At 43.7% G+C, this 72,089-nt stretch overlaps 2 protein-coding genes and 1 non-coding gene across 3 annotated transcripts; 1 reads left to right on the forward strand and 2 right to left on the reverse strand.

The window, feature by feature from the left end:
• Positions 1-9,807: 9,807 nt before the first annotated feature.
• On the forward strand, positions 9,808-15,461 carry LOC120685480 (acetolactate synthase small subunit 2, chloroplastic-like). Its single transcript, XM_039967430.1, has 12 exons — positions 9,808-10,142; positions 11,871-12,087; positions 12,238-12,321; positions 12,523-12,591; positions 12,671-12,754; positions 12,838-12,990; positions 13,559-13,645; positions 13,892-13,996; positions 14,087-14,209; positions 14,307-14,459; positions 14,844-14,909; positions 15,099-15,461. Exons 1-12 carry the CDS (start codon positions 9,943-9,945, stop codon positions 15,180-15,182), a joined length of 1,425 nt encoding a protein of 474 aa, XP_039823364.1. The 5' UTR covers positions 9,808-9,942; the 3' UTR covers positions 15,183-15,461.
• A 10,618-nt stretch (positions 15,462-26,079) lies between these two features.
• On the reverse strand, positions 26,080-26,186 carry LOC120687051. The gene has a single exon (XR_005680553.1). It is a non-coding gene; the product is annotated as a small nucleolar RNA R71 (small nucleolar RNA).
• Positions 26,187-54,628: 28,442 nt separating this feature from the next.
• Positions 54,629-58,986, reverse strand: LOC120684765. Its single transcript, XM_039966645.1, has 3 exons — positions 56,407-58,986; positions 55,974-56,139; positions 54,629-54,798 (listed from the first exon to the last, which is right to left on the reverse strand). The coding sequence occupies exons 1-3, from the start codon at positions 58,984-58,986 to the stop codon at positions 54,629-54,631; spliced, it is 2,916 nt and encodes a 971-aa protein (XP_039822579.1).
• Positions 58,987-72,089: the final 13,103 nt, after the last annotated feature.

Raw genomic sequence — 72,089 nt, forward strand, 5'->3', positions numbered from 1 at the left:
AACCGGTGCCTAAGGGCCAACGGGCGGGAAATGAAAAGACCCTATGGTACCAGGTGGATATCCAAAACCGGTACCTTAGGCCATTTAAAGTTCACTTTTCAAAAATCTTTGACCCAGTTGTAATGGAATTCTTCAGTATCTCAATGGTAACGCTCGGTAATTTGGGCTCCGTTGCCACGGTTCGACTCCCGCGCGACGCCCCACTTTTTTTACCCAAATAGGACCCTAAGGTACCGGTTGGATTTTCCAACCGGTATCAAAGGTTCTTTTTCTTTTCCTTTTTCTTTTTCTCTTGTAAATCTAATAATTGCCTCATAATTCATAATAAATCTGATATTTGCATAATAAATCTGATAATTGCCTAGAAAATCTGATAATTATCTAATAATTTAAATAATTGTCTAATAGTTAAAATAATTGTCTAATAAATTTGTTATTAGTTCAATAAATTTATTAACTGCCTAGTAAATCATTCAATTAAGAAAATATTAACTATGGTTTTAGGTGCACAATAATAAATCATTTAAATGTACAATAATTTTAATTACTACATAATAAATCATTTAGGTGCATAACTAATTATTTTAATTACATAATAAATCAAATAGTTGCATAATAAATTATTTAAATGCAAAATAATTCTAAATACTACATGATAAATCATTTAGGTGCATAACTAATCATTTTAATTGCATAATAAATCAAATAATTGCATAATAAATCATTTAATTATCCAATAAATCAATTCATTGCATAAGAAATCTAATAATGTTCACATAAAATATTACAAGACATAATCATTCAACTAAGGGAATATTAACGATGGTTCGCTTTACAATCGTCCCTTCATTATGATCATGACGTGCGTACGGAGCCTCCTCTTCGGCTAAAAGAATACTTGTGTCAACCTCCACTGCGAACGGAGTCATATCTTCAACTTTATTGTATTCTTCTTCATCTGTGACATCGTCGACTCCCACAATTTTTCTTTTTCCTGCCAGAACAATATGGCGCTTTGCCTCATCTCCGGCACCTACAAAACTTGATTTATTCCTGGACTTGTCCTTTCTCGTTTTGCTAGACATGTCCTGCACATAGAAAACTTGAGTGACATCTTTAGCTAGGACGAATGGTTCGTCTCGATAGCCAAGCTCTTTGAGGTCTACCGTTGTCATTCCGTACTCGTCGATATCGACACCTTTTCCTGTGAGTTTAACACATTGACAACGAAATAGAGGTATCTTCAACGGCCCATAGTCGAGTTCCCAGATCTCTTCAATGTAACCAAAATATGAGTTCGTTTGGCCACTAGAGTCGGTGGCATCTATACGGACACCACTATTTTGATTGGTGCTCTTGTTATCTTGGGCTCTTGTATAAAATGTGTAACCATTAATTTCATATCCTTGGTACATCAGGATTGAATTTGCTGGACCCCTGGCCAGCCAAGCTAGCTGCTCATGATTTTGATCGTTGGCCATGACTTCCTTCTGCAACCAGGTGGCGAATGTATCGTTATAATGTTTTGTAATCCATGTCTCAGACTTCAAAGGGTATATACTTCGCACAATTTGCATGTGCTCCTCCATGTATGGAGCCACCAAGGCTGATTGTTGCAGAACTGTGATATGTGCTTTGCTCAACGTGGCATGATCTGTGGCATTTACTGATTTTCTTCAAAGTGTGCCCTTTCCAATCTGCCGCCCCTCATGACGTGATACTGGAATCCTAATTGGGCAGAGTTCTTCCACATAGTCAACACAAAATTCAATGACCTCCTCTGTGACGTAACCCTTCGCAATGCTTCCTTCTAGACGAGCCCGATTACGAACGTATTTCTTTAGTACTGCAAAGTATCGTTCAAAAGGGAACATATTATGAAGGAAAACAGGACCGAGAATACCAATCTCTTTGACCAGGTGAACTAGAAGATGCGTCATAATATTGAAGAATGATGGAGGAAATATCATTTCAAGACTGACTAAACTTTGGACAACATCCTCTTGTAGCCTGCTTAAACTCGATGGATAGATTGCCTTCTGAGAAATTATGTTGAGAAATGCGCATAGTTTTATGATTGTTGCTCGAACATTAGCTGATAGAATACCTCTAAGTGCAATTGGAATCAATTGCGTCATCAACACATGACAGTCATGGGACTTTACGTGTGCGAATTTCTTCTCTTTCAAGTTCAGTAGCCTCTTTATATTCGAAGAGTAGCCTGATGGGACCTTGATACTGTTCAAATAGTCAAACATACTTTGCTTCTCTTCCTTACTAAGAGTGTAGCACGCAGGACCTGGATAATGACGTCCTTTATCCCTTTTTTCTGGATGTAGGGCGGCCCGTTGTTTCATATGTTGAAGATCTTGCCGCGCTTCCAATGTATCCTTTGGCTTACCGTAGACACCAAGGAAGCCTAGAAGGTTCACACAAAGATTTTTTGTTGGGTGCATCACATCAATTGTGTGGCGGACATCTAAGACTTCCCAATAAGGTAACTCCCAAAAAATACTCTTCTTCTTCCACATAGGTGCACATCTGTCATCACTCTGCACTGATCTGCTGTTGGGTCCTTTTCCGAATACTACTTTTATATCTTTGACCATTTCAAACACCATTTTCCCACAACGGTGCCTAGGCTTGGTACGATGATCTGCCTTTCCATCGTAGTGAGCATGCCTCCTCCTTAATGGGTGCTTGATCGGAAGAAATCGACGATGACCCATATACACGATCTTCCTACAGTGCTTGAGGTACATGCTGTCGGTTTCTTCTAAACAATGGGTGCATGCCCTATAACCCTTATTGGATTGTCCGGAGAGGTTACTTAGTGTTGGCCAATCGTTGGTGGTTACGAAAAGCAATGCACGCAGGTTAAAATGATCCTCTGCGTGCGCATCCCACATACAAACACCCTCATCTTTCCACAACAATAGAAGATCCTCAATCAGTGGTTTCAGATACACATCTATATCGTTACCGGGTTGCTTCGGGCCGGGGATAAGCACCGGCATCATAATGAATTTCCGCTTCATACACAACCAGGGAGGAAGGTTGTATATACAGAGTGTCACAGGCCAGGTACTATGACCACTGCTCTGCTCACCGAAAGGATTCATGCCATCCGTACTTAAGCCGAACCTTATATTCCTCGCTTCATTTGCAAATGTTGGGAATGTTCTGTCCACTTTTCTCCACTGCGACCCATCAGCGGGGTGTCTCAACATATTGTCTTGCTTACGTTCTTCTTTGTGCCATCGCATCAATTTAGCATTCGTTTTGTTCATGAACAAATGTTTCAGACGTGGTATTAGAGGAAAATACCACATCACCTTGGCAGGCACCCTCTTCTTGACACGCATCCCCTCAACGTCGCCTGGATCATCTCGAGGGATCTTATACCGGCATGCGTTGCATACAGGGCATGAATCCAAATTTTCATACTCACCTCGATATAGGATGCAGTCATTAGGACAAGCATGTATCTTCTGTGCCTCTAATCCTAAAGGACAAACAACTTTTTTTGCCTCGTATGTAGTCTCCGGTAAGGTGTTACCCTCAGGGAGTAAGTTTTTTATAAGTTTCAGCAACTCCTCGAATCCCTTATCAGACAAACCATTTGATGCCTTCCATTGCAATAATTCCAATGTGGTACCCAACTTCTTTTGGTCTTGTTTACAATCAGGGTACAACAATGTTCTGTAGTCCTCCAACATATGCTTCAGATCTCTCGATTCCTTTTCTGTTTCGCAACCTTCCTCAGCTTCGCGTAGCATTTGACCAAGATCATCTTCTACAACGTATCCTTCAGTATCTTCTTCAGGCTCACCCATTGCAATGTCGTTGAAAAAGGAATTATAATTGGCTGCAAAGTCAGGAATCCTGTCCTCTTCTTCTATATTATTATCCAGCACAATTCCTCTTTCGCCATGCTTGGTCCAAACATAGTAGTTCGGTATGAAACCACTATTGAACAAGTGACTATGGATGGTTCTTGATGATGAGTAATCCTTCTCATTCTTACAGAATTTGCATGGACAACGAACGAAACCGCCATACTTGTGTTTCTCGGCCGCTTCTATGAATTCATGCACGCCATCAATGAACTCCTTTGAACGCCGATCGGCCATGTACATCCATTGCCAACTCATCTAGGTCCACAATACATTTATATACATCATTGTAGTGTACAAATAGTTCATTCATACTATAATAAATTTGAATTCAAATATATAATTGATAATGCATATAACTATAATAAATAGATACTATTCACTTATCAAATAAATTGATAAAACATATAAATACAATAATTTGATAGTATACACATATCAAATAAATGGATAACGCATATAACTACAATAAAATGCTACGACTAAAAATAATTATCACATATATAAACTAAATTAAATGATAACTGCTTCTAAAAACCAATTGCTAAGTTATGGAAAAAAATAACTAACCTTTTTTGAAAAAAAAACAAAAATTCGCCTCCCCTCCCCTCACTCAGCTGCCATGAACAGTGAGTTCACGACAGCTTGGAGGGTGAGGGGTTGGGGTATTTATAGGCATGGTTCAAAGGCACCGGTTGGTGCTCAACAACTGGTGCCAAACAAAAGGCATAGGCACCGGTTGATGTTACCAACCGGTGCCTTTGTTGTGGGCACGTGGCGGCACCGGGCCATGGCAAAACCCGGTGCCATTGTCCACCCTTTAGGCACCGGTTGGTTCCAGCAACTGGTACCTATTCCTCCTTGTTCTTTTGGTACCGGTTGGTGGCACTAACCGGTGCCTATATTGGGGTTTTGGTACCGGGTGATGCTTTAACCCGGTACCAAACCCCTTACCTTTGATCGCCGCTAGCCAAAGGTACCAGCTGCTTTTGCAGCCGGTACTGATGCGTGGCATCAGTACCGGCTGCAAAAGCAGCTGGTACCTTTGGCCAGGACCTTTGTCCTGTTTTCTAGTAGTGAGTAGATACAATATGGTGCAACCTAGATGCAATATCATTTATGAAGATATCCTTAGAGGTATTCAATGCGTATTTCTCATCGAGGGTATCCATTTCTTAGCTAGTTTAGTGGAATCCTCATTTCACATTCACTCTATATTCAAGAGAAATAAATAAAGGTTATCCCTCTAGCTAGCAATTTGCTGACTGCTTGTACATGAGGCAGAAATTCTATCAAACTATAAACCAAAAGTGCCACAAATTGGCAACCAGCTCACGAAAAATCAACCATGAGTCCGTCAACATCACATAATGGGTCTGAATAAAATCCATAACTCGGGAATATAATGATCAAAGCAGTATAAATCCTGAGCTCAAAACACAATAGAAAAGCTATATATACCAGTATAAGAAAGACAACATTACCATACTAAATCAGTACTATTTTTTGCGAATATATACAAATCAATACTAAAATACTGTAGTAATCAACTTTCTTGATAATGACGTACTAAACTCACAAAAACATTACCATACCATCACACAAACAAGTATATTGATTGAACTCTATATATGGTTGAAAAGTACATTTAAGGATAAGAATAATATTTTTGCAAACTGGATACGGTCACATGCTATTCATAGATTTTATAAACTGGATATGCTATATAGCCACATTTATTTGTTATGATTAAGATTACAAACCATGTAGACTGGATATGGTCACATCTATGTGAGATTACAAACCATGCCATTGCGATATGGTCCCATTCAGTTAGTTATATCCATCATATATAGCCACGCCTCTATATAAACAACATCTAAGCAGAAGTAACATATGCAAGCTGATTCTTTTCTTCACATCAGGAAGCGGCACGATGGTGACTCTGCACCAGGTAGCTGCTGCTGCTGTGGTTGTTGTGATCATGTCTTCTACGCTCCTGTCCACCACCAATGCATCAGGTACACGCCTCTTTTATTTTAACTTTGGTCATCGGCAATATTTGAGAGTTGCCAAAAGCTAAGCCATTAACCAGAGCAAACGACCACGTTGCAGGAGATGAGCACTGTGACATCTTACGAGAAAAATGCAATGCAAGAAACTGTAACAATCTCCAGTGCAAGCACTGGTACGGCGAGCACCACTTCGAATCTGTGTTTTGCAAGAAGACTCCTCCTTTTCCAGACCAGTGTTGCTGCGTATTCAAAGAGAATACACCACCACCACCAGGGCACCACCCAAGTCCCTCAAGCCATCATCCAAGCCCGGTGACGCCGATTTAAATAGTTGTGCTGGCCCATGACGGCTTTCTTGCATGTAATGCAACTGATTTGTCTCGAGCAAACGTAATAAAAGATGTTTTTTTTTAAATCTTGGCCCCTCCAATAAACTCTGAATTGGCCCCAGCAGTAATGTGTATAGCAGTATGTAATTTTGGTTTATACGTCTTCAAATGATGATATGCTGACGAGATTGTGTCCCTCTCCTAGTTATTGAATCCCATCGAAGCAGATTGGCCCGTACATATGGTAGGGCCTACATGGCGGCGACCAAAACTCGAAAGCCCTAAAATAGCAGACAACAATAAAAAGCTCTATAAGCCTAGAAATATAAATCAAAACTGAAACTCTACACTAATAAATTTTCATGAGAATAATGTACTAAATACACAAGAAAAAAACATTAGCATATATACCACACAAACAAGGCTAATTTGTGAACTTTATACATGAAAAAACTAGATAGATATGCAATATATTTTGTAGTAGATTAAAGTGCTAACATTAAAAGTATAATATTTTTTCACAGTTCATGATATCAAAACAAATATAAAAATAAGACAGATGCTAATTACAGTTAATTTTAATTGGTATGTTAACTATGAAATCGTGTGCTCATGACCCAAATATTTCAGGACAAAGGGGCACTGATTTGGGAATGCACAGAATGAATTATATATAGATGGTCGTATGCAAAAAATAAAACATCACTTAAGGGCGTCTCAAAATTCATGCGATTTGTATGGTGGTTTTTGCAATTTTTCCTATTTTGGAGATTCGTAACTCAAGAAAAATGGATCAACAATTTAGTGGATGCTGTAGTCAGAAAAACAATAATTAATGCTAATGCCACCGTTTAGGGATGCGATTCCGAGATAGTAATGTTCTGTAAAATGGATATGCATGGTCACCTTTATTTGATTTATATGGTCAAGATTGCAACAAACTGGATATGGTCACATACTCACATTTATGTGAATATATCAAGAGCACAAACCTTATCATATCGATATATCATTAACTTATCTAAGGACAACCAGCCATGGCTCAATATAAACACCATGGAAGCAGAAGTATATATCAAGAAGTACTTCTCTTAATGAAATACGTGCCCAGCCACGGTCGCTAAATAAAAAGAATTATATATCAACAAGTGGCACGATGGGGATGGTGTGCCTGCAGGTAGCTGCCGCTATGCTTGTTCTGATCATGTATTCTACACTCCTGTCCACCACCAAAGCAGGTACGTGCCTACTTTAATTTAGTGGCAATTACTTATGCTTTCGAAATCCATTGACTGAGAAAATTAAATTTGCAGATGAAGTGCGCTGTGGCACCCTACAAAAGAAATGCGATTCAACAAATTGTAACAAGCTCCAGTGCCGACATTCGTACGGCAACCACCACTTCGAGAGAGTGTATTGCAAGGTGATTGTTCCTTTCGACCACCAGTGTTGCTGCGAGTTCAAGATGCATAGTCGTCCACCACAAGCAGGGCACCACCCGAGCCCCGCAAGCCGTCAGCTAAACCCGGTGCCGCCGTCGTTTATATAGCTGTGCTGGCCTTGCCCATGACGGCTTTATTTCATGCTTCATCAACATCTATTGGCCAACTTTGTTCTTGCATCCATGTAATGCAGCTGATTTGTGTCAAGCAAATGCAATAAAAGATGTTTTTTTATGAAACTGGCTCGAGTAATAATTGTTGAGCTCTTTTATAATGCTTGGAAATACTTCCCAATATTTTCTAATGTCTTCCAATGCCTATGCAAAATAGTTTTTTTAGTTGATTCTATTGGGCCAAGGGTGATGTGGTCATTGTGCATCGCCAAATAAAAGGCCACTACAGCCCGGTCACAGACGCTCGAACGCCGCTGACGCCGTGCCATCGTGCTCGCCTGGTTCCGGCCAGCCGCCTCCCTCCGGCTCCCGGCGGCCTCCTCCAACACGTCACCTCCCACCGCACTCCCGGTGGCCTCCTCCACGGGCAGAGGACGGCAGACAGGGGTGAGCCGGTGGAGCCAAGCGCCGGGCAGAGGAGGTCGCGTGGCCGGCGCCCGCGACTGGAGGCGGAAGCGGCGAGCGCCGGCTGGATGCCGGTGGATTCAATGGCATGGCGATGATCTAGCTCTTGCTCTCCTCCTGCGACCTGCTCTGCTCCGCCTCTACAGCGATAGGAGCCACCCGCTCCGCTTCCCGCTCGGCGGCCGCAAGGTCGCCACCGTGCTGTACTAGCTCGCACTGCCAGAAAACTTCACATATGTACTAAGCGGGAACTACCGGTTCCCCGCCCGATACAGTACGGGCGGTACTAATCCGCCAATAATTTAGTACAAGTCGCTACAACTGGTACTAAATTGGTTTTTAGTACCGGCTGGTAACAACGACCAGTACTAAATAAATTTTCGTCCAATTAAAATTAGGTTGCTTCTCCGGCTCCTCCCCTCTTTCTCTCTTCTCTCATTTTTCTTTCCACGCCTTTTGCTTCATCTTCCTCCTCCGGTCTTTCATATCAGAGAAGAGAAGATCAAGAAGCGATGGGAACAAAACTGAGAGAAGAAAGAAAGAGGTGAGGAGCCAGAAAAGCTTTACTTAGATTACAAGTTTACAACATTTAAACCAAAACCACAAAGACCCAAAATTACAAGAGAGATTCAACAGAAATACAACACGCTAGATTCAGCAAAGACAGATTCAACATCCAACTATCTAAAAACAAAAAAAATTAAAGAGGTCGCCAGGGCCTCCACCGCCGGCCGCCCACTTCCGCTCCCCGTCGTGCATCACCTTCAGAGTCCTGCGTGACAAGGGACACACACAGATCAAGGGACACACACAGATCCATCAATCAGCAAAAGTTCATCTCATACAACGACAAGCCGGATTGAACAGCGGTAGCTAAATCCTACTGAGCAAAACAAAGCAGAAATCAAATCGAGCTCGGGAGGAGTGTTTTACTCGTCTTCTTCCTCGGTTCAGGGGCAGCAAATTTGCCCACATTTAGCACCTACGAACCTTGAGCAGGAACTGAACCACGGCCTAGCCGCGCCCGTGCTCACACCTGCGGGCACGTCTCTGACGCCGCAGCCATCCAAGGGGCGTCGCGCGCCTTGGGGGTCGCCACCCTGCAGACCACCGGCGCCTGCTCGCCCAGGAGAGAAGGGAGAAAGAAAGAGACAGAAGAGAAAAGAGATAAGGTAGAAGATGGTGGAGGATGAAGAGAAATAAAGGTTGTCAGTTATTTTGAAATGAAGGTTTGTATTTTATTGGGACTACCCCTAAGGCCAGTCACAGTGGGAGTGTCATCGACACAGTTACGAAGACTGAAAATTTAAAAACTGTGACAGTTGAGTGTCATGGTGATGACACTCCTTATCACATTTTATGACACTCCTCTCTTCTCTCTCTTCGTATTATTGATACATATTAGCAATTTTAATGTCCATGATACTTATATAATATTTTCACTGAAATTGGTCTAATTTCCCACACTGCTACTCGAGTGGGGCCCACATGGTGGCGAGCAATCGTGGTTAGCCGCCTCCCCCTCGCGGCAAAGCGACAGCCGACAACTCATCCGCGCGTTGACCCAAGTTTTTTTCTCCGCCTCTCGCGTCTCGTCTCGCGATCCCCAAAGCCGTCGCCCAAAAACCCCGCCCCCCCCCCCCCCCCCCGCTCCTTTTCGGCCTCTCCAGTCTCCACCCGCCATGGCCGCCGCTGCCCCCGCGGTGGGCCCCCAACTCCGCCCCGCCGCCACTGGGGCTGGGTCCCGCGGCCACCGCCGGCCGCCGGCGCCGAAGCTAGGGCTCGCGGCGGGGCCGAAGGCGCGCTCCCTGGCCGTCGTCGCCGCCGCCCCGTCTCCGGCGACCGGCGGGGTGACGCCGGTGCCACCACGCTCCAGCCGCTGGTAAGACTACCTTCACTTCGAATTTCCTGTGGCTTCTGGTTCGCTAGGGCGAGTGGGGGACGCTCGCAAGAGCCTCCCATTTGTAATGCGTTGTAGTACTACACGGATGGGAATATTTCGCGTGCGAGAAATTTGTGAGAGTTGCAGCAGTCAGACTGGATTTAGCCGAGATTTGTCAGATGGATTATAGGTGGCCAACTGGGCCGAGCCCGTTGGGCCAGCACAGGCACGGCCCGAGAAAGCACGGCCCGAGAACGGCCAGGCCTGTGGCCGTTCGGGCTCGTGCCGTGCCCGTGCCAAGCACCGGGCCGTGCCTAGGCCGGCGAAGCGGCCCGCGGCACTAGCATGGGCCCGGCCCGGTTAGTGGGCCGGCATGTTTGTGGCCCGTTTAAGCGCCGCTCCGCTCCCTCTTCTCCCTCGCGTCGCCGCTCTCTCTCTCGCTCCGCTCCCTCTTCTCCCTCGCGCCGCCGCTCTCTTTCTCGCGCCGCTCCTCTCCCGCGCCGCCGCCGCCGCCGCCGCAGCGCTGCTCCGCCCCCTCCCGGCCGCTGCCGCAGCGCTGCTCCCCCGGCCGCCGCCGATCGAGCCTCCTCTCTCCTCCGGTCCTCCCTCCATCCCTTCCTCAGCGACATCGACGGCCGGAGCCGAGACGGCGCGGCACGCGGGTCTGCATCCCCTCGACGGCTCGACCTCAGCTCGCTCGCCTCCGTCCGCGCCTTCGCCGACCACTTCCACCGTCACCCCCGGCTGCCGCCGTCGCCGGTCGTCCGCCGCCGCCCCGCGCAGACCGCTACGCCGCTCGGGCCCGGCGTGCCCAACGACACGGCACGGCACGCCGGCGCCCTCGCCGGGCCGTGCCCGGGCCGGGATGTCGGCACGGCAGCACTGCGCGGCATGGCACGGCGGCGCCGCCGTGCCTCGGCGTGCCCGTGCCGGCCGTGCTCGGGCCGTGCCCGTGCCGTGCGGCCCGGTTGGCCACCTATGAGATGGATCGCGCTGATCTGACCTGGTGGTCATGTTGAAATCCCACATCGCTGTACCTTAAAAGAAGGGAGAATTTTCCCTTCGCACGAATCGTTAAGGAAACTAGTTTCGGCGCAGCACTTTAACTAGATACGGCGAATGGTATATCATTGACCATTGTGGTACTTCTTTAAGGGCCTGAAATTATTTCAATTTTGATGATTTGTGCAGATGAGTTTCTGTAGGAAAGTAGGATGCGTATAATGCGGTCGATGTATTGCATTGAGCCCCTTGGGCGGTATATATAGGAGTACATGGCTTGGAGGGCAAGTAGCCTCTCCTAGAGATAAGGAAGGTTATCCTGGGATTACAATCAATCCTAAACTAACCATATCCGGAGTTGCCTAATATACTCTAACAGTTTCAAAGGTGTTATTTTACATTTTAGCAATCAAACTAATTTTAAACGTAAAATATTCTTCTACTTTTGTCATGGAGAAGTTGAAAATTAACAAATCAAATGCAAAATGTTATGCGTGTATGTCATGTAATAGCATATCCTTTGTTAAATAGACCTTGGGAATCATTAATTGCTATGCATAGCCATGAAACACAGCAAATTAGCATTCTTATATTGTAAGCATTGTAAATGGTTCCATTCTGTGGCAAAGGGTTATTAAGCAGGTGCCCTTAACAAGTTATTATTAACAGTTTTTACTGCACTTTCTCATTAACGCGCCTGGATGAATTTCCCTTTCTAATTTGTAGGGTTATAAAGCGTCACACACTATCAGTTTTTGTTGGTGATGAAAGTGGGATGATCAACCGAATTGCTGGGGTTTTTGCTAGAAGAGGATATAACATCGAGTCATTGGCTGTTGGGCTGAACAAGGATAAAGCATTGTTTACAATAGTAGTGTCAGGAACAGACAAAATATTGAACCAAGTTGTAGAGCAACTATACAAACTTGTTAATGTTATAAAGGTCAGTATCTTTTCTTATATCATGTGACTTACAAAAATGATTGAGGTAACTGATATGTCACAAAAGTTATTGCTCTTTGTTTTGTCCTGAATGGAGCCTTTCCAACAGTGTATCTCGTATTCAAATCTTAACATTTGGATTGATAAACAGGTTGTTGACTTATCAAAAGAACCACAAGTTGAAAGAGAACTGATGCTTATAAAAATAAATGCGGAGCGAGATAAGCTGCCTGAGGTATAAGCATTCACATCTTACAAAATGTGTCTGCACTTTCTGTCCTGGTAACCTTAAAAGTGAACATTGAACATGGGCCACTATGGTAGAAAGAAATATATAAATTGGGAACAAAGTCATCACAAATCAAGTCTGCAGACCTGGTGCGAACTGGCACATTGAACTTCATTGTTTGTCTGCTATCTCTATTTGTGAATGCAGATAATGGGTTTGGTTCGCATTTTCAAAGCAGAAGTGGTTGATCTTTCAGACGATACACTAACTATTGAGGTAATGTTGTTGTTGTGTCTTTACTTGAAGATAACTTGTGTTGTCATTCTTATGGTTCTTTCTTGTGATTACCATCAAGGTAACTGGAGATCCAGGAAAGATGGTTGCAATACAGAAGACTCTGAGCAAACATGGGATCAGAGAGATTGCTAGAACTGGCAAGGTCATTCTTGTTCAGAATATAGTGAAAATTTATCATGATCTTGTTCTATACTAGACCTAATGAACAAATTAGTGATGTTATAGATTGCTTTGCGCCGTGAAAAAATGGGAGAAACTGCTCCATTTTGGAGGTTCTCTGCAGCTTCTTATCCTGATCTTGAAGTGGCAGTACCTTCAATTTCTCGGCGGAGCTCTGGAGTGGATGCAGTCAATCAGATTTCCAACGAATCTTCAGGGGTAAGAAACCACAAGTGTCCTTTGACCTGGTCATTGATGATTGATGTGTTTAGTTTCTCATCATTGTGATGATACTTTTGAGTTTTAGTCCCCTAGTTGTTTGCTTGCATTGAGCAAACTTTCAGTCACGCGTCCTGTTGACTAGCTCAACAAGAACAATTTGTTCTTTTGAATTGGTTTTAATTGCCGTCCGTTCCATTGATTTGGATATTAAATACCCATTCGTGTTTACGAAGAAATGGCCTTATTGCTATTGATAGTTTTGTAACATTGGTCCTTCCAAGGTGAGCCTTATATTTGTGTACATGTACATGACATCACTTACATATTTTTATATTTGCAGATATCTGACATTGCAGTCAAATAGCACTCAATCATTACTTAAATTTGTCTTTTGGACTCTTAGTGTTTGGGTACTATCATTAAATTACTTAAATATAACCTGTTAGAAAATGCTTGTTCATTCCTTTTTTTTAGTGTAATGTTTTCTGGAAAGACCTTTTATAATCCTCATGGTGGAAGTTTGAATTTATAATGAGGGTTTTATATTTGCTTTCCTTATACGCAGGGCGATGTTTATCCAGTGGAATCTTATGAAAACTTCTCAGCAAATCAAATTCTTGATGCTCATTGGGGTGTTATGACCGATGGTGATGTAAGCTCTTGTATTCTTAATTTGAACTGTTTGGTGCTAGCTTGAGATGATCTGCATCTAGTTCCACTCGTCCTTTCACATTAAGTTATTGTGTTTCTGTAGTTGAAAAGCAAAACTACAAGAGTACCGGGAATCCAAATTCAACCCTACTTTATATATCTAAATCTAAATTATGGTTCACAGCAAAGAATTATAATTATAATAATATCCCTATTTACGAACTAAACTACTAACTTCTTGCTTCAGCCAACAGGGTTTTGTTCACATACTTTATCGATTCTTGTGAATGATTTCCCCGGAGTTCTCAATGTTGTAACAGGTGTTTTCTCCCGAAGGGGCTACAATATTCAGGTTCATCAAACCCAATTTAGTATTTCGTGCGTCCTTTAATTAGATCATTGCAGGATACAGCTGATGCTAAAGAGTAACTATGACTTTCAGAGTCTTGCTGTTGGTCCAGCTGAAAAACAAGGGACTTCTCGCATCACTACTGTTGTTCCTGGAACTGATGAATCCATTGCCAAACTAGTACATCAACTGTACAAGCTCATTGATGTTTATGAGGTCAACATTAATGTTGCAGTTGGCATGATTGTTAGTAATGCAGTTGGCATGATTGTTATAAACGAAGTCTTGCTCAAATTCGTTTTTGGTTTCTCAGGTCCAGGATTTTACTCATTTACCATTTGCTGCTAGAGAGTTGATGATCATTAAGGTCGCTGCAAATGCTGCAGCTCGAAGGGATGTCCTAGATATTGCACAGATTTTTGAGGCCCAGAAAGTTGACATATCAGACCACACAATTACATTGCAGGTAACTGTTATTGAAGAGCTTTTATCTGCACACACTCCTCATAAAAGGACTGTAAGATTTTTCTGAAAGTATGATATTTAATCGACTTGATGCACAAAATATTGTGTACACAATAGAAACATCAATTTCTTTATGCATCATTAGTAATGGTCCTACCATGAAGGGACTAGTATATTGATCTTAATAGGTAAACTAATTTCAAGTATTAACATACATAATTGGCAATTATTTAAGAGTAATTTGAATTTTGAAGTTTATAAATGTTGGACTCGATCAACAAATTTTTTTTATTAATAAGCATTCATACCTGCACCAATTTCTTTAATCAGACATGTTTCATTACTACCATGCTTATTGAGCAATATACCTTGTTGGCTTGTGCAGCTTACCGGAGACATTGACAAAATGGTTAGATTGCATAACATGCTAGAGCAATATGGCATCTGTGAGGTTAGTACTGAGTATCGACCTGCTGATTCATGGATATCTGCCATTACCTTACCATCTCATGCATAAATCTATGAAAAAAATTGCTCAAGTTATTTGTGGAGTAGTGAATCGACTGTTAATTGTACTTCAGCAATTGTTATGCGATGCATGCCAGTAATTCTCTCATCACTGCTGCCATGCCTCCTGCAGGTTGCAAGAACTGGCCGGATTGCTCTGCTCCGTGAGTCTGGAGTCGACTCCAAGTACCTCCGTGGGTTTTCCCTCCCACTGTAGTTCACCACTTGCTGACATACCACTCCACGGCTTCAGGTCGCGTATTCCGTTGTCTTTGGAGCATGTCTTTTTCCTTTTGGAGCAACAGTAGTAGAAGAACCATTCAAAAACCATAGGATGAGAACCGTAAGAAGAATATAGTGTACAATCTTGTAAATTGGCTCAAAAAACTTGCGTCTCTGGAATGCTATGTGCTTATGCTGTAAGTTCCTTGCTTATGAAAGTGTCACGCATTTCTCTAAAAATGGAAATGTCACTCAGCGAAGGGGATTTGCAAAATCAGAAGTGTGCCTACCAAGCATAGCAGGGCTCCAATATTTTCGTTATGCGTGGAATTAAAAAATTAAATAGAATCTGCGATTTTGTTTTCGACAGGTATTTTGCTAATCTGAGATTTTGTTTTTTCCGATGAAAAAAAGCAAATGAATCGTGACCCTTAATATCGGCAAAATATATGGCGTGGAAGCCATGTTGAACAATTACTTAGAATCTGAGCTTTTTTCAATACGGAATTTCTAACTGATACTCGAGTAAAATATTTTGTTTTGTGTCTCAGTCGATTTTTCCGTTCCGATCTCTTTTGCGCCTGTGCATCCCTGCGCCCCAGTATTTCGACTGAGACCGGCCTGCCTCCGGCCACGTGCGGAGGATACGATACTATGGAGAGAGCTGGCCCTTTCAGCCTGGTACTCAGCCTTTTCTTCACCTGGATCTTATAAATACCAAGTCATGCTAAAAAATTTTTGATACAGAAATATGCAGTTTTACATTCAACCGATAAAAAAAACGTTAAGTGCCACTTCAACCAGCCGTTTCTTTTTGTAGTTAAATACTTGTCTCTAGAGTGTAATTTTTTGAAATTTGACGTATTTATATATGGTATATATGTTTTTGCTCGGATCAAATTGTAATATTTTGTATGTTTCCTCTTCTGGCATTAACGTGTTTTTATTCGAGTGATTCTATTCCTTGTTTTAAGTCAACTGTAATATTAAAGTTTTTTTGTGTTGTAGTGTGACATTTCTTTGGGTCATACCAAATTAATGGAAAAAACTTACTACTACAGAAATGATTTCCAGGGACGCCCCATTTTTTTTCTAGGAGCGGGTGCAAATGTACCCCGCTCCTACAATAGGAGCTGGGTACTGTAGCTTTTCGCTCGCCCCTGGAAATGCATTTTCAGGGGCGGGTGACGGCACCACCCGCCCCTGAAAACATGGCTCATTTTCAGGGGCAGCCCGTGCTGTCAGCCGCCCCTGGAAATGCGCCCTGTTTTCAGTGGCACCAGCCGCCCCTGGAAAACCATTTCTAGGGGCGGCTGGTAATGCCACCTGCCCCTAGAAAGCATAATAAATATCTAGCCGCCCACCATCTTCCTCCCCTCGATAGAACAATGCTCTCTCGGGGGAGGTGCTGTCCGAATTTTCCATGCATCATAAATACGTGGGAGGTTTTAAACTCGATTTCCTTGAAGTTGGAGGCTCTACGAGGTAAGTAGCACCTAAATCTATATTTTTTCTAAGCTTTTGGGTTAATTTTAATGGTCAAATTGTGCTCTCATTTCTCTATCTAGATGTAGATCTAAATTAGGTGGATTTAACATTTAAGCCACGAATTGCTTTAACATTTTGGATAAATCTAGGCTATTTTAGTTGGAGCACATGATTAGGTAATTATTTGGGCCCAATCTTTAAGTTTTAGCCTCATTTAGATGTGGACATATTTCTAAAAATTATAGAGAGAGAAAATGATATGATTTCCCTCATATATTTATAGATATGCAAGATAATTTTTTCCATCCTATGTTTTCACATGAATTATTATTTCTCTTATTTGAAATTATGTCAAATCCGAAAGAATAACTAAATACTTTCAGAAAACGCAAGACTTTAACCCTAGAATTAACCCTTGTTCAATTATTTTTTATTATATCGGATGACATAGTAAATTGTCTTTATCCAATATTTACGCTTATGTGTAGCTTTACTTGGTATATATTTTGCAAATTATTTAAGAGCTTGTTTTAATTCGTTTGAATCATGTATTATTTTCTTTTGTTGGTGTTTAGAGATGGATAGAACTTGGATGTATAAAGCACGAAAGGACGGATGCATATTTCTGTGGAGAAGTAGATAAATTCATTCAAGCTGCGGAAAACCATGCAAGAATTGAGAAGACACAGATGATACATTGCCCATGCAAAACCTGCAAAAATCTGAGAGTATTCAGCAACACAACTATAATTAGATCGCATGTGTTGATTAGTGGTTTTGTAGACAACTGCATGATCTGGAATAAGCATGGTGAAGTAGAACAACCTCAGAGAGAGAATTCAATCGATGAAATAATGCAAGAGCCCGAGTTTAATATATTGTTTGATGCCTTTGATGATGCTGGCTGTGAGGATGAAGGTCTTGGTGGTGGTCATTTTGATGGTGTCGACGGGAGTCCAATAGATCTTGGTAGTGATAATGATAGCGATGAACTTGATGATGGTTATTTTCTGAGCCAGTTGTTGCGTCACATTAAAGTGGAGCTGTTAGTTGGTAGTGCTAAGGGGTTAGAAAACTTCGAGACGGTGAAGAAATCAGCAGAGGAAAACATATATAAGCGGTCTAAAGGATGTCCAAAACACTGGACCATTCTTCGTGTTGTACTTGAGCTGTTGACCCTAAAGGCTAAGCACAGTTGGTCAGACAGTAATTTTAATGATCTTCTGGGTATGTTGGCCTGGTTGCTTTCGAAGCCAAATAAAATGCCTGCGAACACATATCGAGCAAAGAAGCTTGTCAGCCCGGTCACAATGAGTGTGGAAAGAATTCATGCATGCCAGAATCATTGTATTTTGTATCGTGGGGATGCTTTCAAAGACTTGGACAAATGCCCTGTATGTTCTGCAAATAGGTACAAAAACAATGTTGGTTATTGTGGCGGAGATAATCAAGGTCCAGGAGAAAGGAACAAAAGGAAGAGGAAGGGTGCAGCGAATAGTGTTGCAGAGGCACCAGATACTACTTTAGGTATCTCTAAGAAGCAGAGGCGAATTCTGGCGATGGTTATGTGGTACCTCCTGGTTGTCGACCTCCTAAGACGTTTCTTCTCCAACCCAAAGGATGCTGAGCTGATGCGTTGGTGGGATTTAGATAAGCGCAATAAGGGTGATGGAAAGTTTCGACATCCAGCTGATGCTCGGCAGTGGAAGAAATTCGATGAGTTGTATTATCTGGAATTTGGAAAGGACCCAAGGAACGTTAGGTTTGCATTGAGTACGGACGGAATGAATCCATTTGGTGACAGGACTAGCGCTCACAGCACTTGGCCGGTGATCTTGACCGGTGATCTTGACGATGTACAACCTTCCTACATGGTTGTGCCAGAATTGGAAGTATGTTCTATTGTCCATCCTTATACAAGGACCCAAGCATCTTGGCATCGATATTGATGTTTTCCTTGAGCCTCTGATGCAAGAGATGGAAACTCTTTGGAAGGAGGGTATCGATATGTTTGACGGCTTCACACCACAGACCTTTAATCTCAGAGCTATTATCTTCACCACCATCCATGATTACTATGCTCTATTTGTCCTTTCGGGATAGGTCAAAGGTGGGACATGATGTATGGTCTACGTGGACGAGACCGTATCATCTTTCCTGGAAGGTTCTAGAAAGTTAGTTTACCTTGGCCACAGACGCTTCTTGGTGGAAGGACATCGATACCGAAGTAAGAAGTTCTACACCTTTTTTTATGGCAAGACTGAATTACATTCTGCTCCAGCAAAAAGAGACGGGCACTATATTTTCAGAATGGTGAGGACCATCTAGGTTAGCTATGGGAATGTGACAAAAGATGGAAAGAAGAAAAATAGAGATAAGGCGCCAATCGAAGACGTACCATTCAAGAAGCAGTCCATCTTCTATAAGTACTTGCCTTATTGGGGTGATTTTGAAGTCCGCCAAGCAATCAATGGTATGCACCTGAAGAAGAATGTGTTTGGTAACACGATTGGGCTCCTTCTGGAGACATCAGTAAAGACAAAGGATACCTTAAAATCACGTCAAGACCTAGTAGCCATGAAGATAAGGGAGGTTCTTCACCCTATAGATAAAGGAAATGGAAGATATGAACTTCCCCCGGCTTTCTATAACTTGACGCATGATGAGAAGAAGGCAATGTGCGAGAGTTTACGGGGGGTCAGAGTTCCAAGTCGTTTTTCATCCAACATAAAGAAACTAGTCTCCATGAAAGATCTATCGCTATGCGGCTATAACTGTCACGATTGTCATATTTTGCTGACGGTGTTCCTCCCTATTGCAAGAAGAGCGATCAAGCCAGTATTCGTGAAGATGGTAATCACTCGGATGTGTTATTTCTTCGACAAAATATCTCAAAAGGTGATCAACAAAGATGAATTGAATGACCTCCAAGAATTTATTGGGGAGACTATGGCACAACTCGAGATGTGTTTCCCTCCCGGTTTTTTTGATATAACGGAGCACTTAATGATTCACATGGTCGACCAGATACGTGCACTTGGTCCACTTTACCTCAACTAAATGTGGACGTACGAACATTTCATGTCCATTCTAAACCGGTACATACTAAATCGTGCTTACCCTGAGGGTTCCATGATCGAGGGATACAGTACTGAGAAAGTAATCGAGTGTTTCCTTGGTTACCTAAATGATAAAATATCCATTGGTTTGCCCGTTCCACGCTTTTTTGGGAGGTTGGAAGGGGTTGGGACAGTTGGGAGGAAAACATTTATTGACAAGAATTTTAAAAGAGTGCAACAAGCATATTATAGCATCTTGCAGCATCTCGCGATAATGACACCTTTACTTAATGAACACTTGAGCATAATTCGTGCCGAATCTAATGGCCGCTCGGATGATTGGATCATGAGAGAGCACAAGCGTCGATTGACTACATGGTTGAAGGACCTGGATCTACCAGATGGGGAGACCATGGAAGAACAAATGATTAAAAGATTAGCAGCAGGCCCATCAAGCCAGATCACATCGTGGCAGGGGTACAATATTAATGGATATTTATTTTATACTACCGCAAAGGACAAAAAGACTGTATCCCAGAACAATGGTGTTCGCATTGAAGCCTTGGACGAGAGAACAGACCAAAGTATAACTTACTATGGCATCATAGATGATATATGGGAAGTGCACTATGGTTTCAATATACAAATTCTGGTTTTTCGGTGTCGTTGGGTCAAACACCCTAGAGGTGTTGAGGTGGATGGCTATGGACTCACTATTGTTGACCTCAATAATGTTGGTTACAAAGATGACCCATGGGTACTTGCTTCACAGATCGCACAAGTTCTGTATGTTGCTGACCCCGCAAAAAATATAAAGTATGTTGTTGTCCCAGGAAAACAAGATATCATCGGGGTTGATGGTATCAATGATGTGGAAGATTATAATCAGTTCAATGAAATGAACCTCTTCACAGACCTACCCCAAAAGATGAAGATTATAGAAGCAAGTTTAAGAAAAGATGACAAGCCATGGGCACGCAAGGATGGCGAATCGAGAATTGTAACCGGTTAAATCAGTAGTTATTTAAAATCAGATTGTATGTAATCGTATTTTTCTCTTGTATTCTGAATACCAGACCTGTTAACGAACTATTTGTTGATGTATTTTTCTCCCTGATTTTTGAAAGAGTTTCATTATTTTTTTTTCAAATTTAATACAACTTAGAACAAGGAAAAATATGAATCTCAGAAACTCACACTTAGAGATAGTAGACTTAACAAATTCATAGCCTACATTACCTAGCGACAGAATACATGCATGATAACTCATAGCGAATACATGTTGCAAAAGTTCAATTGGATGCCTACTACATCATCTAAGGAATATTATTCCAAAGCAACAGGTACTGAACATAGTTAAGATCACCAATCTTGTACCCTAGGGCATCGTCAATGAAAATCAATGCACGGATAAGACAACTGTCCTTTATTTCGCTTCTACGAGGAAGTGCTTTGCCTTAGATGGTGAACATTGGTTCCGCGGTAGGATCTGGCGTAGTTCGAAATTCATAAAAACTCTGGTAGAGCCCTTCCCTTGTATATGCTGGTCCGAACTCAGTCGAATAATAACCCAACTGCTCAACGGCTTGACATAAAATTTCTTCTAAGCTCATTGTCGTAAAAGTGTTACCAAATATATCCTGCAATGGAGATGGAATGCAAATATAATTAACTGCTTTGCGCAAACAAAGAAACTATCATAATTTTTGAAAATAACAAAATTCACTTACTATGTCATATAAATTTTCTCGTGAAAGAGTCTCACAGAGAGAAACAATATCTTGGTGATTCTATTGAAGTGCTTTGATTTTGAACCATGACAAATCTGGAATTAGATAACCATAATTCTGAAGTTCTAAAAGGGAGGCTTCTATGACTCTTCTTTCATAAGTCATCTGAACTGGTGATTCTTTCCCACTGGCCACTATTTTAATCATGGTACCTACATGTTGTCTTGATGGTATCTCGAAATGGATTGTCATTTTCTTGAATTGTTGGCGTTCTGTGGTTACCACCTGAAGAGGTGAACCACCTAGGTATTGTAGAACCTCAGTAAGCCATTTAAATAAATGGCTACGCTACATTAGAGGCAATGTAAATAAACATTAATAATTATTTTTTTACTGAGATCAAATATTGTGGATTATAGACAAAGAAATAATTCTTACTATGCTTGGAGCTAGATTGTTCTTTTGAGAACATCGCCTTGGTCTAGTCCTGTTGACTCTGCTGAAAGTGATGCTAGGATTATGATCCTGGGGCGGGTCGTAATCCTGAAGCGGCATACCATGTCCAAAGCCACCACTTGCCATATCGATACGCTGCTCAAACATGTGTATTTATTTACTAAATCACTCACTAAATTATATGTGCATCAACATATTTACATCAAAATATAAATCACTAACTAAATTATATGCATCAATATAACTCGTACCTGGATCAATATATATGCATCAATATATACATATCAATATATAAATTACTAACTAAATTAATAAATCGCTAACTAAGTATACTTTCCATTTATAAATGGAAAGAATGAAAAAAAACAAAATATAACATGTACTTGCAAGATGGCGGCTAGGGGGGGGGGAGGTGGCGGCGACGGCGACGGCGCACGGGGAGGTGGAGGCTTCGAGATCAATTCTGGATGTGGCTAAATGCGGCATTTTCGTATATATATATGCTGACCATTTTCAGAGGCGGGTGGAGGAGTCACCCGCCCTTGCTAATGCGTTTCTAGGGGCGGGTGACACCACCACCCGCCCCTAGTAATACTTCTCAATTTTCTTCAAAAAATTCAATTAGTTCCTTAAAAATAGCAAAACAGATAAAAAAAACTTGAAAATTTAACCATATCATTGTTATGACCAGTAGAACACGAAAAAAATATGAAAGTTTTATTTCAGTGTATATTTTCCATGAGGATGTGAAAATCTCAAAGATTGGCTTGATGTTATAGTAGTGAGCGGCTTACAATGTGATTTATACACTATAAACTATAATATATTGTCAAAAGACTGTTCACATAATTTTCTTTTGTATTATTTGTGTCAATAATGCTAGGGTTAAATTTTCATATTTTTTGGATGAGATTTGCTACTGATTTAGACATAAAACTATTTTCAGAAAAAATTGAAAAAGATTTCCAGGGGCGGGTGACGCCACCACCCGCCCTTGGAAATGCTCTGTAGGGGAGGGTGACGCCACCACCCGCCCCTGAAAACCCATTTCCACAGCATCACCCCCCATTTCCTGGGGCGGGTGGTGGTGTCACCCGCCCCTATAGAGCATTTCCAGGGGCGGGTGGTGGCGTCACCCGCCCCTGGAAATGGAAACCCTATATAATACAGTGGCGTCCCAGGACTTAGCCACTTTTCGCGGACGGAGCAAGCGGATGCCGCCAGGCTGCCAAAATTTGGACCCAAGCCCGCGCCGCCGCTGTCCTCCTCCGCCACCGCCGTCGTGTCCTCGAGCTCTCCGCACGCCCTCCCCCATCTGCCACGTCCTCGAGCTCTCCGCGCGCCGGATCTATGCCGCCACCACCGCCTTCTCCGGTCTGCCACGCCGCCGCCCTCTCCTGCGACCCCGCCGCTGCCGCCGCTCCGCACTGTCCTCTCCTCCGCCGAGCCCTCCTCCGCCGCTTGGATCTACGCCGCCACCGTCGAGCCGCGCCATCCTCTCCGCCGCCGAGCCGAGCTGTCCTCCTGCGCCAAGCCCACGTCGCCGAGCCCCCCCCCCCCCCCCCCCGCCGTGCCGTCCTCCTCCACCGAGCCCGCGACGCCGAGCCCCCCGCGACGCCGACCTCTCCGCCGCCGAGCCGCTCTGCCGAGCCCACGCCGCCGCCTAGGTTTGTTTTTTACATTTTAGCTAATGTATTATTTAGTAGTCTTATAACTAATTTCTATATATATATGTTAGCTAATGTATTAATATAGTTATTTATTACTCTAAGAAATAATTTCCATATATATATGTTTATAAATGTATCCTAGAATTTTATGAAATAATTCCTAGAGTTATTTATTTGTCTTAGAAATAATTTCTATATATGTTGATATATATATATATATCTTAGAATTTCTAGAAATAATTTCTATAGTTATTTATTAGTGTATGAAATAATTTTTGTATATGTTGATCCTAGAATTTTTAGAAATAATTCTTATAGTTATTTATTTGTACTCAGTTTTAGAATAATAGTGATATTAGCTTATTAGACATGCTTTTGAAACAAACATAGATATAAATTAGTGATAAATGCCTGTGATTTTAGTTATTTGTAGACATATCAAATGATTTTATGCCAATGCCTATGAAGATATCAATTTGTACCCAGTTTTCACGCTGGGTAACATATGTTGACCTTGAGCTTATGTCATATAGTTGAACTTGTTATGGTTGCCATCGAACCGTGGGACACATCCATGCTGTTCACGGTCGTTAAGTGCAAAATATGACCGTCAACTATACTCATTTAAGAAGGAAAACTATATCTCTTACTCGCATATTTGTATCACAAACCTAGCTCCATAGTTGTTTTCGAGAATTTATGATTTCCAGAGCACAAGTCCAGAATAAGACGAAAACACAACGAATACGCAGACAGAAGTCGCAGACGATCGTGTCCTGCATAACATGAGCAAAGGAGGCCCACAAACCAGACCAAACCGACCAACCAATCCCCGGCACCGACCATCTGACATCAGGACCCGCCAGGCAGCGTACCAGAGAAGGTCGGTGGAAAATGGCGCCAAGGGGGGCGGGGGTCGGCCGACCCCACCTGTAAGCCTCCGATGCTGAATTTTGGCAGGAAGCTCGATCTTATCCTCCTGAAGGCGGTTGACCATGTTTCCATATATAGATTTGGCGGGAACCGACCTCAAGCACTATATAAGGGGCCTTCCACCACTCTCTCAACACACACCACTTGGAAGCCTCTCTCTCTACACTCTCTTGTGACTTGTACTCCTTAGGGTAGTGGAGCTAGGCTAGTACTTCATCTCTTAGCGAATCCAGTCGTCCTCGGGATCGGCGAGCAATCCTTGGCTTCTGGTATGGCTTTGTATTCCGACTTTCATTATGCTATTCATTCAGAGTTTGTTCTTGGTTATCTTGTTATGTTTGTAGCTTGCTTAGCCTTGATCAGTGCTTTATCAAGTTATAGTAGTTGCATGCTTAGACCAGATGATTTGGTTAAGGATACCGGTTCGTTGTGCTTTCGGGCTTGCCTTAGCATCTTACCTGTCCATCCGAAGGGTGGGGGACCTATGGGTGCTAGGGTAGTGACCTCATATGCGGGTATGGTGCCCGAGTATGCGGGATCCTTCGGATATGATGGTGCTCCACGGTGTGACTGGGGTAGACCGCAGGTGGTGACAGCCCTGTCGGTCCCCCTGATTATCCTTTATTTATCACTTACCCCTGTATAGTCAGTGGTCTTCATCTTGCTCATACGTGTCATGGTTATGCAACTAAGTAAATACACTTTACACAACCTAGCCATCCCTTGGGAAAATATAAATAACGATACCCTGAATACTTCCGGGTGAAATGCTACAATGGCATATCCGTGCGCTTTTGGATCCTTCTGTAAACGTTAAGACGTACCACATGGCATCTTCGAGGCGCCGTTGCTAGGAACTAATCACTCCTAGTGGCGATGCTAAGAAATGCCAACAAGCATTTCTGGCGCCGTTGCCGGGGATGGCACTAGGTGTAAAGTAATTTACTAAAGTACATAAATATGGCAATATAAGTAAGAGGTAGCTGCTGCTTATACAGGCTAATGTGTGTATCTTTTTGTTTTCTCCTGATTCGATGAAAACAGGGTAGTGTATGCCTGGTTTCTCCTTGCTGACAATTTTTTTTGAAAATCCCGAGAAGCTCGTGAGAAGGGTCCAACCTCGTGTCTTTCCTCCTATGATCTCGCAGTCGACAAGCGAACCAGCTTCCCAAGCACCATCAACTGAACTCATGGCTGAGAAGACTCTCTGCGACTTCTCCGTCCCCTCAGCTACCAATGTCGCAACTGGACCCAATGTTGATGTTGGGGACATGAACTTTGAACTGAAGTCTAGCCTCATAAACATGGTGCAGGCTACCCCATTCTGTGGCAAGCCGAATGAGAATGCCAACGCCCATCTCCAGAATTTTCTGGAGTTATGCAAGACCGTAACCATACGGGAAGTTATGGCTGACGCCATCAGGCTCCGCCTATTTCCTTTCTCCCTTCTAGGGAAGGCAAAACAGTGGTTTTATCAGAACAAGGAAGCCGTCAGCACGTGGGACAAGTGTTCCACGGCATTCCTCGCTAAGTTCTTCCCGTTGGGCAAAACCAATGCCCTGCGTGGAAGAATTTCAAGTTTCCAGCAGACACTGACAGAATCCATCCCAGAAGCTTGGGAAAGGTTGCAAGAGTACATACTCGCCTGTCCTCATCATGGGATGGACGAGTGGCTCATGCTCCAAAGCTTCTACAACGGGCTAACAACTGCATCCAGAGCCCACCTTGATGCTGCTGCTGGAGGAGCCTATCTCGATCTCACCATTGCCAAGGCTACAGCCTTAATCGAGAAGATAGTCTCCAACCAGGGTTGGAACGAGGAGCATTCCCAGCCCAGAACGAAAGGTGGAATGCATACCGTCAAGGAGACGGACATGCTCGCCGCTAAGCTGGACCTCCTATTGAAAAAGATTGATGAAGGGAACCGGCCACAGACGCTTGTTCCTATCCATGCCATGAACTTGTACTTTACGTGCGAAGTTTGTGGTGATAGTGGACACTCGGGGAATGACTGCCCCGAGACCCGTGAAGACGCAGCCTACATCAACAACAACAATACCGGGTTCCGTCCACAAGGAGGCTAGGGGTGGGGTCAATCATGCCCACCATTCCAAGGAGGAGATAACAATTTCAACTCAAATTTCAATTCGAACCAACCCTCCTTGAGAGACTTAGTATTTGGCCAAGCTAAAATAAATGAATCTTTAAACAAAAAGGTTGCTGCCAATGATAAAATTTTGGAAAGTATACATGCAAAAGTTGAAACTCTTTCTTCTGCTCATAAAAATCAACTAAGTTTCAACAAAATGATAGAAACTCAACTGGCTCAATTAGCTACTGCTGCTCCTGTCTCTGAGAACGGGAAGATCCCGGGGCAACTCGAATCTCCCGTTGAAACTGCAAACATGGTGTCTACCGGGTGGGGCAACCTTCCCCGGCAGACTTCACGTACTAACCATGCAGGTAGGTCCAATCCTCCAAGGAACAACGTTTGGGACGGCATGGTGGCAGCAGTGCAAAATGATCCAGGGGTCCCCATGATCAGTTGCTCAATCTACGTCAAGCACTTCGAGCAATGTCTATGCGATCTTGGGGCAGGCGTGAACATAATGCCCAAGGTGATATACGAAGAACTCGATTATCTTGCTCTTTCCCCTATAACTATGCTCGTACAATTTGCAGATTCGACAGTTCAATATTCCAAAGGGATAGCCGAACACGTTTTCATATGAGTACGAGATTCCTTCATCATTGCCGATTTTGTGGTAATGGGCATGGAAGGTGACCTTGGAGTCGATCTCGTACTTGGTCGACCTTTCCTAAGGTCCGCCAAGGCAAGGATTGATGTAGGAAGAGGAGAAATCCGCTTCTGTGTTGGAAAGGAGGACATGTTCTTCAGGTTCAAACAGAGGGAAGAGCAGCGCATCCTGAACCGACAGGATGATGAAGGGCAGGCAATTTGGGATGCACCAGAATCCCCACTACCAAGATCTATGACCACACGATCAAAGAGAAGACGATCAAAGAAGGTGTGGCGTAAGGTCGCAAGCTCATCCTCGTCCAATTCTCCAGGACAAGCCGAGCAGTGGTAATCACAGCAGGAGAAAGGTCCTGCTCGTCAGACTCAAAACGACGAGCCCTTGCCGAAGGTAAATCGGTACGTATCTCATCTTCACTCTCCATCATTTTTCTTTTCTTGGTTTTTCCCACTGCATATTTGAGTTTTCAAAACATCTTTGCATGCTAGAAACTTTTCTAGCACTTTTTCTTTCTTTCACAAAAAAAATCCAAAAATATTTCTGAGCACGAAAATCCCTTGAAAATTAATTTTGAACATCTTTCGAGACAAAGTTTGGCCGGGCACTCAAATTTTCAAAATATAGAGCCGTTGAAGGGCACCTGGGCATAGGATGTTAGCCAGGGGCCCCACAGGGGGGCTGGCCAAACCCTAGGGTCGGCCGACCCCACCTGTCAGCTCCCCCCTGTCAGCCTTCCACAACGGCTACTAGCCGTTATGCCCACCTTCTAGCCGTTGTGCCCGGGAATCTTCCTTTAAATAGAGGTCGAGGGGTGGGTGTTGAGCTCTCACACTCAACTCTCATTCACTCACTCTCTCTCAAACTCTCTCAAACTTTGCTCTCGGGTTTTCATAGGATTTTTGCTCAAGATTTGAATTCAAGAGACCTCTCTCTCTCTCATTTCTTTGCTGCAAGAAAGAAGGAGCAACTCACGGGTAAGAACATTCAATTCGGTTTCGCTAACGTAACCCGTTTCGAGTTGCACTTGTTTTTGTTCCCTCATGCAAGGCATGGGGCGGAAGGTCTCCGGCGCATTCAAGAAGATGACGAGTGGAAGTTCATTCTATTCTCGGGGTGGCTCAAGCTCGTACACACCCGAACCTACAGCTACGCCAAGCACGATGGACTACGAGGAAGAAGAACAATATGAAGAGATGCAAGCCGAACCGCAAGCCGAGGTCATAGAGATTGATGTGGAAGATGCACCGTACCTTGACTTGCGAGATGATCGTGAACGACAAGGCTACGCCATCCTCAAGAACAAAAGCTTCGTCCACACCCGAGCCTTCGATCCGGACCTCCTCATCAAAACAGGTATGTACGAAGACTTCTCTAATGTTTGGCATGAAATTGGATGGGATAACTTCGTTTCCATTGAGGAGTATGGTTCTCGACTCCTCACCATCCAATTTCTTTGCACTCTACGGGAGGTGGAAAATGGGGTTTATTTTCGACTTTTTGGGAAAGAATATTTGCTTTCTTGGAAAACTTTTGCCGGCCACCTCGATTTCAACAAACGTTGGCCGATTTTTCTCGACCAAGCTTGCCGAGGTTTTAATCGTCATGAGTTTTGGGGCCGGATTTCGGGTCAAGTTGTCCATGGCAAGTTTGCACCTCGGTGCAGCGATATTCATAATCCAACTCTTCAGTTGATGCACAAGTGTTTGACCATCACTCTCTTTCGGAGAGACGATGTGCGACCCGTGCGCAACGATGAGTTGCTCATTCTCTATGCCATGGTCAACAAGATCAAAATCTCACAAGCGCAAGCTTTGGTTAAGCAATGGCTTTTGAATTTCAAGATGACGAGTCCTATTGAGTGCACTTCTTTGATTACTCGTATCACTACACGTATCGGTGCCTTAGAGGGGAATTTTATTCCTTTCATTGAGGGCGACCGTGCATATATCGACGAGGACTATTTGATCCAAGGTCACACATTTAAGAAAGGCCCAAATGATTCTTTGATTTTCTTTTACATGGGCTATACAAATGAGATTCTGCTGCCCAATGCGGAGTTCTATTTGTATAATTGCCATTCGCTAACCATCCCTCTCGTTCCACAAGAAGAGGGTCGTAGGCATAGATCTTCATGTTTGCCTGGCAGGATGACAAGAAGCAGGACCAGAAGGGAGGCAGAGCCGACACCACCGCCTCAGCAGCCTCATCACTCACATCACCTTGAGGCCGGTGGTTCGTCATGGCACAGTGCCAGCACTGAGGAGTGGACACGGCAGGCACCAGGCCGCCGGTCCACTAGTTCCAGCCCCGAACCTCATCAGACGGACATCTTCGTCTCGAGGTTTTGGTGCCATCACACAGCAGCTAGGTGAGCTGCGGGTGTAGGGCGACAACATACAAGAGACGCTGAACCAACACATCGATAGTACCCAAGCATGGCAGCGTCACACTGGCGAAAGACTCCACGACATGGAGCAGTCACAGTTGCAGCGACAGGAGGAGTGGAGGGCATACTGCCGCTGGACGGGTTTCAACCCCGACCAGCCGTAGTGAGCCTGATGCTAGCTTGGGGGAGGACCCCCACGAGAGGTAACTTGTATCATTTATCTTTACTGTTTTCATAACCTTGCATGAAACCCATAAAAATTTGCAAAATCAGAAAATCCATAAAAATTTGCATAACTAAAAACAAATAAAAATTTGCAAAACTTAGAAAATACCAAAAATATTTTTCTTTTAATATGTGTAGTAAGCATGGTGTAAGTTTTCCTTGTTGAGATGATGAATAATTGCTATGTGAATTTTCTTCATATGCTTAGTTATAACTTTATGCTGTACCGAGTTTTGGGTTTGGTGGCCTAAATTATTTATATCTTAAACTTAAAACTTGTGGGTAGCAAAAAGCATGATCCGAATCTAAGTTGTTGTGAGCTATGATATGGTTAAGTAGAGTAGCTATGATCTTCTCTTATGTGATACTTGACATCCGGAGTATTTAATTTTTGAAAACACAAAAATATAATAAAGTTCCTCGATGATATGAAAATTCCTATCCAGAGCCATATGTTGTTTTTATTGCAAAACCTTTCACATATGCAGCTTGCTATCTCATTGAGTTTTGTCAAATTGTTGTGACTCTTAGTGAGATTCATTTCATACTCCCATGATCAAGATCACGTACACACTTCCACCACATGCTATGCTTCTACACTAGAAGTAAGCAAATATCTATTCATCCACAAAATAAAAACTCCATGTCCATGTATGACACCACTCTCTCTCAAAAATATATCAAGGATATGGGGCTATGCAAAAAGAAAATAAAAGATGCATACCCAAAGAAGGTATGCCACATGCTTCGGTATGTCAAAAAAAAAGAATAAAAGATGCATACCCAAAGAAGGTATGCCACATGCTTAGGCATATCAAAAAGAGAGAGAAAGAAATAGCCCCTTAACCAAAAAGAATGGAAAAGAGAGATGGTGCATACAAAGGAGTTCATACACTATCCACCAAAAATATCCACACACTTGCACATCTTGATCAAGATTTATGACTTGTTTCTCCTTTGGATCCGGTCTTTGACTTAGCAAAATATGAGAAGCAGGTATGCCTTCAAATCCTCCATACCTACAGCTCCACAAAAATAGCCATTAGAGATAGGTTGAGGAAGAAAGGCACAATAAAAAGCCTTGGTAAGGAATCATACACATTGAGCAATTCGAGAGATCATCCGATGAACTTTATAATTTTTTTTTGAAAAACTTTACAAAACCTCTGGATTGACGGTTGAGCTAAAGAGAAAGAAATATGTGCACTTTATGATACCATTCTGACTCTCAACCGCCAAAGATGAGGTGAAGCTATAAGCACCACAGGAGTAAGGTAAGAGGTAAGAACAAAAGGCCAACTTATTCAAAATCAAGGTAAGAAGCATTGGATTGTGCCTAAGTATGAGTTGGAAATTCAACATGTAGCAACTCCTGATCAACAACAAGCGCCTTGTTTTGCTCAGGGACGAGCAAAAGGCTAGCTTGGGGGTGTTGTTGACGGTTGTTAAGTGAAAAATATGACTGTCAACTATACTCATTTAAGAAGAAAAACTATACCTCTTACTCGCATATTTGTATCACTAACCTAGCTCCATAGTTGTTTTCGAGAATTTATTACTTTAGGAGCACAAGTCCGGAATAAGACAAAAACACGACGAATATGCAGACAGAAGTCGTAGACAATCGTGTCTTGCGTAACATGAGCAAAGGAGGCCCACAAACCAGACCAAACCGACCAACCAGGCCCCAGCACCGACCATCTGACATCATGACCCACCAGGCAGCGTGCCAGAGAAGGTCGGTGGAAAATGGCGCCAAGGGGGGGTCGGCCGACCCCACCTGTAAGCCTCCGAGGCTGAATTTTGACAGGAAGCTCAATCTTATCCTCCTGAAGGCGGTTGACCATGTTTCCATGTATAGCTTTGGCGGCAACCAACCTCAAGCACTATATAAGGGGCCTCCCACTACTCTCTCAACACACACCACTTGGAAGCCTCTCTCTCTACACTCTCTTGTGACTTGTACTCCTTAGGGTAGTGGAGCTAGGCTAGTACTTCATCTCTTAGCGAATCCAGTCGTCCTCGGGGTTGGCGAGCAATCCTCGGCCTCTGGTATGGCTTTGTATTCCGACTTTCATTATGCTATTCATTCAGAGTTTGTTCTTGGTTATCTTGCTATGTTCGTAGCTTTGTTAGCCTTGATCAGTGCCTTATCAAGTTATAGTAGTTGTATGCTTAGACCAGATGATCTGGGTAAGGATATCGGTTCGTTGTGCTTTCGGGCTTGCCTTAGCATCTTACCTGTCCATCCGAAGGGTGGGGGACCCGGGGGTGCTAGGGTAGTGACCTCATATGCAGGCATGGTGCTCGGGTATGCGGGATCCTTCGGATATGACGGTGCTCCACGGTGTGACTGGGGTAGACCGCAGGTGGTGACAGCCCTGTCGGTCCGGCGGGAAGCTGCTTCTCGACATTCGGGTACGGTGTAGGAGTTCATGCAAAGATGAAACGGGACTGGATGTTCTCCAGTGCGGGTCATTCTCCCCGATGTCCCTACTTTCCCGGCACCTGCAGCTCTAAGTAATGTGGCTAACGTAACTTATCCACTAACATGAATAGTATATTAGGAATCTTTGCCTATGCTCCCACTAACCTTAGGATTGCTTGTTTATTCTTTATTCATGAGAGTTGGTTGTTCTGTGTATGTCACATTACCTCTGATTATCCTTTATTTATCACTTACCCCTGTATAGTCAGTGGTCTTCATCTTGCTCATACGTGTCATGGTTATGCAACTAAGTAAATACACTTTACACAACCTAGCCATCCCTTGGGAAAATATATATAACGATACCTTGAATACTTCCGGGTGAAATACTACAACGGTATATCTGTGCGCTTGCGGATCCTTCTGTAAATGTGAAGACATACCACACGGCATCTTCGAGGCGCCGTTGCTAGGAACTAACCACTCCTAGTGGCGATGCTAAGAAATGCCAACACATGCCCAAGCAACAACTCAGTTGTGATGATAAGATGATTGGGCTGGGTGTGTCTGACGGTTTCATGACTGCCATGAGCACCTTTTTGCCACTATCTACGTTGTTTCTGTACTTCAAGCTCAAGGTCATATGAAATTCAAAAATATCTGAGGCAAAATAAATGTTTGTGATTTTATTTCTTTGTAGACGTGTCAAATGACTTTATGTCAATGCCTGTGAAGATATCAATTTGTACTCAGTTTTTTTGCTGGGTAACATATGATGACCTTGAGCTTCTGTTGTATGAATAAATTTGTTATGGTCGTCATCAAACCATGTGAGACATCCATGCCCAAACAACAACTCAGTTGTGATCATAAGATGATTGGGCTGGGTGTCTCACATGGTTTCAAGACTGCTATAAACCATCTTTTCCTTCAAGCTCAAGGTCAAATAAAATGCAACATATCTAAGGCAAAATTCAAATTTATTATATTTGTAGTGATTGTTATTAGTCTTAGAAATAATTTCTATATATGTTGATCCTAGAATTTCTATAAATAATTTCTATAGCTATTTCTTAGTTTAAGAAATAATTTCTGTATGACACGTCTCCATCGTATGACACGACTAAACTCATTTGGCCATCCTCATTTAATGTAGAAGTTGTAAATGTCTGATCCATCGCCATCTTCCCCGCCAAGGGAGGCGCCAATGATACAAGAGGAGGAAATGGAACAACTCACCTCTCAGATGGACTGGGGCGACGAAGCCGGAGTTCAGAGTGGGGATGATGAAGTTGACCTAGATGGACAAGGGGCGTTCGTAGATGGAGTGTGGTTGGATGCTATAGATCCACATCAGTGCCCTCCAAGACAAAGGTTTTCATTGGAAGATTTTGATCCAGATTATGTTCCGAGTCCAACTCAGGTAAGGTCTTACAATCGAGCATTTATTGTACATTTTCAAGAAATACATGTAATAAGTTGATGAATTCGGGTACGTTCCATGTAGGATGCTGCGACAGGAAGAAGTAGACGTCGAGGCCAACGTGCAAACGCAACAAAGGAAGAACTTGAAGGCAATGAAAGATCTGGTCCAGAACCTCAAACAACTTCCTCTGGCAGCCAGAATAAAAGCAAACGGGGTCAGCGTGGAAGAAACAAATACCCCGAAGGCCAATGGGTGGTCAACATAATTAGTGCTGCAGGCAAGCCCATAGAGCCTCCAGAGGTCTGCGCAAAGTTTAGGAACGCAATCGGTTCAATAATAAGGACAAAGATGGTTCTGGATCCAATGATCCCCGATTGGCCAACAGTTCCTGAGGGAAGGAAGGAGGCAATGTGGCATATGTTGAGGCAAACATTTATTTTGCCAAGAGAAATTAAAGATAGGGTGAGGTATTATGCTAGGAAGATGCTGGGTGAGAGTTTCCGCCGGTGGAAGGGCGAACTCAACACTAAGTATGTCAAAACTAGCCGAACACCATTTGCGTATTACGGGGAAATCACTCAAGCACATTGGGAAGAGTTTGTTCGGCAAAAGAGCACCGAACAATCTCTAGCGCTAAGCAAGAAAAATACTGAGCAGGCAACGAGCAATGTACATAAAGTCCATCTTGGCCCGGGTGGATACCAAAGGAAGGCCGATCAATGGCGCCGTGAAAGAGAGGCTGCAATAGCCGCAGGGCAACCAGACCCTTTTGAAAGCCTTACTGAGCGTGCGGTGTTCTGGCTTCAACCCAGGAAGCCTGAGATAGTGGAAGGCAAGCCATATTTTGACAAACCCGAGACTGAAGCCGTCGCACAAAAAAAGTACGAACTTACCGAGCTTCAGAAACAAGGAAAGTTCAGTGTCAAGAGGGACAAGGACGTGCTTAGTACAGCCATTGGGACCAAAGAGCACGGAGGCCGCATCAGAGGCGTGTCCTCAAAGTTGACCTCTAGGGATGGATTTGAGGAGGACCGCTCTACCTACAAGAGGCATGACCGCTACAAGGAAGAGATGATACAAGCGGCAGAGAAAGCAGCGGAATCAAAGTTTAAGGAAATGTTTGCACAACTAGTAGAGCAGCAATCAGGGCAAATATGGATGGATCCGTTGCAATTGGGGCAGCAGCAATCCGGCCAGTTGGTGACGATGCCCCCTCCGGTAGTGGCCCCAGTGAATACAGCCTGTGCTCAGAGCAGTGTTGCCTCAACCATAGCACAACCATTTCCAGTTGATTGCATCACAAATACTACTCCATGCATGCTGCTCTATCCAATAGGCAGAGCTGGAAAGACGAGGGAAGTTGCCAAGGCGCACGTGGATCCTGTGGCTGGATTATTTGATGGAAAACCAATCCCGCCCCTATATGCATGAGTGTGAGTGCAGGAGCTACTGAAAACAAGCTACGAGGACAACGAGATAGACATCCCTACTTCATCGCACCCTTTGTAGGAGCGGGTTACTTTTTGATCCGTCCCTAGAAAAAAAAATGGGGTGTTGCTACAAATCGTTTCTGTAGTAGTGCTTGTTTATGCTGGTCAGTTTTTATCACTATCTCTTTCTTTTTTATTTCAGTTTTTAGCTATCACACTTTTCCTTCCATTTTCTAAACATAGATAATAAGATGTCATCAGTAATGAATTTTGCTGTTCTGATATCTGACATGTAATCCCCTTCCCGTGCTATCACAATATTCTTTGCAAAAAGAGGATATTCTTTACCCAGCTTATTGTTTTTATTGTTCTTGGTGTGGCTTGAATGCTTACATGTAATCTGAGTGATCCATATTCTTCACTCGATTTTTTATGAGATTGATGTACTTTGCATATACGGTTGAAAATAATGGTCATATCACTCTGTTTTTCTTTTTATTTTGGAATCGATGCATGTCTCATTATCTCATTGGTCAAAACATGATTGATGACTGAAAACATGATCATCCAGATGTTAGATAGACACTCCATTGGGAATATAGATGACACACTTTTCCTTGATGAAAGATACAAGTTACAACAATATATAATCATGCTTTCATCGATTTAACTACTCCAAACCCCTTATTACGGCCGCGCACTTCATCGGGATCTTTACACCATGACCTGGTTGTGAAAAAGAAGTATGATAAATGATTAATCAGTTTCTCATCTTATTATCTAACAATATAATCATGCATGTTATGTAGTACTAGTATAAAAAGGACTATCATTGGCGGATCATGATTTTCACCTTGTGAGGATGAGGAGGAGGAGAACGGGATGGAGGCAGCTTGCAATATGATCGAAAATAGAAGAGCAGTGTTGGATCGTATTCCTTCTTCTCTTTCTTTGTAAATCGATTAACGATGCAGTTCATAGTTTTCGGGGCTTGGTACTCTCTCACCAGTTGGCAACAGGCATGCGTTTTGGCCGGGATCGTACGAACAGGGTTATCTTTTTTGAGGTAGGGGTTTTTACATGCTTCCATGATGCGGTTCTTCTGTTGCTCTGTGCAATGCCCCCATGTAGGCAAGCAACATCCAGCAATCACAGGGTCAAGAGAGACTACAACAAACATTGCTAGTAGGAGGAGAGCCGCTGGCGCTTTTCCATCGTGTAACATCTCGGTGCGGATATAGCTGCAGGTGGGGACCAACTGGGTGAAGAAACAAGAAACTAGGCCCCAGGTCTAAAGGTATGTAGAGCTCCATATGTCCTATATATATAGAAACCAAGGCATGCAGTAGTACACGAGAGATTAATGATTATGAAACCTTTGGTCCAATAATATCCTGAAAGATAGATAGATAGACAGACAGACAGACATATAGATACTCCATCTTTGGTGCTAGATATTTTGTCGTTTTATAACGAATCTACAGAGGTATCCGAATGTCCATTGAATATTGGAGACATCCTATTTAAGTTTCACGGAATCTTCTCACTGCATATACATTCAATTTGTGGGATACGGTCATACTCTCAGATGAAATAAGAAGTAAGGCCTTAATTAACAGTACCATGACCAGACACGGTTTTATGAAACAAAATATTCAGATAACATTTTTAGAATTGATTACGCGGCCACACCCCTTCAAGGAAATGGAGAAACAGAGTGCTCCTGGATCCAGAGAATATAATTGGAGACGTGGTTGAGAGGTTGAAGATGTTACGTGGTGACAATTCCCTAGCTGCCATCAAATTTACTGTGCTTCCCTATTTACAACAACAACATAGTCTTTTATCCCAAACGAGTTGGGGTAGGCTAGAGATGAAACCCACAAGACACAAAGGTCACGGTTCAGGCACGTTGATAGCTAGTCTCCAAGCGCTCCTATCCAAAGCTACATTCTCAGAGATATTCCAATCATTAAGGTCTCTCTTAACTGACTCATCCCAAGTCAGTTTAAGTCTACTTGTACACCTCTTTACCTTCTCGACCCGCTTAAGCACCCCACTATGCACCGGCGCCTCCAGAGGCCTCCGTTGGATATGTCCAAACCATCTCAACTGATGTTGGGTAAGTTTCTCCTCAATTGGTGCCACCCCTACCCTTTCCCGAATAACGTCGTTCCGGACTCTATGCCTCCTTGTGTGCCCGCAAAACTACCGCAACATCCGCATCTCTGCTATACTCAGTTGCTGGACATGTCGCCTTTTTGTAGGATAACATTTAGCACCATATAATATCGCCGGACGAATCGCTGTCCTATAGAACTTACCTTTTAGCTTTTGTGGCACCCTCCTATCACAGAGGACACCAGAAGCTTGATGCCATTTCAACCAGCCAGCTGAGATTCTATACCTAACATCTTCATCAATGTTGCCATCCTTTTGTAGCATCGAACCTAAATACCGAAAAGTGTCCTTCTGGGCCACCACTTGTCCATCGAGACTAACGTCACCACCCTCATGGCTAGATGCGCTGAAATCGCACATCATGTTACTCGGTCTTGGTCCTACTAAGTCTGAACCCTTTTGACTCTAATGTGCATATCCACAGCTTTAACTTCCTATTAACCCCTGCTCTACTCTCATCAACTAGCACCACATCATCAGCAAAGAGCATACACCAAGGGATATCACCTTTTATGTCCCTTGTGACCTCATCCATTACCAAAGCCGACCCCTGATGTAGGCCTATGTTAATAGGAAAGTCAGTGATATCACCACCACATGTCCGGACAAACGTCATCGCATTTTTGTACATATCTTTGATGAGGGTAATGTACTTAGTTGGGACTTTGTGCTTCTCCAAGGCCCACCACATGACATTTCTCGATACTTTGTCATATGCCTTCTCGAGGTCAATAAAAACCATGTGCAAGTCCTTCTTCTGCTCCCTATATCTCTTCATCAATTGTTGTATTAAGAAAATCGCCTCCATGGTCGACCTTTCAAGCATGAACCCAAACTGGTTTTGGGTCACACTTGTCACTCTTCTTAGGCGGTGCTCGATAACCCTCACCCATAGCTTCATCGTATGGCTCATCAGCTTAATCCCATGGTAGTTAGTACAACTTTGAACATCTCCCTTGTTTTTGAAGATCGGTACTAATATACTTCTTCTCCATTTTTCAGGCATCTTGTTTGACCGAAAAATGATGTTAAAAAGCTTAGTTAACCATACTAGCGCTCTGCCACCTAGGCATCTCCACACCTCAATGGGGACACCATTAGGGCCCATCGCTTTACCGCCCTTCATTGTCTTCAAAGCCTCCCCGATCGCTGCCTCCTAAAATCTCCTCACAAAACATCTGTTGGTATCGTCAAAAGAGTCATCTAGCTCAAAGGTAATGCCCTCATTCTCCCCATTAAACAGTTTGTCGAAGTACTCTCGCCATCTGCCCTTGATCTCGTCATCCTTCACTAGAAGTCGATCTGTCCCATCCTTGATGCATTTGATTTGGTTGATGTCCCGTGTCTTCTTCTCGTGGATCCTAGCCATCCTATAAATGTCCTTCTCCCCTTCCTTCGTGCCTAGTCGCTGATACAAGTCATCATACGCCTTACCCTTTGCTACACTCACAGCTCGCTTTTCAGCCCTTTTCCCTAATTTATAGCCCTCGATGTTGGATGCACTCTTGTCAAGGTGGAGACACTTGAAACATTCCTTCTTCCCCTTAATAGCCCTCTGCACCTCGTCATTCCACCACCAGGTGCCTTTCCCTTCCTGTTTGCCTCCCCTACTCACGCCAAGCACCTCTAAGGCCACCTTCCGGACACATGTCGCCATCTTTAGCCACATGTCATTAGCATCTTCTTCTTCTTCCCAAGGCCCCTCATGTAGCATCCTCTCCTTAATCATTTGTGCTGCTTTCCCTCTAAGCTTCCACCACTTCGTTCTCATAGTCTTGGCATGTTTGTCCCGGTGAGCACGTACCCGAAAACAAAAGTCCGCCACCACAAGCTTGTGTTGAGGGACAACACACTCCCCAGGTATCACCCTACTATCTAAGCAATCCCATCTATCCTCTCTCCTAGTAAGGATAAAGTCGATCTGGCTTGAGTGTTGTCCACTACGAAAGTTCACAAGATGGGATTCTCTCTTCCTAAAAAGGGTATTTGCTATCAACAAGTCGTAGGCCAACGCGAAGTTCAAAACATCCTCCCCCTCTTGACTCCTGCTACCATACCGAAAACCCCCGTGCACCCACTCGAACCCTACATTAGTCGCCCCCATATGGCCATTGAGATCTCCTCCTATGAGGAGTTTCTCGCTGATAGGCACGGTACTGACCATACTATCCAGATCTTCCCAGAACTGCTTTTTGATGCTCTCGCTATGGCCTACCTGAGGGGCATAGGCACTAATCGCATTCACAGCCGAATCTCCAACTACCATCCGGACCAGGATAATCCGGTCACCTAGCCTTCTAACATCTACGACTCCATCCTTAAGGCTCCTATTGATCAAGATACCGACACCATTTCTATCCGATGTTACCCCAGTGTACCATTGCATGCGTTGACGGTCGTTAAGTGCGAAATATGACCGTTAACTATACTCATAAAAGAAGGAAAATTTTACCTCTTACTCACATATTTGTATCACTAACCTAGCTCCATAGTTGTTTTCGAAGATTTATGATTTCAGGAGCACAAATCCGGAATAAGAAGAAAACAATACGAATACGCAGATAGAAGTTGCAAACGATCGCGTCCTGCATAACACATGCAAAGGAGCCCCACAAACCAGACCAAACCGACCAACCAAGCCACGGCACCGACCATCTGACATCAGGACCCACCAGGCAGTGTACCAGAGAAGGACGGTGGCCAGAGGCGGAAACAAGGGGTCGGCCGACCCCACATGTCAGTTTTTCCCGCTGATTTTTGGCGGGAAGACTGATCTTATTCTCCCAATGGTGGTTTGGCATGTTTTCATATTTAGAGATGGCGGGAACCGACCTCTCAAGCTATAAAAGGGGCCTCCCACCACTCTCACCACACACACCACTTGAAGGCCTCTCTCTCACACTCACTTGTGACTTGTACTCCTTAGGATAGTGGAGCTAGGCTAGTACCTCATCTCCTTAGCGAATCCAGTCATCCTCGGGGTCGGAGAGCAATCCTCGGCCTCTAGTATGGCTTTGTATTCCGACTTTTGTTATGCTATTCATTCTGAGTTTGTTCTTGGTTATCTTGCTATGTTCGTAGCTTGCTTAGCCTTGATCTGTGCTTTATCAAGTTATACTAGTTGCTTGCTTAGACCAGATGATCTGGGTAAGGATATCAGTTTGTTGTGCTTCTCAGTTAGCATACTCCCTGACGTTCGGGTATCGTGTAAGAGTTCATGTAAAGATGAAACGGGACTGAATGTTCTCTAGTGCGGGTCATTCTCCCCGATGTCCCTAATTTCCCAGCATCTGCAGCTCTAAGCATGTGGCTAACGTAACTTATTTGCTAACATAAATAGTATACTAGAAATATGTGCCTATGCTCCCACTAACCTTAGGTGTGCTTGTTTATTCTTTATTTATGAGATTTGACTGTTCTGTGTGTGTCACATTACCCCTGATTATCCTTTATTTATCACTTACCCCTGGATAATCAATGGTCTGCATCTTACTTCATACGTGTCATGGTTATGGAACTAGTAAATAACTTTACACAACCTAGCCATCCTTTGGAAAAATATAAATAACGATACCCTGAATACTTCTGGGTGAAATGCTACAACTGTATATCTGTGCGCTTGCGAATCTTTCTGTAAACGTTAAGACATACCAACACGGCATTTCCGACAGTGGCGAAGCCAGCTCAGAAAATGACCTAGGGTGGTTCTACTTTAAATTTTTTGCACGGTCAGAGCGACGCGCCAAGGCTTACTGCCCAGCTGCAGGCGCCCACGGCGGCAGCGCAAGGGATCCACTGGCGCAGCTGGCGGGTATCGAGGCGGGGCTGTAGGACGGATGGGCGCGGAGCACCGTCGCATAACGGTAGCGATGCGCCGGCATGAGCGCCTGACCGAGACTGCAGGCGGGAGGTGGATGGTGAACTGTCGAAGTCTCCAGTAGCGTCTGGTGGCAAGAAGACGTAGTGCTTGGCTAGGGAGCGAGGCTGAACCACTTAAGAGGCCGCAACCCACTCGGCCAGACGGTCCACGAGATCACAAAGTCCTCTCGCCTAATGCCCCAATGACCCAATATGAGTCTCACGACTCTCGACGGTAGAGGACCGTTGTCCTCATGTTCGTAGGGCACAGTTGCACTGTCATGAGCCCCTGCCGGAGTTGAGAACGGGGGATATTGTCAGCATCCATGAACTAGAGGAAGCATCTATTATTGTGGGCTGCCGCACCAGGAAGCCTAATGTCCGTTTTGACAGCAGCGAATGGGTTCGCTAGATGTGCCTGCGAGTAAGTATCAGGCCCAGCCCATATAAACGCAATAGAGTCGCTGGTTAAATACTTAGTGTGTGCGATAAAGAAGTGTATCGAACAATTTGTATGAACTCTTACTCCTTTCGCAAGAGTAACTTGTCCTTCGAAAGGCAATTCAATATTCTCCTCTATTTTTTCTATGTTCCTGCTCTGCTGTTAACATATATGCTCTGAACATCTCCGGGAGGGACCTAGGGCGGCCGCCCTGGCTCGCCCTAGTGGTGGCTCTGCCACAGATTTCCGTGGCGGAATTGCTAGGAACTAACCCCTCCTAGTGATGACGCTTAGAAATGTCAACATGTACCAAAGCTTGAATCCAGTATCCTCAACCTCCTTCGCCTTCTGGCCCTTCCATTTAGTCTCCTGAACGCATAGAATATTTACACGCCTCCTAATTGCTACTTCAACTAGCTCTCGTAACTTACCCATTAGGGACCCTACGTTCTAGCTACCTATACGAATCCTAGTTGGCTCGGCTAGCTTCCTTGCCCTTCGCACCCGTCGAGGGAAGTGCGAAGACCCTTGCTCATTTATCACTACACCTGGGAGTAGATGTAGCGCGCCACTCAGGTGACGACTCAACCCTTGCTCACTTATTATCGTACCCAGGTCACGATACGACGCGCCATTGGGGGGGTGGTGGAGACTCGGCCCTTGCCCATTTAACACCACACCCGAGTTCTGATGTGGCGCGTTGCTAAGAGGGTTACACCCCAACAAGTCTCTTATGGGTTTCATATCCATTAGAGTGGCTATTTTTTACACTGGTTCGCCAAACCTACCGCAACCCTCCTCCTTTACCCGGGCTTGGGACCGGCTATGTTGAGACGACTCAAGAAAGTCTTCCAGTCAACACAGGCGGAGTTGGTGCTTCCCTATTTGCCAACGTGAAAGTTTGCATTCCTTATTTGCCATTGTGCCAAACTTGGTTTCCCTTATTGCCATTCCCGTCCATCTATTAAGATAGCAAAGTTAGCGACCACATGAAAGGAGCATTTTACTCTCAGTGGAAACTCTGTTGTAAAATTTGGCATTTTCTTTCTTGCCATCAGCATATGTCAAATTTGGCTGACATTTCATGTCTTGCCATTAGCATGTGTATCACTTCTTGATATAAATAAGAGTGCACGTGGAGCTATTAAGATATGTATAATTATATTTTTTTCGCACATCAATAATCATCAATAATTCATCCATAACCCATCAGGCTCAAGAGACATGACCCCGATCAAGTACAGATCACATTACATCATGCGTTCATTGTGGCCAAGCAAAAGAATTATACTACTGGATGATGACATGCTAAGTTGTTAATGCATACATAAGGTCAGAATCACATTACAGCATAGTTGCGCAAGCAAAGCACCACCAAAACAAGACAAATCAGCACCCATTCACAGACTGAACCTTCTTTACTTCTGGTTGACATTGTTAAGCTACTTAGATATGTTGTTTTGCTTCTAGTGCCCATTGCAGGGCTGTCAAGTTTCAGCTTCTTTGCCTTTTGTGTGTTCCATTTCCCTGCATCCCTTTTCTTAGAATGATTGGATCCACATCTTGACCTTGACATGTATACATCATTGAGTACAAAGAAGAGTCCCAGAAGAGACTTGGTGACCGAGAAGCGATACTCTTGATAGAGTGCTTCAGTAACATGGAGTATGAGTGGCTTTGTGCCTAACTGAACCACGGGATAAATCTCGCATCAAGAGTTTGCTTCCTCTTATCCCTATTTAAGCTTCCGCATTTCTTATTGCAACTTATGTGCATTTACTTTCTTAGAGTAGCATCAAGCTAGGATTGGCTATAGGTTGCAAAACTTGTTTTGGGATGAGGGTTTCACACTAGTTGAACCATAGATGCACATCTAGATAGCATGATCTAGTTTATGCTTTGTGCAAATTAGTTGGAGCCATATGTTAAGGTTTTTAGTTTATCTAATTCACCCCCTCCCCCTCTTAGGCTACGAGCACCTGATTCCTTTCAAGTGTCAGAGCCGAGACTCACATTTTTCAAAAAGAAAGCCAACTCAATTGGCAATTTGTGTATATCGGCTCATAGAATCGGTTAGGCTTTACTTCGTAGTGAGTTAGCTCATTGGGGAAGGGATGAATCCCTTAGAAATGGCTTCACGGTTCAACGGGGAAGGGTTGAGTATTTTACCATGTAATTTTCCTCCAAAAGGTTGAGAGAAGGCACAAGAAGAAGGAAAAGAAGGAGAAAAAGCCCATGGATGAACCTCGTGTTTTTCTTGGAGAATGGGTGGGCGGCGATGAAGAGCCAACCACACGCTCAAGTGATGAGTCTATCAAGAACACCACAACCCGCACAAACAAGGAACCTTCATCGTCATCCAACAAGTGCCACATGGAAGATCTTCTTGACTTAATCCATGTGCAACAAAGAGTCATGAAAATACAAGCTAAGGAAATTAAACAACTTAATGCCCTCAATGCTAACCTTGCTACAACTTATGAAGATTTATTGTGCAAATTCAAATTGCTTAGCAAGGAGCATGTAGAGGCCAAATCAAAATTTGAGAGCATTAAGAATGAAACTAATGACTCTTTGGAAAAGGAGAAATGTACCCCTTATGCAATCGCTATATTCAAGGTAGATGCTTCAACTTATTGCATTGATTTAATTGATGATTCTTGCTCTAACCCTTGCAATGAGAAATCCTATGAGAATGTTATTGTAGAATCATGTGATGATGCCATTGCCAAGGAGAATGATGAGCTAAAGCAAGAAGTAGAAAGGCTCATGATGGACTTGGCAAGATAGAAGGGCAAAAGTATTATCCAACCTTCTCAAGATAACCGTGAAGATATGACAAAAAAGCTTGAGAAGGGGTCCACCATGACATGCTTCAAGTGCCATCAAGAAGGCCACAAGTCAAACAAGTGCCCTCAGCCAAAGGAAAAGCTTCCGAATGAGAAGAATAAGAAGAAAATCACAATCAATAGTTCTCTCAACTACGCCAAACCCAACCGGAGGAACAAAAGCAATAGCACCTCCTATGTGATCAAGAAGAAGAGCAATGGCAAGGTGGTTGCTCAAAAGGTTGGGAAGAAGGATTGGAGTTGGAACTACTCCATTCGGGTGCCCAAGGAAGTCATCACCAACATGAAGATGCATCAAATGATGTGGGTTCCAAAGGATACTTGAAGCCCAAGATCGGCTTCAGGGGGTTTGGAGGTTTAGCTTACAAGATGATGAAGAGATTCAAGCCAAAGAAGTTAAGCTCACAACTTGGACATTTGTTGCCCAAATCCCTCATAAGGTAATGGTAGCTAGATTTCAATTCAAGCATCATATAGCCCCATTGCTTTTGCTTGGATGTTTGCATACATTGCATTTCCTAGTGCTACATATGGTGGGTTACTTGTGTCTTACTCTAACCCATGAGCAACCTACATGGTTTGATAAATGTGTAGAAAGCTACACTTGGTTACCTTTCATGGTACTTCGACTTCATGAGGTACATATTTCATTTTTGTACCATGAACACAAGCTATAGGGTAAACTTCCCAATGTTGTCAAAAACATTATGCATACTTTTCTTTGGTGATTCAAACACTAAATGCACACATTTAGAGGGAGTTCGTCCTATGGTTTGTGATTTTAGAGACAAACATGTTTGCAAGCTTATTTTTTGTAGTCTCTCAACGGAGATATCCGTCTAAGAGAATGTTGTTCACTTGCAATGTTAATTAATAACTCTATAAGTCTGATTAGATAAAGTATTATGCTTTCATGCATATTTAGCCATGCTCTATTGAACTTAAATTTCCATATCTATGTTCATAGGCTATGTGCTCATACATTTGCTCACCTTGGTGTACCAAGTGTTCTTCATGCAAGATCATTCTTTTGGCTTTACACAAGTCACTTTCAATTGGTACAATCAAAGTAACTAAATAATCTCTGGAGGTATGCAAGGTTCTAACTCTTTCAATTGGAATCATTGTCAATTCTTTGGTTTTTTAGAGCTACCTCCATGTATGATATGATCTAAGCTATCTTGGTCTAATACATAGTTGTGCACTTAATTTTCACATTATCATTTCGTGCACATACCTTGTGGAAAGCTTAACTCATGTCATGCAAGTTTCATGATTTTGTGATCCACCTAAATAATTTTTCAATTGATATCTTCATTGACATCATACAATTGGATCATGACTCATGGAACTAATTCCCTAGGCTAATAACTTTTCTCATTGAACTATATTATTTTGCAAGGCCTTTTTAGGTGATTTGATTCCAAAGGTGGAGAAATATAGATCAGAGCAAGCATCTCCCAAAGGGGGAGGAATGCCTTCCAAAGGGGGAGAAATGCCAAGTTAATCAAGTCAACATTGAGGGAGAAGTAGCAAGATATGGGAAGAAGCAAAGAGGAAAATCATGGATTTAGGGGGAGGCCAAGCCGACATTGGATGGTGGTAAGCATCCAAGCAAGTGTAAGTGATTCAATTTGTCATTTTTTGCAAATTTATGCTTGCTTTGATTGTGTTCTCATCAATCACCAAAAAGGGGGAGATTGTAACGAACATGGCCCCATTTAAGTCATTTCGAGTGATTTTGGTAATCGAGTGAAAACGCAATCATTGGGACTAACAAATTTGCAAGATCATATTTGTAGGAATTTTTAGGTCCTATAGATGATGCCAAAAGAACTCAGAGGAACACTTGGAAGAAGAAAGAATAGAAGAACGAATCAAATCCAAGTTAAAAGGGGCAGAAATAGAAAAATCAGTACCTCCGGAAGGTCCGATAATCCATCAGACCATCCAATGACCATTGATCGGAACGTCCGATGCCTTAGCACTGGGCAAATTTTCAGTGCAATTGGAATTCAGTTGAAAAGCTCAGTAGCACCGAAAGATTCAATGCCCCCAAATTATAGCCATCGGACTAAGCACTGGACCATCACACAGAGAGCATGTCAGGGGCACAATAGCAGAGTCTTTGTCACCGGATAGTCCGGTGGCCATCGGAGCAAGCCGTCGGAGCAATGACATCAGCACTGATCAAGAGTCTCTTAAGCACCGAAAGTTCTGCTGCCCCATCGGAGCCGTGCATCGGAAGTTCCGGTGGTGCTACGTCAACTGTCAGAAGGCTCAACAGCTACTATTCAGGCACAGTGTGACCGGAAGATCTGATGCCCCCCATCGGAAGGTCTGATGCCTACGCAGAAAAAGGCATAACAGCTAGTTCAACTTGATGGGCTATATAAGCGCCTCACCCTGGCCATTTTCAAGTTGCTGGAGTTCAAGAAGACCCTATACACATTGAAGAACACCTCCAAGCAAACCCAAGTGCTTAGTGATCAAATCCTTAGTTCTTAGCACACCTTTGAGAGTATTAGTGCTAGGTTAGCTCTTAAGTGAGTGAGAGAGCAAGGTGTTGTGCCTTGTGTTGTGGTTCTAGAGTGAACCAACACGTGTACTCGGTGTGCTAGCCCCTTGGAGTCTTATTGGCTTGTTGTGGAGCGGCGTTGACATCCTTTTGCGGGGGACGTGGACACCCCTATCCTTCGTGGAGAAGCGTCTTAGTGGAACCCTGGTCCAAGGTGACCGTAGTGACTTGCAAGCCTTGGTGGCAATGCAAGAAGAGTCCCAAAAGAGACTTGGTGGCCGAGAAGCGATACTCTTGATAGAGTGCTTCAACAACATAGAGTAGGAGCGGCTTTGTGCCTAAACAAACCATGGGATAAATCTCGCGTCAAGAGTTTGCTTCCTCTCTCCCTATTTAAGCTTTCACATTTCTTATTGAAACTTGTGTGCCTTTACTTTCTGAGAGTAGCATCAAGCTAGGATTGGCTATAGGTTGCGAAACTTGTTTTGGGATGAGGTTTTCACACTAGTTAAATCATAGTTACACATCTAGATAGCACGATCTAGTTTATATTTTGTGCAAATTAGTTGGAGACATAGGTTAAGATTTTTAGTTTGCCTAATTCACCCCGTCCTCCTCTTAGGCTACGAGCACCCGATTCCTTTCAAAGGCACAATAGGATGCCATGGAGGGACCAGGGAGCCTGAGCTGCGGAGGCCCATAGACGCTGTAGGGAGGCATAGCCATAAGAATGGCTTGCTTCTGCAGCTCGAGGAAGGCCAGCTGCTGCTGCTGCTGTTGTGGCGACCACACAGTGATCTTGCCAGTCCACGGATTGAACAGGGACGACCAGAGGATGCTGGTGTTCCTGGTGCTGGTGCCTGGGGTGCCGCCCTTCCCGCCCTTACGAAGGCGCCAACGACCAGAGCTGGAGGACCCAGTGCTGAAAGCTACGGGAGGGTGTGGTGGCAGTGCCGAAAGCAGCGGGAGGGCGTGATGTCGAGGATGAGGCACCCGTCGAAGGCGCAGGGCCATCTAGTGCCGTAGCAACCAGGGCAATCGAAGGCGCCAGTGAAGACTTGTTGGAGGTCAGCTCTTCAAGAAGTAGATCAATTCGGACTGGAAGGTCAGGAATGTGCACGCTGGAAGTGAACTTGCATATAAACAAATTTCTCGTTCAAGCCAAGGACGTTGGGAATGAGGGTGCGGTCGTGAACGACCTCAACGAGATCTCCAAGGCTGTCTTCCATTCCCTTCGTCTTGCGGCAATATCGTTCATAGGGATCGCATTGAACGAATATGCGGAACTCGGCGTCGAGATGAAGAGCTCACGTCTCGTGGTTGCCAATGAATTAGTATTTGATGGTGAGCCATGCGGCGAGTGCCGTGCCGTTGCGTTCACACACGCCGTCCCTGAGATCGATAGTGACCATGCCGAAGATAAGGATAGCACGACGACGTCCATGCACTACTAGAAAACGGGCCAAAGGTCCTAGCCAAAGATACCAGCTGCTGTTGCAGCCGGTACTCCACGCATCAGTACCGGCTGCAACAGCAGCTGGTACCTTTGGCCAGCGGCGCTCAAAGGTAAGGGGTTTGGTACCGGGTTAAAGCATCACCCGATACCAAAACCCCCGTATAGGCACCGGTTAGTGCCACCAACTGGTACCAAAAGAACAAGGAGGAATAGGTACCGGTTGGTGCCACCAACCGGTACCAACCTAATGAGCGGACAATGGCACCGGGTTTTGCCATGACCCGGTGCCCATCACAAAGGCACCAGTTGGTAACTACAACCGGTGCCGATGACTAGTGTTTGGCACCGGTTGTTGAGCACCAACTGGTGCCTTTGTGCCCCACTATAAATACCCCGCCCCCTTCCCCACTCCAAACAGCCGTGAACTCACTATTCATGGCAGCTGAGTGAGGGGAGGGGGCGATTTTTTTCAATTTTTTTAAAAGGTTAGTAATATTGTTTTCAATACTTTAGCAAATTAATTTTGTAGATGTAGTTAGCATTTGATTTAGTTTATACACATGATAAATATTAATAGATGTATTTTGGTCCCGATTTAGTTTTATGGTATTATATTATTGTTATACAAATTATTAGGCATAAGATAACTATTTATTTATATATAGTTAGGATTTGAATTATTTTATTTTTATATTAAGCATGCATAATATATCTATTTATAGTATATAATTTTGATGAAACTCTAATTTAGTTTGTTTCATAATCAATCATTGATTCACTCAAATTATTATTATTACTTCCTTTGAGCGCAGGGTTTGGAAACAATTTGTGAAAACGAACAAAGGACGTGGTCAATGGAGCCCCGAACTAAGCGTTAAAATGGATTATCCAGTATGTAATCCCAACTTGTTCTAAATTGAGTAATTTATTTTTTTTCTCCTTAAATGTGCGAGACAAAAACAAGGAACTGATTGGTGCGGGTACTACGTATGCGACTTCTTGCACATCATGACTCCATGCTGGAAGCCTACTACGGAGGATCTAAGAGTACGTACAAACTGTTCTCATGACTCCATGCTGGAAGCCTACTACGGAGGATCTAAGAGTACGTACAAACTGTTCACTAGTACATTTTGCTAATTATACTAACGTGATGAAATTAATATATGAGTCCTTTTTTCCTAAATGATAGATGTGTCGCCTCGGGGATGAATGTTATTCAACCGACCAGATCAACGCCGTGTGCGACCAGCTCGCTGGATTCATTTTTAACGAGATCCTAGATCCTAGAGGCGAGTTCTACCATGACGGTCACATCCATAGAGGATTTACATCGACGTCCTGAGGGGCTCAGTAGTTGGACTATACACATGACTTGTACATTTGTAAATATCTCTAAACGTGATGCCTTGTTGTTTGTATATTTGTAAATATATTAGTTTACCTAATTAACTTAATTATATCCTTGCATTTGACTTTTAGTTAGTTTCAAATATTATGTGAAATCGAAAAGTCGAACACGACCAATAAATGTATACTACTGTAGAGCTCGGGTACGCTTAGCGATTATAAAAGAATAAATAGTAATAAATAAAACAAACAAAATAGGACTTGGGAAATAGGGGGAAAGGTCATTGGTACCGGTTGGAAAGACCAACCGGTACCAAAGGGGCTGCCAGCTTGCGTCAGCATGGCAGCGCCTCTGTGGTACCGGATGGTCTATCCAACTGGTACCAATGGATGCCTAAGGCACCGGGTGAAAAACCCGGTGTCCTAGACCGAGGCCAATGATCTCGGTTTGGGGGTACCGGTTGCAAACCTGGTGCCTAAGCACCTCTTCAACCAGTTCTGAAGGCTGGTTTTCTAGTAGTGATGCGATGCTAGGAGGGAAGCCCAAGGTACGTTGCATTGGAGAGGACGTGGTTGGTGAGGGTGTAGCTCTCCAGCGTGAGGATCCAGAACAACAGGCATGATGGCCCTGATGTTCTGGACGGTCGCGGCATGGGTGTGGAGGTTCCGACGGATGTGGCCTCAAAGGCGATGTAGCCATTAGGGGTGTCGTCATCGATGTCGGGATCGCCTTCCTCCATGGTAGCAGGGTCGACAGCCTTGCGTGCCTCAGCAGCCTTGCACTCCAGGTTAACATCAAGGGCACACTTGGTTTCCATGGCGGTGATGGCGGTGTGGACACGCGCCTCGATAGTGGCCATGGCTGCGGCGTCGACGGCGCTGAGGAGGGCATCACACTTGGCCTGCTTTCCTTGGTAGCAAGACGGTCCTCCTTGTGCTGCTTCGTGGTCCTAGGTGACTCGGGCGCCATGGGTGACGAGGGCGAGGTGGGCGGCGACAGTGGATGATATGCGGAAGTGACTAGGTCACGGATGGAGTGTCTCGTGATACAATGCTAGCACAAATAATCACGCGTAATTGATTGATGTAATGATGTAAACCCAATGCATATACAGGCCAGCAGCTAGAGTAATCCTCCCCTGACTTATAGAAATAGAATCAGAGGAGATTATAAGCTGGGCCCACATGTGATCATGCTAGGATCAGGCATTGTCAAGGTGTGCCGATCTCGTCAATCCTATATGCCTTCCGGAAGATTTTTTATCCCCATCTATTGTTTGAGATTCGTGCAATCATCCACCACTGTTGGACCAACACACTCAAACCCTAACCCTAAGCACAACTTTCACCCGAGTGCCCCCTCCCCCGTGCCACCCACAAACAGGCCCACGCCATGTTGCCCGGCGCGGCTGCCTGGCCGCCGTGCCCGCCACCATGCTCTGCGCGTGCCACCGCTGCTCCTCTATCGTGCCCGCACCTGTGGCCCTACGCGGCCACCGCTCCACGCGCCCGCCCCTGGCCCCCGCGCCACCGCCGGCCACCATGACCTGCCGGTCCGGTTCCGTCGTTAGAGAGGAAGAGGGTGCCCGCTCAAAAAATGTTGATGTAAATGCTCAATCAATTTCCAGACTGGGTTATAAATGGCTTTTATAATTGGTGCGAGTTTTATATACCTATCAACTAGGTCTATTTGTATATTATAACATTTGGTAAAATATCAGTCAGAAATTCGCAGGTGTGAAAATGGTTCCATGATTATGTGGGCATACACAATAACAAAGGCCCTATTTGGATACACTAACTCAGTTAGAGGTTAGAGTTAGTTTTTAGCTGACTAACTTTGAATTAACTCTAACTAAAGAGGTGTTTGGATGCAATGGTTCGATGGACAATAAATGCATTTTCCAATCATTTGACTTTTTTAAAGCCTCTTTCCAGCCGGATCTGGCATGGCTAGCCGGAGGGATGGCGCTCGGAGGTGGGTGGCGCTCGGAGGACGAATGCATGGAGGGATGGCAAGGGTCGCAGCTCCAGGGGCGATGTGGGTCGCCGGTCCGAGGGGCGGCGAGGGGCGCTGGTCCAAGGGGCGGCGAGGGCGGCGCGGATCTTGGGGGGCCCGTCAGCCATCCTTCCTCCCTTCTTCCATGCTGTGGCCGCGGCCGCGGCCCAAGCCGGCGTGCCGCACCCGGCCATGCTGCCTCGGGATGCCGCCGCGTGAGACGTAACCGCACGGTTCCCACTTGTCCCGGTGGCCTCGTGCCCGGCCGTCGGCAGACCCCACCGCACTGCCGCACTGGCACAACAACACTCTTGGTGTTGATGGGCGCCGATGATACCAGGGGCGGCGAGGGCCGGATGGGCAGCGCGGCGAGGGGAAAACAGGCGGCGCGGCAAGGGGCAGACCCAGGGTCGGCGTGGGTCTTCCGGTGTCAAGACTACTCGAGCAGGAGCACCACGCAGGCTCGGTGCAACTCAAGAAGCACTCGAAAGATGTAATCTATGCGAAGTTTGTGAACCGCTCGACAATGGCTTCAGAAGTACTCGAAGACTTGCGACTGCTCGGCTACATAGAGCTTGAGGGCATGTCAGACCCAGGGCCACAGGATACCTGACATGGCATGGTTCTATATGAGGTATAGGGTAGGGCATGCCATGTAAGCATACGTCATGTAACTACTCGTATCATATCTTTTATTAGTCGGATCGGATAGAAACCACCTGTGTGGTACTTGGGACGGACTCTAGGCGTCGCACATACCTAGCGTTTGCATGTAACCCTGCTCCCCCGACCTATATAAGGGCGGGCATGGACCCCTCCAACACATCTAGGGACTCCAACTCATTCTCCCTAAGCAATACAAACCACACAGGACGTAGAGCGTTACGCAACTCTCGCGGCCTGAACCTGTATAACCCCTTGTGTTGCTTGCACCATCGTGTTCTTGATCTCGGTGTCTTTCCACAATCATCCCTCTACATCAGGGTATCCATAGGTAGGTGTGTGTCACACCCAGTTTAAGAAAGAAACCGAATGCATCTCATATGTGCGCCAGGATCAGTTTACACACATACAATAGACAAATAAAACGAATATCATAACAATGCCATAACTACAGAGAGTATTAAAGACTTTATTACATAATCGAATGTCTTAAACTAAAGCGAATAAATAGCATCTCAGAGTAATAGCGGAATCCTCATCAGCACAGGCAGTGGATTGGGAGACATATGTCTAGAATTCTTCAAAGTCTTCTGAATACTCGGGGCAAAGATTATCTTGGTCTGAACAGCGTTATGCAAGAATGAGTACACTTGTGGTTGATACTCAACAAGTGGTAGGGAAACAACTATATATTACATGCAAGGCTAGATCAAGGAATATCTGACATGATTTAACTGCGATAAGCACTTTTAATTGATCAAATTTTATTAGCAAGTATTAACTAAGTGTAAGTTTATACCATTATTCCACAAATAAGTAAATGAAGTAAACCTCAATAACAACATCATAAATAAAGCATCAATTTAGATCATATTCAAGTTCAATTATTATGTGAGGGTCCAAGCCGCTCTTAATCGTAAGCACGACTAATATATCAGTTTTACACTCTGCAGAGGTTGTACACTTTACTCATAATTCGCGTAAAAGCTCTGAAGAACTTTAAACCATACCATGCATGTGCAGGCCAAGCACGTTATCACACTTTCTTAGGTATGACTGTATAGGGACGCTAAGAGGTTTTTCCAAAGAATTCCTATATGTATGTGTTGGTCCCTACCTCTGCGGTATCTCAGAAGACACAACTTCCTTCACCCGCTCCACCACACAAACTCAAACACCACCAAGCAAAACAACCCCAACACCACATATAGTTCATCTAATTACTTAGACAAGATTAGAGCCATATGGTATTATGGTTGCACTATTTTCCTAGGTGGTTCTCCATGTTCTAATTAATCATATGATCTTGTTTAGCAACAATAAGCCATTAAGAACATGAAGTAACAAGGTGTATCATTTATCTCATTAACCATAGCCCAAAGTAATTAGCAACTAGCAATGCTACCCAACATAAATTAAATAACCCAAATTTGATCAAGGTATGGATAAACAAACTAGGCATATCCTTAATTAGGTTCCCGCAAATTATAGACACATGCATGCAATAAATGTAAAGGTGAATAATTTGTGATTCATTTGGGACAAAAAGAATGATCAAGGACCACTTGCCTTCCTCAAAACACTGTTGCTGCTGCTCCGCGTCTTCAAATACTTGCTCTTGCTAACCCTCGAACAAGCGCAATAAATAAGAAACAGTACACCAAACAATGTAAACAGTACAAAAAAACTTACAAAACTATTCTACACGTTGCAAGGATCGCGTGAGCGCAAGAATTGTCAAAAACAGAGTTAAAACGAGATAGTTATGGCTAAAACATGATTCTAGGGACTTGTTTGCGAAAGATTTGAAATAATGGGGGCTAAAACATAGAGAAAAGGACTATTTTGTAAATCCTTTTGAACTGGCTTGGACCGCGGGTTGATTTTAGAAAAATAGAGGGGCTCTTTTGCAAAAATGCCAGGGTTGACCGGTACTTGGCTGGTTTGATAGAGTGTCGTGATTTTTTCCGCTGAGTTTGCTCGTGTGCTCTTTGGGGGTTTTTGTCCTGAACTTGTTCCTAAGGTCAGTAGGTCCGCAGTGACTATTTGATCTTGACAAGTTCGTGTGGGTATCCATGGAAGTGATTTTGGGATTTAGGTCGAGTTCTTGGAGAAGAATTTTTATTGGCTCCCATTCACTTCCCCCTCTCTAGTCGCCCTTTCGGTTCTTCAGAGTTTGCCTCCGGGACGTTGAAGGCGGAGTTGTTCTTGCCTCCAGAGAAAGGTTGCTCAGTAGAGGAGGAGAGCGAGCAGAGGGATCCGTCCCAGGTAGTGATGATGACACCAGACGCCCCCGTTGGCGTCTCTGGAGACAATGGAGGTGAGACAATGTGGCAGAAAGGATTTTGCTTTCGTGGCGGAGGAGGAGGAATGCTTGGTCTCCAGGAGAGCGGCAAAGGAAGGTTTCGCGGCTCTGCGAGGGTGTCATCGCATCGATCAGTGCTGCCTAGACCCCGCATGTTCCAAGGGGAGAAGGAAAGGAACCGGTCTACCAATCATCAAACAAAAAAGGCACCAGAGAGAAGCACGGACATAACACTGAACAGTTCACAAACAAGGAAGTGTACAGATTACACCGGCGGCTCCGGAACCGGGACCCCAACCCAAGATTTTAAATCGCCGGCTAAGAAGTTTAGCGGCAGAGCTGCCGTTACAGCGTTTAGCGGGCTATAGCCGGAATTTTAGCGGGCTAAATGCTATAGCGGCCGCCCTCTCTAGAAGCTATAGCGGTCTATAGCGGAAGCTATAGCCGGCTATTTAAAACCTTGCCCCAACCACAATAACAATGGAGTGAGCAAGCTACTCTGGCCAATCCAAAGCCGGGACTCCAACAACAAAAAAGAAAGAAGCGCACACACAACACAAGCTCTCAAACCCTAAGGGGAGCGGCGTTAGAGAGAAAAGGCACACTCAATATCTTTTGATGAAATGAAAGAAAGGGCTCCGGGAGCCACCACACAACAGGAAGGAGTGAAGCTCGACATCAGACCGGAGCGAGCACGTCGTCCTCAATCTCATGGATATCGGGGAGCCCGCAGACACGCCCAAGGAAACAGAGCTTCCCAGACGCGATCTGAGGCGGAGGGGGGCGCTAACGGATGCCTGATGCCTCCAGGGTCGTCTTGTCCTCCGAGTACTGATTTGCAAAATAACGCGGAGTGATCGACTCAGTAGTGGAATAGTGCGTGGACAAAAAAAGTGAAGTTGTTAAATAATGCATACAGAAAGTCCAAATATTGACAACACAACATGCCTGCATCAGATCGTCAAACATAGGGGCCTCTGGTTCCGTTATATGAAGTGATCGGCCGTCCCTTTTCAATTGTTCCCTCTTCAGAACAAACAATTGCTCAGTTACAAACATGGAAACGCCATCTTCACTGAATCTCATATCTACATGATATACATCGTATTACTTACAACCCAGGAGAACATAACTAAAGTGAAGGAAAGTTCTGAACTTGAGATGAAGACACATACCGTATAAGGTGAACTTCTCCTCTCTCTTGATGAATATTAATGCCGGGCGCTTTGCTGCTGGGTCAATGTGGAAACGCTTCGCAACATCAGGTTTTGAGGTCAGGTAAAACGTGACCCGATCTATATGCTTTGATGCAGTAGTAGCAACCACATCACTGTCGGAACCCTTCAGTAGTTGGGGGAAAATAAGAGATAGATCAAGAATTGAAAATCGTCTTTATGGTCTAAATATACAAGATCATCACATACTCTCTGCCTGGTGGTATTGAACTTTCACCGCATCAAAGTTTAATAAAAAAACGTTTAAAAGGGCGCTTGGAATCCTATCTCATTGTTCAAGTGAATAATTAGTGTATTGCATTATTGCATCGAAATGTGAGGAAGGTGGCCAACAATTAGTAAAATCTAAATAAGAGAAAGATAGGGTTCGTACATATAGGGAGTCGACGAAGGCGACGACCATCAGTTTATCCTTCATGAGTATCTCGTCAGCGTCGGAGATGCTGTCGATGGTGTGCAGATTCTGCTGAAATGTCCACTCACGGATGCCTATGTGGTAGAGCAAGGCCCAGATATGGGTGATGAACTCGCCACCCTGTGAGAGGTGCCGCATGTGCGCCTCTAGGTTGCCATACGGCGCAGCGTAGACCAGCATCCGGACCCACACATCCGCCAGCGTCTCCCAAACGTCAGAGCTACGCGTACCGTCCAGAGGCGGACGATCGTCACCGACAAGTAGCTTTGCCAGATGCAAGCCAGCCTGAGTGGGAGTAATTCCAAATGTTGACCTGCTGGAGAGACCTTTCCAAAATTCAGGATCCGAGATAACCCTAAGATATAGGTCCTTGGACAATTTAAAGTCATTGTACGCGTGCGTCACATCAGAGGCCGGCCCAGGGAGTAACTCCGGAGCTGACACCACCAAGTAGGCGCAATACTTGGATAGAGCATTGGCCACGCGCCGATGATTCCGATTCTCTTCTCTTTCTCCTCCTTCCGCTGCTGTTGCTGCATCTTTGTTTTTTAAAAAACATGCTACTATTTGAAGCAAATTACTGGCAGCAGACTTGCTTGACCCATCCGGCTTCTTCTCCTGCTCCTGCTCCGCTAGTTCGCAGTACCATGTGGCAATGTGCAACATTATAACACATCTGGCATATCGTTGGCCATGCGTTTCTGAGAATCTTTGTTTCTGCTCATGGGAGTAGGGAAGAAAACCATTGATGATTGGATGCTTAGGAAAGGAAAACCATTTGCCATCTATGTTGTCAAGCTTGATCTGTTCAAGAAAATCAATGATTGATGCTTTGACATCGACGTCATCCAACCTAATGGCAGCACTTTTGTTGGAGTCTCCACCCAACAAGTCCAACAAAACCTCCCAGATGTAGTCCAATCCAAGCAGCTTAACCAAGCCAACACATCCCCGGTAAAGACGGTCAATTGTACGATCAACTATGGATTTCCCCTTTTCTCTCCTACGGCGGCTGCGAATCTTTCTTTTACCTTCTTTAATCCCGATTAATCTCCCTTCTGGTAACAGTGAATGTTGGCGGATCTTATCTTGCCAGAGGTGCTTGTCAGACCAATTAGTGCCGGTAGCTACATACACCTTCAGTCCCATCCACCGCTCCCACATGCAGTGGGCGATCCAGGAAAGAGGTGTAGGGGGTACTGAGCCCCTCCTTTCTTCTCCACCACCTCTCTGTTTTCCTTCTCCTCCCACGTCCTCCCCTTGTTTGTTTGGAATTTTATCCTCACCCAGCATGGTTTCCTTCTTTCGGTGGTTCCTGGCGTACGCGCAGGCAACGGCGAGTCTCGCCCAGTTGGACGTCCAGCATTGAATCAATTGCACCAACTGCAACAGAGCCAGCGATGCCAATATGAAAAAAGTGGTAACAAGATCTGCAGTCGTGGTGTCTAGAATGTTGGCGGAACCACCAGGACTGGAAGTAATTGTACCAGGAATTGCAACTGCTACACCGACGAAGCATATCCCAATGAATGAAGCCAATGTCCACAAACTAGCAGTTTTTGCTTGATAGTAGCGAAGGAATGCGTTACCAGTGAAAAACACCTCAAACAGAAAAGCTAACTCAATCTCAATTAGCTTTAGGGCCCACTTGCAATCAATTTTCTCATCATTGTCCTCCACCCTCCAATATAGTTGATTTGGCATTATTCCATAGCCCAACCCAAGAAAATGTCGTTGCAGCAAGTGAGACAGAGAGAAGGCCGTGCATACATCATAACACGACCGTAGCTCATTCTTCTTTTCCCTTACCACATCAATGTCATGCAAAGTGACAGCATCCGTCCGCCCATCAATGCCAGTGGGAAAATCGACCATCATAGCATCCCTATGGGTGGATTTATTTGTTAAAACAGATTTTTCCGCAGAATTGTCATTATTTGGTAACTTTTGTACCATATTCCGCATCCTCATTTGTTGCACAAGCGCCAATGACCCATGAAAGCCCTTTATGAAAGTGATGGCAGACAACATGCCGATGGCTGTACTACCAACACCACTGGAGATAGTTGAGATAGTCATCAGCAGGACGTATCCAAAGTTGAGGCAAATCCCATATACCATCTTTGAGAGCGGGCCCTTGTAGTCAAGACCATTGTAGGTGGTGACTGGATCAATACTGACAAAGATGGTGAACAAGCACACAGTCCATATTGGAAACATCTCGCTCTTCACGGATGAAGATTGCATTAAACCAATGCTGTATGTCCCAAGAGACAGAGATAATGCATGTGCAATAAAAAAGCCCTTTTGAACTATCCAACGATTGGACCAGCGGCGGCATGACCCAAAGGTAGCAAGGAGGAAACTGAGGATGATGACCAGCCCTGTCAGAGCCTGGATACGGAGCACTGTCCCTCTTGGGCTCTTCCACAGATCTCTCAGATGCATAGAGATTGTTGACGTTGTATTTCCCAGGTGCACCTCCATATTTCCCATGCGGCCATAATCCGCCATATTTCCCATGCGGCGATAATCCATCTTGATATATAGGAGAAGATGTGTTAAGGCAGGGTGATAACATAGACGTAAGCACAAAAAAATGGGAGAAGCTACTTCATGCTCGAGTTTTTTTTTTGTGCTCTCCACGCTCCAATTTTGCTTCTGTTGCCTCTTGCTAATCCAAGAGCATAGAAGCTTCTCTTTCATCTCTGTGAGCTCTCAGGTGAGTTTAGTAGCCAGGGTTGTGGTGAGTTAGGTCCGATGTTTGGTGGTTAGGGTGGGATTACCAGAGACTGTAGGGCATAGAGGGATGCCCGAGGGTGGCAAGTCGGGCCAGCGGAGGCGGTGGGTGTGGGGTGGTGAGGCCCGCGGTGGTGGTGCCATCAGCATGGGAGGTGGAGGAGGCCGGTTGGGCCAGGTAGGAGGGGGAGGGGGCAGGGTTTTTAATTCCGGTATGAAAAAAAAAAATCGGCCATCACCGATATAGGCGAAATATCGGGAATATCGGGATTTTTTATTTTTATGTTTATTTTTTAAAATTATTTTTTAGTGAAATAAATATTCAAAAAATTAATTTCGGCCGGTAAAAAAAATATCGGACCCCGCCGATAAAACCGAAATATCGGGTATACCGCGAAATTTCGAGCGATATTGTGAACCCTAGAGGGGGGGTGATGATGATGGAGACGGCGGCAGCACGACACGAGGGTGGGGGAGGGACAGGAAGATCGCTGCCGCGGCCAAGCTAGAGTCTTGCCAGCCAGCGCGCAGCTCCAACGAGGCCTTCGCCTGCCGTGGCAGGGCATCGGCACATGGTGGTGGTGGGGGAAGGGTAGAGGAAGAAGAAGAGGTCAATTGCTGGAGGTTGAAGGTGTGCCTGCCAATTGCTGGAGGTTGAAAAGGATTGGAAGCCATCTGATCTTCATCCGACGATTGAAAAGTGAACTCGAGAAATACTCGAGCGCCCCATAGACACTCCCAAAAAAAATCTTATCAGATCACTTTTCCACTACTAATTTGCCATACTAATCTAATCAATTAGAATACTCCTAACCTAAATAAGAGAATATGGAAATTAAAATCCCCCCTCAAGATAAAAATATTCTTTTGGTATCTTAGACGAGGCATTATTCTTACAAAGGATAATCTTGCAAAATGGAATTGGCAGGGGAATCAACAGTGTTGTTTCTGTCATGAAAATGAAATGATACAACATCTGGTTTTTGACTACCGATTCACGAAAATGGTATGGGCTTCGGTCTATGCGGCCTGGGGCATACCAAAACCTCATAATATGCCTAGTATGTTTGGGAGCTGACTTAATGAGATTCCTAAAGAATATAAGCCACTAGTACTTTTGGGAGCGGCAGCCTTGTGTTGGTCTGTTTGGCTATGCAGAAATGTTGTGGTGTTTGATAATAAAAAATATTCCTTTTTACAAGTTATCTACTCAACTACGCACTGGCTCCGTTCGTGGGCTATCCTTCAGAAGCATACGTTGCAGGACAAGCTTGTAGCGGCATCTCATTTCTTGGCATAGGTGGCCAAGGATTTTTTTTTTGCCCGGGCACATAGGTGGCGGTTTAGTCTTAGGATTGACAGTTAGTGTGGAAGGTTATTTGTCAAACTCTTTTAGACTATGTGCCGGTTATACAGAGGGCGAAAAAATTTCAAGACGATGTATCACCTTAATGTATTATGCTTGAAATCAGTAAAATTTCTCAATTTCCAAAAAAATGGACAAAATTCTTATGAGCTGTACCTTCTCTCCTATGTGTGTTCTACACAACACATTTCTTGGGAAACAAAAATAACCCCTCTGCCACGGGCATTTCTTGTCAATTAGCATGTGACTGATGAATCAAAATAACCTAACATTGAATGACTGACTAAAGATAAAAGAGAGCTTTCTAATAAAAAAAATTGAAGTACTGAAAACTAAAGCATTATCATTTCTGCCGGTGCAAACAAACTAGTACTTTCTAAAGTTCATTGTAGAGCTTTCCTCTGACAAAATATGCGAATAATACGATTTAACTAAGAAGGGTAAATATGTAGTTTCGAGTCACACACGTACCATGGCTGCGCTTTTATCTTCGAAGCAGAGTGGAGCTTCCCTGTTGCAGGAGACTCTCTTCATGTGGAAAGGTTACAGGCAGGCCTCCTCTGGATGCTCCAAAAGCTGCCAGAGCTCAATTGAGCTAAAAAGGGAAAATCTTGTGTGAAAATGGATATGGATAGCCTGAGCTAAAATTAAAAAAAGACACTTGAGCTCAAATGGGAAAAACTGGTGTAAAAATTGCTATGGACAGAAAAAATGCTTATGAAGTGTGACAAAGAAAAATGCTTATGAAACGTGAGCTAAAATGAGAAAAACTGGTGTAAAAATTGCTATGGAAAGAAAAAAATGCTTACGAAACCTGACAAAGAACAAAAAATGGAATAAAACGCACAAACACGAAGCTCCAAGGGTTCGAACCATGGACCATTCAAACGATCAAATAGTGTCTTACCATGGGTTTGGATAATCTGTATGTAATTTCTTAATACTGTTGAACCAGAATATTTTGACATTCTCGGTTTTTATCATTGGATATATATATATATATATATATATATATATATATATATATATATATATATATATATATATATATATATATATATATATATATATATATATATACACATACTTTCCTTATTCATTTTCCTGTTATGTGCCACAGCTTAGTTAAGCTTTGCGTCAGAAGGATGCATGTCCAAGTGGTCATCAGCAAGGGTTTTAGTTTCTAAGGTACAATTCCTGATGCTCTGAATGTTTTTTATACATGTATATGCTAGCTCCAAGAGAAACATCGTCCTTTTATGCGAAATAGTTTCTGCCCTGAAGTAATATACATTTCAAGAATTAAACATGAAGAACTAGTGTTTTAGGACATCACCTCTATCTACATTTTTCTATCATGGCAAACAACATATTTTTGAGAATATATTTGAGAACTATTAAACTTTGGAGCTGTTTGTGATATATATTATATTCACGACCTCAGTATTGAATGCTAGCTAGGTCCTTGCATTGTCTTGTATAAACTGAAATTTGAATATATCTAAATGCTCTTATATTCAAATCTGGATTTTCTTATATTCAAATTGGATTAGTCTTTATTATTATTTAGTTTGTACAATTCTAGTTTAATTCTTTTGATGTGCAGAATCATGTTAAATGAGTGTCTGAATTATCCTTTACTTCTTGTAACAGACCATTTGAGATCTTGAGGCAAGCTGCTACGTGAAAGACATGGAGTAAACTATTACCTGCCTGTGTCAAATGTGCTTGTTAATTAGGCTAGTACTTGAGAATGGGGTAGACTATAAAGATGCAGGTCATTTGTATATTCAGATCTTTTTTATAAGAGTACATGTTAGTCTGCTAAATGATTTGATCAGAAGACTATGAAATGGGCCTGTTATCTTCATGTAAATGGAATGGGCCTGATATCTGCAAGTAAATGGATTGGGTCTATTTGTGTTTTTAAATGCGTTTGATGGGTTACATAAAATGTGCACCGGCAATGCTGGTCAAAACGTAAGAGCTATTTGAATGGGACTGGCCCAATTCGATCTGAGTAGTCAAATGATAGTGGACCAAGCAAATGGGCTAAAAAAATGTCAGGCCTTATATGGGCAAGGTTCAAAACACATTGGGCTTAGCTCGTGAACAAGTTGTTCACTAATGGGATTTGACAAACAAAGCAATTAACTCTCTCGACTCTTCTATTCCCCATCTACAGTTTAGAGCGCGGCGGCCGGTTCTTGGTTTTGTTCTTCACGGGAGTTGGAGGACAACCGAACGGTTGCTACGGTCGATGTTGATGAAATCCATCGGGGGCACCAATGTTGTTGGGCTTCGTCGTTGTCTGGAGGTCACTCGCGAGCGTCGACGAAGATTTGCTAGAGCGTTCATTGATCTACATGCACACGCTGGTGTGCTGAGTCATGGAGCATCAAAAAAAGTTTCTTCGTTGAGGTGCAATCTCGACGTTGTTCTCGTCGACGAGCGCGAGCTCTGGGCTCCGGCGAAGACGGCAACCGGGAGGCTTTTACAAGGACCACGATGTAATTTTTGTTTTCTTCAGGGGTGTCTTTGTAAGGCTGCTGATGTAATCTTTACCATGAATAAATAAAATCCATCCCGGCTTTCTCAAAAAAAAAACTAATGGGATTTGACAGGCCAGATATCATCTTGTTATGTTTTTGGAAATTTTTTGTATTTTTATATTATTTTTTCCATTTTTGTGGCAAAACTGGCATCCAAAGCCAGTTGGAAGGGTAGAGGGAGCTTACGGCCGGTTCAACTAGCGGAATAAACTCCATAGTGAGCTGGGGCTAGGTGCTTGTGAACTTGTGATCATGTAATGTGATTTTGTGAACTAGCTATGTGAACATGTATGAATGTAATTTGAACCTAGTGTGTGATATGTATGGATTGTGGAACGATAAGGACGACACATGAATGGATGTAATATATGTGTTTATCCTTCATACACATATTTTTTTATTTGTAGTATTTTCATATTCGCTTTTAAATTCAAATTTGAAATGAAATAAGTTTTTTAATTCTGCAAAATCTTAATTGAGGCGGGCAAATAACGAGTGACTGCCTCGGTTAAACCATGTTAAAGGAGGCAGGCACATCAGGCCGACCGCCTCCGTTACTACTCGATAATGGAGGTGGTTATATTAAGACCACCACAACGGTTAAACAATTAACCGAGGCGGTTGGATGTCCACCTCGGTAAAGCCACGATAAATGGTGACCGTATTATGTCCGAGGCGGTTGGTTTGCCCGCCATATGGTTAACCCCTTTTTTCCATCTTGATTAAACTTTCTGTAGTAGTACTGGAGGGATCAGATCGTCGTGGAGCTGGTACGCCAGATTTACGGAGTATCCAAACTAAACCCAAAGCAACGTAATCAAATCACACCATAATCAGATTATACGGCAAAACGGCCGAACCAAACACAACCCTAATCACCTAATGGGATTGTTGGATCCGCGCCAAAGGATTGTGGTACAACGTATAAGTAATACGAGTTGGCCGTAAGAAGAATCTAATCAAAAAAATACTATAACAAGATAACAAGAGAGATTTGTGGAGCACTGGTACTAGTTGAATGAGTGACTCGCAAGACAAAACTAGAGAGAGCTCCGTAGGTGCTTTCTTACAATAACGGAAAGGAAATGAAAACCAAATCAGAATCATCGGTTCCTTCAGTTTAGGTCAATTGCAGAGGTTTCCTTTGACGAAAAATACACAGAATACGTTTTCAATTCGACGGAGAAAGGTGGTTTTTGAGTCACGTACCATGGCCGCGCGCGGTTTTGTCTTCGAAGCAGAGTTGAGCTTCCCTGCTGCTAGCTGGAGACTCCTGCTCTGGATGCTCCAAAAGCTGCCAGAGCTCACTAGGACACCTCCAAGAGACGAAGAAAGTATAGCCGAAAGTCAGATCAGATCTAAACCATCTTGCCTCGAGTTCGGTGTATTCAATTTCGAGACTCGATTGACTTGCAGAGGTGGTAAACTAGCACATGATCGATCAGCTCGTGGTCAACTGCTTATGGAGGAAGAACTCTAGATGGGCGCTTGACGATGCTAAAAATATTTTTTTGGGACTTGATGTATACACTACTAGTACTAGGAATCGCTTGTCCTACGATGTTTTTTTGGGTTTCTCACAGTTGACCGATGACGGAAATCGAGTCCCATAAATGTGACGAAAATTATGACGTCTATTGAAGAAACCTGCTGCCTACGCCTGACGTTTGCTTAGCGTCGTAGATCTTAATGTCAATAAACGTTGAGGATTGATGACGCACCATTTTATCGTAGATCTCGCATCCCTACCACATGGTACAGTTGGACAAGCAGGGGCGGATCTAAGGCGGGGGTGGCTACGGGGATCAAGCCCCCCCCCCCCCCCCCCCCGCATTTTTTTTGGATGAAGAAGAAGACTAGAGGAAGAAAAAAAGAGTGGACATGACCTTACTCTACATTCACGGACTAGATTCTCCACTGCCCATAAAGATTTCGTCGCAAATCACGCAACCAGAATACCCAACAGAGCCACGTTCAACAGCCAGCTCCTCTTGTTGTCCTCCTGCAAATCTTTATTTCTGGTAGTGAAGCTGTAGCACGCCGCAGTCCTTGCAACTGCCTTATCCCTGAATGCTTCCTCTTTCGCCCTCTAAGCTTCATCCTCATCCTTCATTGTTTCATTCAGCAACTGCCCACGTAATTCACACTGCATATTTACATCAAAATATATAGGATATCGAATAAAGTAGTTTTTTCCGATTGCTCGATGATCAAATTAAATCATAGCAACAATATAACTATCATCAATAAGTTCATCTAGCACATACCAGACAATTACGGTCTGTAAAAAAAGCAATGCTAGGCTAATGCCGCCGGCAAGAAACCCACCATCACAAAAAAAAAACCCCGCAGGTTTTGCTGCCATTTGCCTCCATGTCTTGGGTGTTCGTCGAATGCTCGCGTAGGGTTAAGGAACAACTCACCGTATCCGTAAGGACCGTAACATCGCCCTCGGATTTATCGGATGACCTCTCATGGCCGGCACCAGAAAATCCTCCTCCGTCGGGTAGGAGTGGCGAGCCAATCCTCATCTTCAGAGGCTCCGAAGCTTGGCACTGGCTCAGATCGGCTTGCTACGGGACCACATCCGCCTCCCCGGGTACGTACGGGCCATCTCCGGCGACGACTGCGGCGAGGAGAGCAACAGTAGACACCCGAGAGGAGAGGAGAAGAGTTCTAGTAATTTTCCATCAATAAACAGCAGAACAGCAAACGAAAATTTCTAGATCTTGAGCGTGCGAGGTTGAATATCCTGGGCTGATGCTTATACTAGGCCACCGGAAATATAAGATCTACTATATTGGACCGAATTTACAACAGCTCATGTGAGATTTCTTCAGGGGGGTACGAATTTTGTATCACGAGCGACGGACTTGATGTTTCATGCTACGCGCATGGCAAAAGGCCCAGGAGGGCGAGATGAGAAAAAGAGAGCTGGGCCTAATGCTACGTATGGCGTACCAGATTAAAAGGATTTTGAAAAAAATCCTTTCTACCTCCCTCAACTTTGGACCGAATCTGCTTTTCCTCTCTAGACCACAAAACCGGTTATTTAGATTCCTCGAACTTCCGAAACCGTTCGTGCGACCTCCTTTGAGCGGTTTCAGGGTGACGTGGCAGTGGTTTTCTCTTTTTCTTTTATATTTATTTTGACTGAATCTTTAAAAAATCATATTAAATCACAAAAAAATCATAAAATAGAAAATCTATTTTTTTAGACTCCACATGAGTAGATCTATGCAGTGAACATATTATATGGTATACTTTAGTATAAATTTTTTGCTGTAATTTTATATATATACTTTTCTGTAATTAATTTATAGATACAATTTCCGTTGTCTAATTATGGTAAAATTTTTATGATGGGCTAATCATTATATGGTGGAGTTGTAGTAAAAATGTTATAATTATGGGATCATGTATGACTGAGATATAGATTTATCTATATGAACTTAGATAAATTTAGACAAACTTAGATATAATGATCCTATAATCATAAAATTTTTACTACAGATCCACCATATAATGATTAGCCCACCATAAAAATTTCACCATAATTAGACAAAGGAAACTGTATCTATAAATTAATTACAAACAAGTATATATATAAAATTACAGCAAAATATTTATACTAAAGTATACTATATAATATATTCACTGCATAGATCTACTCATGTGGAGTCTAAAAAATTGGATTTTCTATTTTATGATTTTTTATAATTTAATATGATTTTTCAAAGCTTCAGTCAAAATAAATATAAAAGAAAAAGAAAAAAAATGCTGCCACGTCACCCTGAAACCGCTCAAAGGAGGTCGCGCGAACGGTTTCGAAAGTTCGAGGAGTCTAAATAACCGGTTTTGTGGTCTAGGGAGGAAAAACGAATTCGGTCCAAAGTGGCGGAAAGGACTTTTTCCAAAGGATTTTGTCGCAGAGAGAGGGGGATAAAAGAATTTCTGCCGCTACCAGCAGGTCAATTTCTATCTGTTTCATAATTGGCATTTCTGGGTCCCGTGACTGTTTTCCCTTGACCTGCTAGTTGATTCTTTCTGCTACTTGTACCTGTTTTGCTCTTTGGCATGCTGCAGAACGGGATGGGTTTAGTTGGCGAATGTGTTTGTTTCGTAAATTCGACAGAAGTCATCTCTTTCACCCCCCTTTTGCTCGGAGACAATGATGAAGCATTACAATATTGTTGGTTACAAAAATGGACTAAAAGTAAGTCATTAACTGCATATTGTTGGGTCTAATTAATTTTTTTAAGATTACACAGTATAACTCAAACACTTACAACATAGGCATACTCATGACTATGAACACAAATACGTAAACTCTACCTCTATGAGCATCTTCGAAAACTGAGCCGACAAATCCTCGAGAGTATTAAGTCATCATGCATAGGTGTCTCGTTTTCGACATGAACATCGCCTACCACTGAAACACAACGCCGTTAAATTCTAGAATATTCGCTCCCACGAGGAGTCGAACCCAGTACCTGAGGTGCTACTAAGACTCCACTAGACTATAGGCCCTTTCGCCGATCTAATTAATTAGGTATTAGAGGAAGCAGTAAATCAGACCTTCCAAATAATAAATATAGATTGTATCTTTTTTTAGAGGCCTCCAAATTTACTCCCACCGCACCGATTGCCCTTAAATCAGAATATCTAAATGCTGAATGGGGGTTGCCTCTATTTTTAGGAACATCTAAATTTTCGTCAACCACATCAATATCTCTTAATACATAATAATAAAATTATATTTCTAGGGTAATTTTTTGCTGTGAAACTGATCGATGGAGTGAGCTTACGTGAAACAAGAGTACAAACCTTTTGCAAAGAAATAAGTTCGAATACACAATAAGTTGCAATAGACTCCGGTCAACGTCTCCCCATAGCCTCTCCAATAAATTTTTTATATCTTTTCTAGTTTATAGGAATAGAGATTTTGGTGAAAAAATACACTCCAATAACCTCTTCAATTGGATATCTAAATATATACATTTTCTATTTCGGATCTCTCGCTATCCAAAGATGGAGAGCGAAAATGACTCTCTAGACTATATGTAAGATATAGAAAAGCTATTGAAAACTACAAAAATATAGAAAATTATTTTTATTCAAATGATTTTCTAAATGATGATTTAGAGAGTAGATTTTAGAAGACTCGGGGAGATGCTTACTGCCGGAGAAGATGACCGTGCCGACGCCGCGGATGTCGACGATGGAGCCGTCGCCAAACTTGACAGTGCAATGCAATCGAGAAGACGTCACCTCACCCAATCATGTGATTGGTCATGCCGGTGTCCAGGTACCAGCCCTCCTGCCTGCCGTGGTCGTCATTGCCGGTGCCGAGAAACGCCTATGCCCAGGGCTCGTCGATGTTAAGGGATCAGGCTGCGGAAGCTCCGGCGGCGGCGCGATCTCCAGTTGTGGCGCGATCTCCAGTTGTCCTACGCGAACGCGGCTATGCCATGAAGAGTGCTGGCTCTACACATCTTCCCTTCCCCCGCCTGGGCCAGATGGGCTCGTTCCTTCTTGGGCTGCCTGCATGAAAGATCGGATCGTGTGCCCTAACTTAAGAGGGGAAGAGGGTAAATTAGACAACTTAAAACCTTAACTATAGGTCCAACTAATTTGCACAATATTAAACTAAAACATGCTATCTATATGTGCAACTATGGTTTTGATAGTGTGAAACCCCTATCCCAAAAGGGCTTAGCAACCTATCGTCTTTTCTATCAAGAAACTACTCTATGAAAGTAAAGGCACACAAGGGATCTAGTATAAAATGCGGATACATAAAGAGCGGGATAGGAGGAAGCAAACTCTTGACGCGGGTGTTTATGCCGTGGTTCGGTTAGTGACAGAGGCACACCTACATCCACGTCGTCGAAGCACTCACTAAGAGTATCGCTTTACGGTAATCAAGTCTCTTCCGTAAACACAATCACGATCACCTTGATCCCGTTTTCCACTAAGGAGCTTGCCCACGAAGGAAGAGGGTCTCCACGTCCCCTGTACAAGATTGTCGTCGCCACTCCACACCAAATGGGAAGGTCGATGACGTGCCGGCGAACCACCAATGCTCCAAGGGGCCGGCGCACCGAAATCTTCTTGTTGATTCACTCAAGAACCAGCCACAAGGCACAACACCTTGCTTGCTCACTCACTCAAGAGCTAATCTAACACTTACACTCTTAAAGCTAGTGCTAAACATAAGGATTTGATCAATATGCACTTGGGTTGGCTTGAAGAGTTTTGTGGGTGTGTTTGAGACTTGTAGCAACTCCAGCAACCTTGAAATGCCCGGGGGATGGCATATATATATAGCCCACCAAGTCCATAGAGCCGTTTGTAGCCGTTGGGCCTTTTCTACGCAGGACAACTATTAGACCGGTGGGGTGGCACCGGTGCAACCGGTCCCTCACAGCTTCTGCACTAACCGTTGGCCTTTTGACAGCTGACGTGGCTGTCACCGGTTAGACCAGTATGTTGCACCGGTGGTGCACCAGTTCAACCAGTCGTGAAATGATCTTCTGCATCTGACGCGGAATTGCACCAGTGCCTTGCTCTGGTGGTTCACCAGTGTAACTGGTGCTAAACAATCTTCACTTGTACGCCAAACATGCTTTCTGAGTAATTGCATGGTGATTGCACCGATGCCTCAACTTGCACCACCAGTTTAACCGGTGCTACTTGGACTTCTCCACTGGACTGGGCATTGCACAGCCCATTGCACCGGTGATATGTCACCAGAGTATCCGAAGTCTACCGGTTAGACCGGTGCTTGTTCACAAGTTCAACCGGTGCTACTGGTTTCTATAGAACTCGTCCAACTCGATATTTTTTTGAGGTCTTTCGTCGTGTTTCGCTTTGCTTGGCCTTTTGCTTCATCCTTGGGATATATAAATATTCACTTGACAAACTTTTTAGTCCCATTGATTGCGGTGTCACTCAATCACCAAAATGGTGCTAATGATGCCTATTGATAGCTAATGGTGCTACATGATGCTTGAATTGAAATCTAACTAGGGAAAATTCGATTCATGCCACCACAACTCCGTGAAATTGGGTTTCATGTTCAAAATCATGCCACTCAATGGCATGGATTTCAACATGAAATCCAATTTCAAGAAGTTGTAGTGGCATGGATCCAACTGACCCATCTAACTACCATTACCTTGTGGGGAACTTGTGCAACAAATGACCAAGGAGTAAGCTTGGCTTCCTTAGCTTGAATCTTCTCATCTTCTTGTTAGCCAAGCCTCCAAATCCCCCGAAGCCATTCTTAGGCTTCAAGTTTTCTTTGGAACCCACACCATTTGAGGTCCCTTCATATTGGTGATGATTTCTTTGGGCACCCAAATGGAGTGATTCCAACTCCTTTCTTGCTTCCCAACCTTGTGAGCAATCATCTTGCCATTTGTCTTCTTTTTGATCACATAGGAGGTACTATGACTCTTGTTCCTCCGGTTGGGCTTGGTGTAGATGAGAGAACTCTTGATTGTAAGCTTCTTCTTGTTCTTCTCATCCGAAAGCTTTTTCTTTGGTTGAGGGCACTTGTTGGACTTGTGACCTTTTTTATGGCACTTTGAGCAAGTCACGGTGGACCACTTGTCAAGCTTCTTCACCATGTATTCACAGTTATCTTAAGAAGATTGGACATTGCTCTCCATGCTCTTGCCCTTCAATCTAGCCAAATCCTTCATGAGCCTTTCTACTTCTTGCTTGAGCTCATCATTTTCCTTGGCAATGAGGTCATCAGATGATTCTACAAAAACATCCTCATGGCATTTCTCATTGCAAGGGTTAGAGCAAGATTCATCAATTAAATCAATGCATGAAGTTGAAGCAGCTACCTTAGAAATTGGGTTTGTACTAGGGGTACATTGCTTTATTTCCAAAGAGTCGTTAATTTTTGTAAATCTCTCAATTTTAAAATTAAGCTCTTCATGCTCCTTGCCAGGCAATTGGAATTTGCGCAACAAATCATCATAATTTGTGGCAAGAGTAGAATTAAGGCTATTTAGAGTTTCACATTTTTTTAGATTGCTTTTTAATGGCTCTTCGGTGCTCATGTACTAGGTCAAGAAGCTCATCATATGAAGGAGAGTCGGAGTTGTCATCACTTACATCGCTTTCCATATCTTGGGCCATAAGGCAAGTGCTTGATGATGATCCTATGTTGGTGCGGGTGGTGAATTTCTTGTTTGATTCATCACTTGAGTTTGCGCTTGATTCACCACCACTAACTCATTCACCAAAAATGGCAAATGATTCATGTTTGGCTTCTTCTCCTTCTTTTGTTGCTTCTTCTTGAACCTCTTCTCAACCTTCATGAGTTGATGATGATGCCCATCCTTGAGGAAGACCATATACCCCATTGAGTTATTTCCTTCAAGCATTTGTTTATTTTTTCACTTGCTTGTAGAGGTTGGGCTCCATTGGCTCTTTTCATCATTTGAGGAGCTTTGGCATGCCTCCTCTTCTTCCTCTTCACTTGAGCTACCTTTGATGGCCATCTCTTTGAACTTCTTGATTTGCTTGCATGCAAGTGCACTATGTGTTGGTGAAGGTGGTGGCGCTCTTGGCTTGATATCATGGCGTAGCTCATGGGCGATCATCTTGTTAAGGACTTGATTTGGTATCAATGTATCGAGCTCCTTCTCATAAAGCAGCGTGATCACCAAATCATATTCTGGCCTCCGTAGTGAGTGAAGGATCTTACAAATGAGTTCCGTATCATCAATTTTCTTCACACCTAAAGAATTGATCTTATTCATAAGAGTGTTTTATCATGAGTACATAGATTCAGCATTTTCTTCATCAAGTTGCTTACAACTATTAAGCCTATCAATGAGAACATGATATCTTTCATTGGCTACATCCTCCGTGCCTTCATGGTTCACAATGATATTCTTCCATAGTTTTTTAGCATTTTCACAAGAATAAACATGATTGAACACATTTTCATTTAGAGATGA

The sequence above is a fragment of the Panicum virgatum genome, chromosome 8N, assembly GCF_016808335.1.
Source record: "Panicum virgatum strain AP13 chromosome 8N, P.virgatum_v5, whole genome shotgun sequence".
In the NCBI taxonomy this organism is placed as follows: Eukaryota; Viridiplantae; Streptophyta; class Magnoliopsida; order Poales; family Poaceae; genus Panicum; species Panicum virgatum.

Coding starts and splice junctions, on each gene's coding strand:
- LOC120685480 (XM_039967430.1), top strand. CDS start 9,943: ATGGCCGCCGCTGCCCCCGCGGTGGGCCCCCAACTCCGCCCCGCCGCC. Junction 12,991..13,558: donor TTTCCAACGAATCTTCAGGG/GTAAGAAACCAC, acceptor CCTTATACGCAG/GGCGATGTTTATCCAGTGGA. Junction 13,646..13,891: donor GTGTTATGACCGATGGTGAT/GTAAGCTCTTGT, acceptor TTCTTGCTTCAG/CCAACAGGGTTTTGTTCACA.
- LOC120684765 (XM_039966645.1), bottom strand. CDS start 58,986: ATGGATTATCGCCGCATGGGAAATATGGCGGATTATGGCCGCATGGGA. Junction 56,140..56,406: donor CCTTCGTCGACTCCCTATAT/GTACGAACCCTA, acceptor CAACTACTGAAG/GGTTCCGACAGTGATGTGGT. Junction 54,799..55,973: donor GGAGAAGTTCACCTTATACG/GTATGTGTCTTC, acceptor CATTGTCTCCAG/AGACGCCAACGGGGGCGTCT.